At 43.1% G+C, this 71390-nt stretch overlaps 3 protein-coding genes, 1 long non-coding RNA gene and 1 pseudogene across 12 annotated transcripts; 2 read left to right on the top strand and 3 right to left on the bottom strand.

The window, feature by feature from the left end:
- Positions 1-3291: 3291 nt before the first annotated feature.
- Positions 3292-13384, bottom strand: Lamtor3 (late endosomal/lysosomal adaptor, MAPK and MTOR activator 3). 5 transcript variants are annotated; one of them, XM_006970328.4, is made up of 7 exons: positions 13233-13384; positions 12967-13012; positions 11775-11809; positions 6771-6829; positions 5230-5363; positions 4720-4783; positions 3292-4131 (listed from the first exon to the last, which is right to left on the bottom strand). In XM_006970328.4, the coding sequence occupies exons 2-7, from the start codon at positions 12973-12975 to the stop codon at positions 4058-4060; spliced, it is 375 nt and encodes a 124-aa protein (XP_006970390.1). In that variant the 5' UTR covers positions 12976-13012; positions 13233-13384; the 3' UTR covers positions 3292-4057. The 5 variants fall into 5 exon arrangements, with proteins under 5 accessions (XP_006970390.1, XP_076431159.1, XP_076431160.1 ...); XM_076575044.1 differs by having other exon boundaries at positions 13247-13378; XM_076575045.1 differs by having other exon boundaries at positions 13243-13368.
- Positions 13385-19577: 6193 nt separating this feature from the next.
- Positions 19578-19676, top strand: LOC121830604 (U6 spliceosomal RNA; annotated as a pseudogene).
- Positions 19677-22678: 3002 nt separating this feature from the next.
- Dnajb14 (DnaJ heat shock protein family (Hsp40) member B14) lies at positions 22679-65631 on the bottom strand. 4 transcript variants are annotated; one of them, XM_076575039.1, is made up of 9 exons: positions 54462-55473; positions 52926-52955; positions 50322-50493; positions 42349-42494; positions 30703-30888; positions 28776-28870; positions 27956-28065; positions 27327-27499; positions 22679-24050 (listed from the first exon to the last, which is right to left on the bottom strand). In XM_076575039.1, exons 3-9 carry the CDS (start codon positions 50474-50476, stop codon positions 23926-23928), a joined length of 990 nt encoding a protein of 329 aa, XP_076431154.1. In that variant the 5' UTR covers positions 50477-50493; positions 52926-52955; positions 54462-55473; the 3' UTR covers positions 22679-23925. The 4 variants fall into 4 exon arrangements, with proteins under 4 accessions (XP_076431154.1, XP_076431153.1, XP_076431155.1 ...); XM_076575038.1 differs by lacking the exons at positions 52926-52955; positions 54462-55473 and adding an exon at positions 65434-65631; XM_076575040.1 differs by lacking the exons at positions 52926-52955; positions 54462-55473 and adding an exon at positions 65088-65314.
- On the top strand, positions 55476-64080 carry LOC121830346 (uncharacterized). 2 transcript variants are annotated; one of them, XR_006073548.2, is made up of 3 exons: positions 55476-55888; positions 56078-56175; positions 63307-64080. It is a non-coding gene; the product is annotated as an uncharacterized LOC121830346 (long non-coding RNA). The 2 variants fall into 2 exon arrangements; XR_013052387.1 differs by having other exon boundaries at positions 56078-56302.
- Positions 65632-66723: 1092 nt separating the features above from the next.
- H2az1 (H2A.Z variant histone 1) lies at positions 66724-69021 on the bottom strand. Its single transcript, XM_076575042.1, has 5 exons — positions 68860-69021; positions 68319-68396; positions 67902-68015; positions 67415-67544; positions 66724-67163 (listed from the first exon to the last, which is right to left on the bottom strand). The coding sequence occupies exons 1-5, from the start codon at positions 68860-68862 to the stop codon at positions 67102-67104; spliced, it is 387 nt and encodes a 128-aa protein (XP_076431157.1). The 5' UTR covers positions 68863-69021; the 3' UTR covers positions 66724-67101.
- Between the last annotated feature and the right edge of the window lie 2369 nt (positions 69022-71390).

The following is a 71390-nucleotide window of genomic DNA, read 5'->3' as shown; positions in this document are numbered from 1 at the left end:
AGGAGCTGGCCTGGCCGTGGTCCACCTGTGACGTTGCCTCTCTTCCACTCACATTACTGTGGGAGCGCTTTCTCCAGAAAGATTCCCACACACTTTTAAAACTCAGATACAACTGACTAATATCATAAATAGCAATGATACTTCAGTTAGAGCAGGAGGCACACAAGACTGGAAGCTTAGGAAACATCAGAGTTCCTCAGGGATTTAGTTGAATATGGAAAGGGCAATAAATACATACATGACCATATATAGCAGTCAATACTGCGAGGGGTCTGCAAAGCAGTGTAGGAGAGTGGGCAGGGCATTAGACCATGTTAGAGGGGCTGATATGAAATAGAGGAACTACCACACACACCCCCACTTGTTTGGACCAGGTTACAGGATTTATCTGCTTTATGGTTGTTCAGTGAGACCATCACGCTTTTACCTCCAGAGAAGAACCCGGTGGGGGAGTCTCTTAGCTAGTTCCCCAAATCCAAAATACTGGAAGGGAGGGTGTTATGTGTAGATAGCAGATCAGAGCAGGGGAATGTGGGAGAAAGGTGAGGCATGTCTCTCCAAGTTCCCCTAAAAAAGACACAGCCAAATGTTAGCAATTGTTGTCAAGATTCCTTCTGGGGAAGTCTTACTCCACATATTCCTACTAGGACAGTAAACTCTCCCCTTGGCAAAGGAAGACTAGTGTAGCTGGAGAAGCTGCCCCCTGCTTCAGAGGCCCTGGGTATCAGAACACTGTGAGGTGTGTGTCCCATCACAACCCCCCCCACCCCCTTTTCCTGCTCACGCCTACTCAGGTGTCATGAAACAGCACATTAGCCTCCCCGACTCTGAAGATGTGAGCCTGCTCAGGCAGAGAGAACATGAAGACTGTGGTAGAGGACATAAGACCCTACTAGCCCATCCTTCCACACTTCAGACCGTCACCAAGGAACTCATACAGTGGAGGGCCAGGGTGGAGCCAAGCTTCGAACTGTCTAGCCATGACTTCAAGCAGAGTTGCTCACCCACCTGTGCTGGAGGACCAGTTTTCCTTTTTGAAACATTTCTGACCTATCATAGACAGTGATTCTAGAAAAGTCATTAAAAATGACTTAAGGGGGCTGGAGAGGACCAGAGAGAGGTTCCTAGCACCCACATCAGAGAGTTCACAACCATTTGTAAACTCCAATGCCTCTTCTGGCCTCTACAGGCACCCATACACATACCTACCCTCCCCCCCCACCACACACATAACACATAAATAAAAAAATGAAGTGAAATTATAAATCCCATTTTAAATATCACATTCAGCAGACATCAGATTAGTGTAGTTTTTTTGTTTTTTTGGGTTTTTTTTTTTTTTTTTTTTTTTTTTGGTGCTAGGGAGAGGCAAGTGTTTAAGTGCCAATTTCGGTATTTTCTAGCAGTATAGAACAGCCTGGGCTGTGGGCCACGTTCTGAGTAGCACAGGTACAGCTGTCTGGCGGGCAAATGAGGGAGAGCCCAGTTGGGAAGGAATCTATATGAGGCTAGCAGGCTTTGGGATGCAAGTGTTTAGTTAACAGAGTCTGGGGAGGACTCATCCAATCAGCTGAAAAATCTCTACAGCAGGAGGAAAAAGCCCTGAGTGGAGATGGTCTCCATCTCCGGGCACACTCCACAGTTGCACTTCCCAGCTTCTTGCACCAGTTCCTTATAATGAACACACATACATATAAACCCCACAGATCTGCTTTGCGGACTTTCTCCCCAAGCAGCCTCATTTTATTTTGTTGCTTGAAGTATTTTAAATTTTTACTTATTGTTATTGTGTATGAGTGTGGCCAATTTGAGTTCGATCCCCAGACTTACGCAGGAGAGAACAGACTCCCGAGTTGTCCTGACTGCCACACATGTACACATGTGTCTGCACACACAACACTAACAGGTGGAATTTTAAAAGTTATTCTAGCTTTATGTTACCTTTACAAAAGAATATTTAGCCATTCCTGTGATACCTCAGTAAACCCCCCACTCTATCCCCTACAGACAAAGAGAAGCTTAAACCAGGATTCCTAAGTGTAGATAAGAACTTAGACCCCTTTTCCCCAGGTGGCTGTATCTGCTACAGGGACTTTGGAAAACACAGTCAGGATATTCGACCAAAAGACTAAAAAGGGAGGTGGGTTAAAATAAATTATATGGACTGTGCCTTTAAGAACTAGCCTCACAAAGAAAGGGGAGTGCTCCTTCCAACCTCCCTGCTATGAGTGAGAGATTTGGAAGAGCCTCCCTGGAGGCTTGTAAACTTAGAAAACACCTTACTTTTGCATTCTGTACCTAAAGTCTCCAGTGGCGGCTTTGGGGACGTGATCTAGGCACAAGACCCTCACTCTATTGTCTCAAAAGGGGGGCCTTAGACAAAGATATCTCAATATAGATAGACCCAGGCCAGTTTCAAGTCCCCAGAAATGTTGGTGCCAGCCCCAGGAACAAAAGAACAGAGTCAGGATGTCTGATGGTAACCAATTAACCACGAGATGCCCCTCTCCGGAGAGGAGTTGTAAAACTCCTGACAGGGCAAACAGATAAGCTAGAATAAGACAAAGTCCAGGCCCGGGAAAAATTGGACCAATCAAGGATGGACCCGAACTAACCCCCTCCCCTCTAAGAAATTTTATGGGTTTTGCCTATAAAAACTAACTTCCCCAAGAAAGAGTAACTCTTCTCTGCCTCACTTGAGATGGCTTGAGATGAGTTCCCTGTCATGACTTGTAACAGATAAACCTTGCTTTTGCATTCTGGTATGCTCGTCCTTTGTGGTCTCTCTGGGGGTTACGATCTGGGCACAACAATTCCGACCTCCTGATTTTACAAATGATCATGACTGTATCCACACATTCCCTGAGCAGAGACTCCCTTGCAGCACCCAGTTATAATCCAGGGACAGCACTGACACTGACTTCCCGGGAGGAGTGGGGGCCCAGAGCAGACATTCCAAGCCAACAGCGTGTCCACAGCTGTGCTCTGGAGACTGGCACACAAGCAGTGCCTGTGTACTGAATCACCCAGCGACGGACTGATGAGCAGAGCCACTTGAAGGGCTGATCCACTCCTGGACCTCTCAGGAATACCAAGCAGATAGAACCTCTTTCCTGGTGATTCAGTCACGCTCCTGGATGAGGCTTTTTTGACAGTTTATACTAGGTAAAACAATCTCCAATACAATCCCTACAAGAAGCATTCACTGCTTATTCATGTGGCTGAAGGCCAGAATTAATTAAGTCCATTACAGTTTTGAAAGTCTGAAAAAAGAGGCCTGTACAAAGCTCATTCTGTATTTTTAAAAATACTATTTTATTTATATTTGTGTATGAAAAAGTGGCTATACTGTCATTTTTATATACATACTGATAGTGGAGAAGAACTCAGTCACATGGCATTTCCAATGTACAGAGAACACAATCATTAAAGCACTGTTACAGAAAGAGAAGAGAAATCAGAAGCAGTGATTTTCGTTCTCACTGAAGAGCAGCACCCTCGAAGAAGAGTCAAATCCATTAGTAACACTCATCTACACTGAGATCATATACAGAGGAAAGTTAGTGATTGTACTTACTTTATTATTTGTACTAAGCCATTCATCTTCCTCACACTCAATGCAAAGAGATAAAATACAATCTTAAGAAAAATATGTCCTCATTATTCTTCTCAGTAGAAGGGTCTGTGTGGCGTGTGCAGAGGAGCACTGTACAGCAGGTGTGCGTGCTGGCTCAAGAGCGTCAGTGTTCCTCCCTGATCCCCATGCACTGCAGAGAAGAGCGCTCGTTAGCAGGCGTCCACACTAACTCCATGGGAGCTGCGCTAGAATAAACCATTGTTGTGGCGTTCCCGGATCTCACTAAGTAAGAAAAGACTTTATACACATAAATATAACAATTGATCTGTCTATAAATTATAGCTGTAGGCTCTTCTTTAGTGTCAGGTGGAAAAGCGGCCCTTTGAATACATAGATACAAGTATTACTGTGGTCTAACGATTGCTGGACTGGTACAGTGTTTTTGCAATGAAGACAAGGAACACAAAAACCACTGTTAGATTAAGACACTTCCACAACTTTTATCAGTTCTTCAAATAACGGAGCCAGTTCCTTTTCGAGGCTGACAATGAGTCCTACAAGAGATTTAAAAAACGAGATGTTAGAAAATGTTTCTTATGAGCTCTGAGCTGAAATAAACCCTTTCTCCTCATGTTGCTTTTGTGGGGTACTTCACTACAGCCGACAGAAAAGAAACTATCTCTAAATCTCAATCATACTCAACTTGTGTACAAGCATTTACAATCTTAAAACTGCAATTTAACTGATGGGTCTATAGAACTAAGTCATTGTTAGCATCCAAGATGTACTCTGTTTCTGTTCTGTAACTTCATTTTTGTAGGCTGTTTTAACGTGAGCAACAAATAGCACACAAAATGCAACACTGAACTGACTAGCCTCTATTGCAAAAAACCCAATCTCTTACGCCATCTCATCTGCATCTGAAAACGACCCTGTAGGATGGAAAAGGCCCCATTATGCGGGCGTGGGACTACATGGAAGTAGGAATCAAGTTTAAGGGAAAGTGACGGCGGGGCGAACCACAAATGCAGGGTTTCTCACTGCACGGCCGTCATTCCGAGTCTACCATGCGGCATGTGCCATCGTGGACAGCACAGTCCCATAAGGAAGTAAAATCTGCACCGGCAGGACTGCTAACATACCTGTGTTGGCATTACTGCTGGCTATGAAACTCACCACCAGAGGCAAACGATTGAACTGAACCACCTAAAAGGAAAATAAGATCTAAATAGTGTGTTGCATGGTGAAAACACAGTTAAGATTCAGTTGAAACATCAATTTAAACAGCTGATTATGAACTTTCAAGGCAAGTCTTTACCTGTCACAACAGAGGAACTGTGTTGAGGCATCAGAGCTGTGTAAGCTAACGGCACCATCTACTGGAGTTAAAAGTGATCTAACACATACTTCATAGGATAACAAGCTCTTTATTGTTAAAGTTTTAAGTATTTTTCCATAATAATCATTTCCTGATATGAAAACATCAAATAGACTAGTTTTAACATAAGTACTTTGAAGGCTAATTTTTTTTTTAAATTCTATCTCCCTCATACTAAAATTTAGACTTGTACTAAAAACAGTTTATACAAAAGATATAAAAATGATAGGTGAAACCAGTAAGCATTTGGTAGCTATAGACTGAATATACCAACCTGGTAGGTATTGTAGTAACAGATGATACTTTTGTTTTTTGAAAGTCCGAGTTTGCTGCCTTGGTCTGTTGCGAGGGCAAAAGTGGATAAGAAGCCAGGCCTCAGGGCATGCTCTGGAGCACTGTCGTTAGCCACTAGGGGATGAGCAATTAATAAAAATTATGCAGAGTATGGTGGGAAGAGTTTAACAGCAATTTTCAAAAAAGCTTAAACCCATAAAACCTAGGCACAAAAGTACATTTATAGTGTTGAAAACCTTACTACTACTGTTAACTGGGTCTCATGAATTCAGGTGGGAAAAATTACTTAACTACAAGTTCAGTAATCATAATTCAGGGAAGATATGCTGACTTACATGCAATAAAGTGAATATTCTGAGAATATGCTAGACTAAAATGGAAAAATCTACAAAATTGTTCGCTCCCATAAAACCACCAAAAGCATGGTCTCTCATACAAGCTCAGAGCCTTAAGCTGCCTGCTTCCTGTTCCTCTCACTCATTAAAGGCCGGACTAGTGTTAGCTGCACAGATTAAGTGTGTAGCTTCGGATTTCACAGAGCTCTGTGTGGGAACATTAGGGCTGGAGAATCCCCTGAGCCCTCTTTATGGAGGTAAGAAAAAGCAGGTGACCTGCCCATCGCCACCCATGCTGTGCGGTAGGTGACAAGTTGACAACGGATTCTTATCCTGTCCTGTCACCAACTGTCACCAACTCAATGTCCTCTCAAAGTCCTCTCTGTACTTGATCGTGTTAATGTATAAAATGGAAGAACTAACCAGGTGACCTCTAAAGCATGTTTTACTCTTTAAACTTTTAATCTTTAATCTGATATGTTTGTCCTCATGTGGAAAAGAAATTGTAAACCAAATGCATAAGATATTGTTTAATCTTTAATCTTTGGTATGTGAAACTAGCAATATCTACTTTGATCATGCCAGAAGATACAAAGAGTAAACAATCTGAGTTCACACTAACTTTGTTATAGCAAATGCATGTCAAAAAAAAAAAAAAAAAAAAAAGCTGACAATCAGTCAAAATCATGTTGGGTGGATATGATTAAAAAAAAAAACCCAACACTTGTATGCATGCATCAAGTTCTCAAGAATTAATAAGGTAATAATGATACTAAAGTTTTTAAAAAATGTATCTCTAGTAAAGAAGCAAAAATCCACTTAAGATTAAAAAGCCATCAGGCTGAACTAGTGATATGGTTCAGGGACTGATTGCCCGTCTGCTTGCCCAACTCTCTTCCAGTACTGAAGATATATTTAATGGTTTGCATTATATCATAAGCACCTTCAATAAAAAACTGGGCCTATGGTAAATGCATGCTGCAATTTTAGATGTTAACATGGTCCAGCTGACGTGTAACTCACTACAGGCTCCATACCTAGTCTCCAACAGACAAAAGCATATACTTGCTCAAAAAACTAACTCTTTCAAATTTGTTGAGACAAGCTTTATATATTTTTAATTATTTAATAAAAACTTTTTTTGTCAAAAGTCAACACGCCATATGCATGAAGTTCTCAGTTTTACCTTTGATAACAGGCACCCCATCTCTATCTGATACAACGATCGCATGGAGTCCTTCAACGCTACAAGAAAACAGAGTTCAGTATTACAAAATCATTGCGATTTCTACAAATACGTACCTCAGACTCATGATAATTCTCGTGTGTGTTTGTGTGTGTGTGTGTGTGTGTGTGTGTATGTGTGTGTGTGTGAGAGAGAGAGAGAGAGAGAGAGAGAGAGAGAGAGAGAGAGAGAGAGAGAGAGAGAGAGAGACAGAGAGAGAAAATGACACAGTGTGCACGTGGAGGTAAGATGACAGCCCCAGGTCTCTTGTCCGCCATGGCACATGCCAGACTAGCTGGCCATGACCTTCCAGGGATTCTCCCATTTCACTACAGGAATACTGACTTCAGGCAAGTTCTGAGGACCCAGACTTGAGTCTTTACACTTGCACATTAAGTCTTTACCCACTGAGCTGCATATTCTCATTGATTTTTTTATTTAAATCTCTGTACCTACCCGTATATCTACCACATGCATGAAGGTTCCTTCCAAAGGCAGAAGAGAACATCAAATTCCCTGGAACTGGAGCTACAGGCAGTTGTGAGACACCAGTGAGGGTGTTGGGAACTGAACCGGACTCCATCTTTTGCAAGAGCAGCAAGTGCTCTTAATTACTGAACCATCTCTCCAGCCCCTCAAAGTTATAGTCTCAAGTGAAAAGGAAACTCGCTTTGCAAAACGTAACTGAAGCAACAAACTATGTAACACAATGTGTAAGCAAGCCTTGTGTGTGTTGTGTATTGCCTACACACAAGCGTGTACACGTGTGCACTCATACCTGTGTCTGTTTGTAAGTACACAAATGCCTCTGTCAGCAGATGCTTCTAGCAGCAGAACTACATGCCTGCCCGACAGGCAGAGGAAGCTTCTGAATCCTGGACTGTATGAACAGACTGTCTGCTCAGAAAACATCAAATTCAAAGACAGATGCTCGGGGCTGGAGAAACGCTTCAGCGGTTGAGAACACTGGTTACTGTTCCAGAGGACCCAGGTTCAATTCCCAGCACCCACACGGTAGCTCACAACAACTGTTTGGACCTCCTGTTCCAGGAGATCCAACACCCTCACACAGACACACATGCAGACAAAACACCAATGTTCATAAAATAGAAATAAATAAATTATTTTTAAAAGGACAGGTGCTTACTATGTTATTTAAAATGTTTGGAAAAATCTGACCACCACAGGTTTTTCTAATTTCCACAGTAACGAATTTCCACAATAACTAATGCACGAAGAGAGGAGGTAAAAAAAGTAGGGTATTCTTCTTATTGGATTACAAATCCACAGAGACACAAGCCTAAGAATGTAGAACAGCTACATTCTTAAAGCACTCCTTTTTAGAAGTCCTTTTTAGAGGTCAAAAACTGAGAAGTTCTTCTGTTTCTGCACACATCAGATCAAGAGTGATCTGAATAGATTTTAGTAAATAATTGTTGGGCCATCAACAGACACATTCATAAGAAGTAAATTTTATTAATGGGCAAAAATCTAAAGCTTACTAAAACAACTACCTTCCTTCTAAAAATTCCATTAGTATTAAGAACAGAACACTGGGGCCGATGGTGTGGCTGAGTGTTTGCAGAGCACAAATAAAGCCCTGGACTCAGCCCCTAACAGTCCCCACCCCCCCATCCCCACCCCCAGCAATCCTACAAAAGGCACCAACCAGTTTTTCATAAAATTATGAAACATTGGCTGTTTTTTGTTTGTTTTGTTTAGAGACAGGGTTTCTCTGTGTAGTTTCGGTGCATGTCCTGGATCTCGCTCTGTAGACCAGGCTGGCCTCTAATTCACAGAGATCCGCCTGCCTCCGCCCCCCGCGCCCCCCCCCCCACCCCCCGCAAGTGCTGAGATTAAAGGCGTGCACCATGGCCACCTGGCTGTCACTGGCTGTTTTAAAACATGGAAAGCCTGAGATGTGTGTGTGTGTGTGTGGGGGGGGGTGCAACTAGATTTTAAAATACAAACCCAAGAACAAGATTTAACAGAGAATTAAAAACGTACTTTATTGATACCTGGAACTGGTCTGACTTTGTTGAGAAGTATAGAAATAAAGCAGTTAAAAATCATGAACCCAGGAAGCTGGAGAGATGGCTCAGTGGTTGAGAGGATTGGGTTTTAAAAAACTCAGGTTCAATTCCCACCATTCACATGTCAGCTCACAACCATCTGTAACTCCAGTCCCAGGTGACCTGACATCCTCCCTGACCTCCACAGACACCAGCCACGCATACGGTGCGCAGGCATATATTCACATAAAACATCCACACACATAAATACAATTTAAAAAGTAAACAAACACAACAAAAATGCATGAACCCCACCAAACCCACGCTTCTAGCAACAAATCCAAGTGTTCACAACCCTGTTGTTTCCTTGTTCTTTCTGTTCGTTAAGGTGTAATAAGCCTGTTTTCAAGAAATGATCTGCAAATATGAATCAAAGTGGACTCAGTCCTTCTGAAAAGGGTGACATGAGTCCCTTCCCTGCCACTGTGCTATGGCAGATACTCTTCTGCCCCTTTGGAAGTGCTGCAGATAGAACCCGGGGCCTTCTGAATTTGAGACAAATATTCTATCACTGAGACACATTCCCAGGCCTTTACGATATTCTTAAATTGTATAAATCTCTTGTAAGAGCCTTACCAAATAGTGATTTCTGTTTAGTTAAAAGGTAAACTGTCAGAATTCAAAAAGAAAACAAACATTTACTTCCAACCATGAAAGCTGCTCAGCTAGGAAGCCAGGGTTCCCAGTGGAGGCGAACTTGCTGACACGAATAAGGAAAGCGGTTGGATGAAAACATCACAACAAACACACCAACATCAAAGGGAAGCTCAGGGGTTCCACAGCATGGGACACCCAAAGCGGGACAGATGGAGAGCTGATCCGAGGGGAGGCACAGCACAGAAAAGATGCCTGTTCCTGGTCTGCAGGCAAACGAAAGAAAGACACCTTGAAACGACTCTCGATAAAAAACACTCAAGGTTTCTTTCGCTTTTTAGCTGCCATTTCAATATTTTTGTTTATTGTATGTGTGCAAGCATGTGGTCAGAAGTCAATATGTAGGGGTTAGTTCTATACTTCAACTGTTCATGTCACAACACCCACATCAGGCTTTACAGAAAGCACCTTCACCTGCTGAGACATCTAAGCATCCTTGTGGTTGAGACAATCTCAACTTCCGTCACCTTCCAAATGCTGGGATTACAGGCCTATCCACCATGCCCAGCTCACTTTCACATTGATTTTAATGTTTTAGTACACTAAGCAAATACTAGTTAGTGAATTTGTTTGTGTACTGGTTAGTTTTTTGTCAAGGTAGTCATCTGGGAAGAGGGATGCTCAACTAAGAGCATGCCTCCTGCATTGGACTGGCCTGTAGGTTAAGTGCAGGGCATTTTCTTGATTGATGGCTGATGAGGGTGGTACCACCCCAGGGCAGGTGGTGCTGAGTTGTATAAAAAAGCAATCTGAGCTAGCCATGAATAAGGAGCATTCTTCCATGGCTTCTGCTTCAGTTCCTGCCCTGACTTTTCATGATGAACTATAATCTGTAAGATGAGATAAATCCTTTCTCCCCATGTTCCTCTTAGTCAGTGTTTCATCACAACAATAAAAGCAAATGAGGACAGTCCGTATTCCCAAAAACATTTGTAAGCAACAGTAAGAAAAGATTTAAAGTTTTGAAAAGTAATAAGGTCACAAAGCACCTATTATTTCCCGCACCGTTCACTGAAGTTCCCCTTCATGGCTGTACCACTGTTTCTGCTCTCATGCATTAGCGTGTGAAGCTGTAAATGCCGTCATGCCCATTTGTGTGAAAAAGAACCTGCAGCTAGTCTCTGTAATTTGCCATTTTATTCAGAGGAAGAAAATTAAAATTAATTTAAAGATTTCCCATTATTTCATTTAACATACCAACAGTATTTCCTTCATGAATACATAAGAAAAATACAACATATAAATCAAAACCAGAACACACTGCCATTAATTTGCACTGATTTGCAATCAGAGTAAAGCATAAGCTAATATGCGAACACATCAAAAACTCAAGAGTCCAAAGGAACGTTCATTTTTCCACCCTACAGAGATAACTGATATCCACACACACACACACACACACACACACACACACACACACACACACACAACCACTCATACTTTAGATTGGGAGATAAGAAAAAGGGTTTCATAGAATATTCTGCTAGACTATCTCAAAGATCGTTCAGTCCAACCCGATTGTTTTGTTCTGGAATGTAAAAAACAGGAATAAAACCACTCTTCCCCTTCCTCCTGTCCCATCCTGGATGACCACAAACTGTGAGTTACTTGTAAACAGTTGTGAATGCAGACAAAAGAGACGCTCGTCAACTTTTTTTTAAAACACTAAACTAAGGTGACCTTTAATGAGTTCAAGTGAGAAAGGCCTCTGGATTAGTAAACTATGTAAACAGAAGTGTGTCATCTTAACACCTAGGCCTTTGTACATCGGCACATCAAAAGCCCAGTGTGGAGACAGAGGCAGGCTGAGGTTTTAAGTATGAACCCTTGTCTGAGCCTAGTATTTTTGGACTATGTTGACTCAGCAACAAGGTCCTAATAATAACATTAAACATAATGGCAACTTCTTAATTTTTTTCTTAAATTTACCTAAGAATTTTAAACTATATTCCAATAAACAACTATCATAGTGTGTTTTTAAAAAACTTGAAAGTGACAAGAAATCTAAGTTCTGGCTCTAGCACTATTTCCTATTGAACAAGTCATGTGACAGCTCTAACTTTATGTTATCTATCCATAAACTCAAGTCACTACATATGATAGTTGGGGTTAGTTATGAATTTAAGTGTGGGAAATAACTACCATGACACATAAAATACTAATCTAAAAAGGTGAAACAGAATACTTTGTAAGATTAATGTTACAGGATGTATTCATTAACAAATTAGTATTTTCTTACCTTGGCAACTTTTTGTACAGGAATCGCTTTAGATCCTGAAAGAGAATAATTTTTTAAAAATCATATTATGATATGCTTTTCCAGCCCTGTCCACATCCCCCTTTAAAGAACGTGAAATCATCATTTTTAATTGGTGTTTCATCTTTTACTTGTATAACTTGGAAGAGGTTAACTAACCTTTTTTCTAGGCCTCAGTTTCATTATATGTTTCATTATATGTATACAGGAATAATCACAGACCCTACATCATAAGAATGCTATAAAATTTTAGTAAGGTGTGTATGTTAGTGTACCTGGAGTAGGGAAACACAAACATATATTTGCTGTAAAACAAGATCACATGTTTCATCATTTACATCCTGATAATACTGTATTCACTTGGGTACAGTCTATAAACTTCTTCCCATGTCCATACAGATTTTCCACGACCATTTTTAATGATCCAGAGTAAGTTAGATAAACTACTCTAGTATTCTGCTTCTTGACCAAAGATAATGACAATGTGATGTATTTAACATGGAACATAGTTCAGACTAAGAGAACAGAAGGTGATCTTGTCTCATTACAAACTCATCTGGAAACATTCACTGACAATTCAAGTACCACTTATGAGCTCCACCCTAAATGTGTGCTGATTTGAACCTTCATCTCCAAACCTGAACGAGTATCTTATTCCATGTCACCACCACGAACTTACTTTTGCTCCCGTCTTAAACACACACACACACACACACACACACACACACACACACACACACACACACAAATGGAACATAGGTTGCAAAAGGGGCACCCGTTAGAAATCCTTTTAGATTGTAACAATGAACTTAGAGACATCATGAGCCCTCAGTGGGAAAGGAATCAGACCACTGTCCTACGGAACAGGTACTGACGGGAAAGGCAGGAAATCATCCTTTAGAACTTCAAATGTTAACTACACGGAGTTCTTGTAGGATTCAACAGGATTGGGAGGTGGGACGAATACAGTTCTCTCAGTCTAAGGCACCTTAGTGGCCCCCCACAACCATTCCTGATAGAAACTCAGGACCCTGCAAGTCCACTCTCCTATCAATCCCCTACAGCAGATCCGGGAAGAGGGGCGGGGCTAAGGACGAAACAAATTTCTACCTCTCACCACGCCTCATGCAAACCTCCCACATCCCCTTTCGATTGGGAAGGGGTGTCAACTCACATCCGCCATGATGAACCCCTTTCTCCCGCAGGATCAATCTCCACGCCTGGAAGAGAAACTTCGGTGACTCTCCAGCACCCCGGGCTTAGACCCTCCCCAGACCCAGCATCACGAGATCCACCCTCGCCCGAGGCCGGCGAGGCGCCGCAGTTGTGGGGCTCCGTCCAGGAGTCAGGGGGTCCTTCACACCCCGCCGGGTGGCCAGCCCCGACGGCCCCCCTCCGCCCACCCACCCACCCTGTCCCCGCGCCGAGAGACGGGGCGACCTCTGCAGACCCACGCGCGCTCCAGCCTGGGGCGACCTGCCCGGGTGTCCCCGCAGCTCAGTCGCCTCTCGGAAGCCGCCTGTCAAGCCTCTGTCACATGACTCGTGACCTCCGCGGTGCTCCAGGAAGAACTTGCTACACCCGCCTCCGCTACCGACGATTCGGAAGTTCCGGGGAGGCCTGGCGGAAACTGCGCCTGCGCGCTGCGCCAAGAGCCGCTGGGCTTGCACCCGAGGTCCCTGCGCCCTCGTTTCCACCCAGCACACCTTCAGTGGAAGAGGTTCCTCTGCAGAGTATGCATACGCCCTTTCCAGGCCAATTATCTTAAATCTTCCCTGATGAATGAAGACATTTGAGGAGCACGAACTGGATAGCCTACTTGTTAGAAGTCCCAGGTCCCCAGATGACCCCATTTTCATGACTCGCCGGTTTCCTCCGTGTGCTCTTGACTTGAGTTTTCACCTAGAGTCCATGCAGGAGCCGTGGGCGGTGGGCTCATGTTTGTCAAGTCTGTTTTAAACATGCACGTACTGGGCTGCCTCTTTGGCTCTGAATCTGCATTGGTTGTGTCTTCTAAAAACGGTTTCTTTGGTCTGGTGTTTGTACATTCAAGAAAGCCTACAGTATGGGGAAGACTAAAATGCTAGCAAAAAGGAGGACTCTCCAAATGCTTCAGCCCAATGTTTCTCACTATTGGTCATTCTTTGTGGTAAAGGACTGCACTAAGGTTAGCTTAATGGACTTCTGTAGAAACCCAGAGACAAATGGAAATCGCCTGGGATCAAAGTCACGACCCAGTCAGTGGCCGACTGCCTGATCTTCTCAGGAAATTTGAAGTTGATGGCTTTTGCTTCAGATTTTCTCTTACCTCGTGTATTCTTAACAGTAGTGTACCTTGAAAACAAGTAAGATGTATGGGAACACATACCTAACCTTCGTTTCCAGTCCCTAAAAGCAGGGGCGCGAACACTCAAAGACATAGTGGAAATGTTGTAAATGTATTATCTACAGTTGTCTGAGAGGATGGAACTGTTAACTACTCAGCTCAACAAATGACCCCCTCCTAGTCATGAGATTGTTACAAGTGACATGAGAAATTGAAAGGGACATTCTTAAAAGTCACTTCCCCTTTTCCTTTTCATTATTGAAATAGTCAATTAAAAATTATTATTATTATGAGATAGGGTCTCATTGTATATCTGACTGGCCTAGAATTTGCTATGTAGACTAAGATGGCCTCAACCTCACAGAAATCTACCTGCCTTTGTCCAGAGTGCTGGGTCTAAATAGAGGGCTGGTCAACACACCCAGCCCAATTTCATACCTGTGGGATACTGCATAACATGATTCAGGTTCCCAATCTCTCTGGTCTCCTGATTCTTCAAGTGATGGCATTTTTATTTTTATTATAATATTATTATTTTGCAGTTTTATTCATTCCACAATGAATTTGTTCTGAACCTACACTTTTCAAATGTTCTGTCTTCATTTTCTCTTGCTTACTGAAAGCTGAAACTCTTCTTTCCTGTCTCACTCTCTGCTCCAACTCAGAAGCTCTCAAAACACCCACGAGCCTGCTTCTCCTTCTCGTTGCATTGGAATCATGACTCTCAGTCAGCAGTCATATTTGTTGACCTCTTCGTTTGCACCCTGTTTTCTCTAACAATGACTTTTGCATGTTCATCTTTCAGTTCTTGATTGAAGCCCTTACTTCTGTTCAATGAGACTAAATCAATATCCACCTGCATTGATCAGTTTATTACCAGTCTAGTAGTCAGCTTAGCGTTGACTCAGCATTAGAAGTTTCTTTCCGTGACTGATTGGTTCCATTACTTGGTGTCGGCACATCAAGATGTGGGCATGCTGGGGGACAAGTGATCAAGGCCTTCATGTATAAACCATTGGGAGAGACTGAAGACCCAAGCTACACCACTACTCACTTAATAATAGCAAACAAAACTGCTAAAAGCATACACATTACCAGCTGCTCAACAAGTTGCTAGGAATATATTGATGCAGCCTTCAAATAGAAACTCTAAAAACCCAAATCTGACACTTTGACTCCCTCCTTAAAAACCTAAGTTTTTTGACAAGTGACTTGAGATGCAATACCATCACCATGATTTCTATATCGTCTTCTGAAGATTAGGACCCTATTTTAAGTCTCTCACCTACTTGGGAATTCTTATACTAAATCATCACACAAGTTTATTTTTATTTTTCATAAAGTTTTAATGCTTTTATTCTTTGAGAATGTCATACAATGTAATTTGATAACGTTCACCCCCGATTCCTCTCTCGAACGCCTCGTAGGTCCACCCCCATGTCTGTACCCTCCAAACTTTGTGTCCTCCCCCATCCCCCAATAATCCATCAAGTGCAGTTTGCGCTGCTCCTGTACTCCTGGGCCTGTGGGACTGGTCAATAGAGCGTGGCCAACCTACCAGGGACCACTGCTAAAGAAAACGGGCACTCCCCCTCTCAGAAGCCATCAACTGCCCATAGCTCCTGAGTTATGGGTAGGGCCCATGAACCCCTCCCCATTCTAGAACTCCATGCTAGAATGTTGACTGGCTCGATCGTGCGCAAGCAACTTCAGCGGCTGTGAATCCTAACATTTTCATGATAACATCAGTTGGCTCACACTGCATGTTTTTCTCTAGTATTTCACCTCACTCTTTTTTCATCTTTTGGGTTTTAACCTAAGTTTACTTTCTCAGTGAAATCTTCCTGGACCTTTCCAGAATAGTTTAGGTATTCTAGATAAATGTTCTCATTGTACTTTGTGATCCTCTCACATGTATCAAAATGAAAACTAGATTTATTTCCTTGACAATAATATTTTCTTGATTAAATTGACACTGAGCTTTTTCTTGATCAGTGACTAATTCTCAAATCTCTTAGCTCACTATCTGTGACATGGCAGGGATTCATACATTTACTGAATGGTTAAATGAATGAAAGAATGAGCCATATAAGGAGTATAAAATATGCCAGGCATGGTGGCACACGCCTTTGATCCCAGCACTTGGGAGGCAGAGGAATGTGGATCTCTGTGAGTGTAAGGCCAGACTGGTCTACATAGTGAGTTCCAGGATGGCAAGAGCTACAGAGTGAGACTGTCTCAAAAAACAAAAGGATAAAATATAATGAAGACAAGCCTTTTATGGTGAGAACATCCCTTCTTTTTATTAATATGTTGAGATAAATTACAGAGACTGAAAGACAAAAATTCATAAATCATTCATTACAACATTCATTAAAAATCAAAAGCAGCTTAAGAGTTCTCACAGGAAATCTTATATAAGTCTGATATAACATTAAATTTTTACAAATCAGACCTTTTACTTTTAAACCTAATTATGTGATCTTGAATGCACTATGAAGATCTCCTTTACCAATAGCACTTCATTTTACTAACACAAGGCTTCCATTAAAATGTCACCAGACCTGAAAATCTGTATCACACCTTGGAAATTACCTGCAGCTTTAAAAACAAACAAACTAAAACTTTGAATGGAAAGTCTCACACAGCAATCTAAAGACCAAAAACAAGGCAGAAATGACTCACATCTGGATATAAATAAACTATAAACTCCAGTTGTTTCTTCCTTACTGCTGTCTCCCAACTCAGAAACATTCATTTTGAAGGTAATGATGAAAATGCTATAGTGTCACTCAAAAGTCCTTCCGATGTTAACGGTGCCAATGAAAGGCTAAGTAGAATCTTGGGATGAAACCAGCAAGACTTGCTGGCATTTCTAGCAGGTGTCTATTGCCTTTATACAGTTACTAAATATCTCAGCAACCAGTCACCCCAAGTTTCAATAACTTATTAAACCAGGACACTTCAAGAACCACTTCTGGGTTACCAGACTCGGAAAGATACAATTTTACTTGACACACGGGCCTTGTAATAGGAAATCTGCATTAAAACGTGGAAATCAACTGAAAGATTTCACACCAATGCAATTCTACTGACTAATGGTCAAACTTTGAAACAAGAGTACCTACTGCTAATGGAAGCCCTGCTCTGTGCAAACAGTATGGTATTTATTAAACAATCACATATCTGAGGTATTAGCTGGAAAATATATACATTTATATATATATATATATACACTTATACATGGACACATCCACAGAATATTCACAAAACTATTGGCCCCTACACCAGCAGAAGATCAAATTAATTGAAAAAGAATCACATAATAGGAAAAAGTTACATGGGGGCATTTACAAAAATGTTGTTACATAATCCTTAATATAAGGAGCACGTTTGAGTAACTGCTCTGAGGAAGAAATGTTGCCATCGGTATGAAAGTGTCTGTGTTAGAGAAATTGAAACTAAAATGGGAACCTGGATTCAGGACTGTGAAGCCTGCCAGATTATTAAAGGTTGCGCAATAATTGCTTGAATAACCTGGTTCTAACTGCTTTTGTTTTTGTTTTTTATTGTAGTTGAGACAGTCTGACAAGGTACCCAGGCTAGCCTCAAATCTATAATCCCCCTGCCTCACTTGGTCTCCTAAGTGTTGGGACAACATGTGTGAGCTACCATGCCTGACTTCTGTTTGTAATGGAAAAGTAGACTTTAGAAAAAACAAAACATGGAGGTTATTGTCAGGCTATTCTTTTATTTTCATTGGTTTACAGAGAATTTTAAGTATTTTACTGACTCTGATATGGCTACTAAACAAGGATTTTTAGCTATCTCATGATTAAAATTCATTTTCATAATTTTTCTATACAGATAATAAAAAATGTTATGGGTTTCTTTTCAGTTTGTCTCACTCAATAAACAGATGGCTAGCAAGACATCCAGGACTAAGCTCGAACATCACGTAGAGAAGCTAAGCAGAGACACTCATTCCTCTTTAAACCATTTGGTCCTTGGTTACAACACCTGTCAGATTGAAAAGATGGTCATGTGGCCCTCTGGCCCACCAATCAATAGTTTACTACTGCTTTAAAAAGTGGGAGTTTTTAAAATTAAGTATCTCAGAACGCAGCAACAACTGTACCATGTGCTAAATAGCTGCATTTCCAATATTACTAATAAAGACAGGAGAGTAAAAACTCATTTTATTTTACATATCAGTGTAAAAGTTTGAACAGCAAGAAAAATTAAGCATAAAAGTGCATTTGAAGTTAAGGGCTAGCACTCCACATTCCTGTTCTTGGAAACACCTGAGCTGACACAAAACAGAGCACTTACACACACTGGTGCGCACACACACACACACACACACACACACACACACACACCCTTTATACTGTAAGGACCTTGATTTTCCTTACTGATTATTTGAAAATCATAAATAAGCATGTAGTGGTTATGAAATGATTATGCACTCAAATGCAATCAGGTCTCAAAATGTTGTTTTCACTTATTAGATGGAAAACTTGAAATTTCTCTGTGTCCCATTAACCTATTTGATTAAAAAAAATATCCTAAGATTTCAAGATGACTAAATAACGAATGTCAGGAATGTCAGTGTATTCAGGAAGAAGGGACTCGAAAGGAGGAAAAGTGCTGTTTTCTTTCCTCCCAAAGTGTGTGTGTGTGTGTGTGTGTGTGTGTGTGTGTGTGTGTGTGTGTGTGTGCTTCTCTGTGTCTAAAGGGATAAAACGTCAATTACTAATAAATATAACTACTGTTCCCAAACTTCCAAAAACTTAGAAACCTAATTAGTATGCAAAGGTAAAGAGCTACTGGGTGAAGATGAAAGTGATCAAATGAAATTAAGAAACTTCATGTAGCTATAAGACGGGAAAATACTGGGATTTGCATCATAAGAGTAGGTAGCAAACACAAAAATCTTTCAGTTCAAGTCATTCAAATACACATGAAATTAAATTCAAAGCCACTAACTAGTTCTTTCCACAATACAGGCATCATGAAGAATTCAGTCTTTACTTACATACTTTATACATAGCTTAAGATACCTGGCACTCAGCCAACCATGCCCAGAGCTATTTCCAAGTTTTGTTTAATCTAACCCATAAATGTCATAAATGTGATGGGATGCAGCAACAAACCTGAAACAATACTGTCCAAAGCCATGTGCAACTCTATGCTGTGTTAGTTTCTCTCAGTCTGATAACCTCACCTCTCTTCTCCATCCTGTAACGGTGGGATTTACGTAGGTTTGGCTCATGTAAATATCGATCATATTAATGTAAATTTCCTAATAAAACTGGAAAAATAGCTTAAAAACTTTCATTCCAGTTTCTACAAATTTCTTGATATATATGAGCTTTCAAAGTTAATTAGAATGCTACAGTGATTTTAAGTGATTTATTATACAGGCTCAAGAAAATAACTTAAAATTCTATGATGTATGCTCATTCTGCAGCAATGTACTAACAGCGGAACAATACAGAGATTGACATGGCCCCTGTGCAAGGATACACAAAATTCATGAAGTTTCTATATTTTTTAATCCAATGAGAGGCAACTAGCAACTAAAAATAGGCACAGTGAACTATTCTGAAGAAAAAGTGGGAAATAAGACCAGTGAACATCAAGACCAGCAAATGTAAAACCATGAGGATCACAGACCACGCGAAAGTGGAGACAGAACTTTGCAATTGCAGATTTCCGTTCAAATAAAAAGATGACAAACTGGTTGTTATGTTTTGTGCCCGTAGGTGAGTGCTACAGCCGGCTTTTGTCAGAGAAACTTATTTTTGTGATGGGCAGAAGTAACTTCGGAGCTCATAATGGTCACAGTAATGGGAAGACATGACCACTGAGTGCTGAATGAGACGTCGACATTACTCACTCTGAGGCACAGAGAACAGTACAGACCAGGGGTGGAAATAATGCAAGTGGTGAAGTTGTGGAACACTGCTTTCTGGCCATGACACAGTAATCACACTGTGATTCTGCACATGGTCTCTATAAGGTTGGGCCCATCCAAATCCTGCTGGGGGGGGGGGGCTCACGAGGCTGCACCCCACCGTGAGCATCTCTAGGCAGTTAGTGGTTGATGAGGGAGGGAGACATTTTCTTCAGGGTTGCAGGTCTGGTAATGTGCCTGTGTTCCTGTCAATAACTCTTCACCTATGCCCTACATTCAACCGTAAGGAAAACTTTTTGGGTCGTCGTCGTCGTCGTCGTCGTAATCATCATCATCATCATCATCATCATCATCACCACCACCAAAAAGACTGAAGGGAAGAGGATCAGTGGAGTAGGAGGGAACAAGAGAGAGTCATAGGAGGTGAAGATGATGGACTGTATTATACATGTGTGTATGAAAATGTCACAATGAAACCCATTGTCATATGTAATTAATATGTGCTAATAAAACAGTTTTTGAAAAAGGAAGGGAGAAAATGAAAAAAATTAAGCATAGTTACCAGGGATAAAGAGCTATATAACAAAGAGGTGAAGTCTCTCCGAAGACACTGCCTATGGAATGAAGATATAAAATAGAATGTGAGGGCTGGCGAGACGGCTCAGCAGTAAAATACTTCCCGCACAAGTCTGAAGACTCCAGTTCAATGCACAGAACTGAACAAGGTATAAAAGGAAAACTAATTCCTACAAGTTGTTCTCTAACCTCTACATGTGCGCCTTGGCACACGTGTACACACACACACACACACACACACACACACACACACACACACACACTATAAATATAAGAATAAATAAAATTTATAATAAAACAATTTCAAACAGTTGCAAGAATCACAGGAATGACCAGAGGCTGAGTCACTTACAGAGCCTGAAGTTGACTGTTCTAAGCTAAAGGCCGTGCTAACAGGGCAAGGGGGAATGCTGAGCAGAATGGGCTGATCGGTGCAAATCTGGCTGGAGATGAGAGGGAACAGCTAAGGAAAGTTACTGAGTTGAAATGGTGTGATAACATGTCATTCTTTAGATAAAATACAGAAAAAAGAAGACTTAAAACAGTGCATTGGATTTATAACACTCTTAGAAGAGCAGAGGACTTACATGAACAAGAAACTTAAAAATGTAGTTGTCACAGCTTAAAAACTAGAGATTTGAAATGGATATTTCAATGTCTATGTTTAATTAAACAGGAGATTCATGATCTTCATGGGAAATGAAAAAGTATGTTTCCTTTGAATGAAAATACACGTTATAGCTGGGCGGTGGTGCACATGCACACCTTTAATCCCAGCACTCAGGAATCAGAGACAGACAGATCGCTGTGAGTTCGAGGCCAGCCTGGTCTACAGAGCAGGCAGGGTAACACAGAGAAACTCGCTAAAAAAAAAAAAAAAAAAAAAACCACCCCACTTTATTACCAGGTGTGCAAGCATATGCCATTAATCCCAGCATGGGTAGGGCGGTGCAGGCCAATCTCTGAGTTCCAGGCCAGCCTGGTCTATACTGTGAGTTCCAGCCAGCCAGGGCTACACAGTGAGACTCAAAATAAAAAAAGAAAGTGACCCAATGAGCAAGCACTAAAGCATCACTAAAGCAGCATGGCAGCCTCCTTGAGGACCAGAGGACTCTGGGAAGGGACACTCTAAGACTCATCATCTTGTACCAGAGAACAAGGTCCGCGGTTGACGGAAATGCAGAGAAGTTAAAGGGATAATAATGGTTGGATGCGATTCAGAAATCTGCAACTGAACACTGAACTGACAGCTGGAGAAGATTCTAATGAGAGAGAAGTAGAAATACAAACAGCTATGTAGAGGCATGCAACCTTAGACAAGCATTCACATGAACGAAACAGCACTAATTCAGGCTAACCGTCAGACAGGAAGGTTGCTGAAGGAAGCAGCTCAGAACTCGGAAGGCTGTGGGAACGAGGCCCAGAGTGCCCTGGGACTGTGAGGGTGACACTGGTGTGAAACTCAGCCCCAGGTTTGTTCCAAGTCAAGAGCAGTGATTCCTATACCAAGCCCTCAGCCTTCGTGGGAGCATGCAGAAGAATCCAAGCAAGAGGCAACTAAAACTGACCGACACAGACACAAGAGGTAGAAGCAGCCACCGCCGAGCGTGGTCCTTTGAAGTTACTCCTCAGAATCTAGGAAAGTCAAGATTCTCTCTAGAGAGTGACGAAATATGTTTAGACGGCGAGGAAAGGGTTTTTACTGAAGATGACTAGATCTGCAGCATGTTAATAGTTTCACATTAAATGTATTATGTGAAAACTTTAAAATGAACCTTTCCTTTCTTTGTAGCACTCCTATTTTTAAAGGTTGTGTTTCTAGACATGGTTGGGTTGTCCAGACTCCTAAAACAATGTGTGTAATTTAACCCACTATTATAATCAGGTATTTCTACTGAAGAATCTGACAACAGAATACAAGAGGCCATTTTAAAGAAAATTCAACAGAGGGCATAAATGAGCAATATTTAGAAAAGAATCCTTAAGCAAAAGCACAAAGCCACTCTACCTAACAGTCTCGTTCTTGAGCAAGGGATGGGGGGTGACAACGAACTACCGAGAATGTAAATGTAATTTGTAATTCTTTAACTGTATGTAGCAAAACCAAGTAAGCCATCACTACCACTGAACACCCAAGACCAGAGATCAACTCAAACTCAGTAAGCACCAAAACTTCAAATCCCAGCTCTGTTTTCCCGCCATATATCACAGATTTTGTTAGGAGGAGTTTATTCTAAAGAGCTGATGAGTTGCCTGGTGGTAAGTGGAGCTTAGCTCAGAATGCCGATGACGACTTTGTCAATCACTGCTCTAGCTGCTGCTCAGGGCTGTGTGTGGCCCAACAGATAATGCTCCATCAAGTAAGCCAGCCACATTTGTAAAGGCACGAAGCTGGGTATTAGTGGTCATTGTGTTCTTATTACTTATTTGTAGAAGAATTCATTTGCTTTGAGGTCCTGCTTCAGTCATCTCCATGAAACTGAATTTCCACGGGAAGAAAGTTCATCTTTTGCTTCATAAACTTCAGTAGCCTTGAAAGACACATTAATGAACATTTGGGGCTAACTTTTAATTACCGAAATTGTAAATGGAAAAACTGCAACTTACCATTGAAAACTCATTTAGCTTAATATTTATCGTCATATTTTCTTTAAAATCTATCTTATAGCATTTTTTCCTATGTATGGCTTAGCAATTCATAAGACTAAAGAGCATACTGATAGTATACACCAGATCATTTATCTCATTACAGATTTTGGAATACAAGAACAATATTAAAAATGCCAATTCCTTCTACACTGATATCAGATTTTACATAAAGTTTTGTTTTTCCTTTTTGAAAAAAATTCATTGTTTCAACTCCACATACCCAGTCACCTAATGGGAAAAGTGGCTGTGTCATAGACATTTATTCCATCAGCCTAAACGAAGTGTCTCATGGAGCTAAACACTAAAATAATTTAAATAAAAGGCAAGCGCTCCTATATACACAAAATCATTCTAAAAATATTTACATGGCAAAGGAATAATGGAGAATCACTAAAACTGGCAATTGCTACAGGTGTGACAATCCTCTCCAGACATCATAAGGAATCATGTAAGATTTTAAAGTGAAAGTAATTGCAGAAGCATACTAAAATATTTAGTTTTCAGTTCTTACTATTGAAATGAGCCAGTAGATCATTAACAGTCCAAGATTTCAGAAATCAACTACTCAGCTTAGTCTTTAATCAAATCTTCTTCGGCTTCATGGCGAAATGAAATTTACAGAAAAGACAGAGTACATGGAAAGGAGCAGCAGGACTTCCAGCTCATCCCCCCTTGTAGAGACTGGTCAGTCGCTCAAGCTCTTTGCAGTTGTCCATACTCAGAGCATCCGCCTTCCTCCTCAGCCGTTCATCACGGTACACCTTTGCTGCATACTGCATATCTGTTTCTGTACACAAAAGGTTCGCTAGTTAATAACAAATGACATCACCTTAGCTGCTTGAATTTAAAAACCACTTTTGAGAAGTTTATATATATACATAAATATTTTTTCTGAACTGACTTGAAAGAAAGAAAGAAAGAAAGAAAGAAAGAAAGAAAGAAAGAAAGAAAGAAAGAAAGAAAGAAAGAAAGAAAGAATAATTCCTATAAACCATTTCACTTGGACTTTTTCTTTTAAAAATTTTTTGGACAGGGACTCTACACAGACCTGGCTGCCCTACAGCTCACTATGTAGACCAAGCAGGCCTTGAACTCAGAGATCCTCCTGCCTTTGCCTCTGAGTGCTATGATTAAAGGTGTGCGCCACCACACCCATCAGGCTTTTTCTTTATATAACTTCACTTTGAGCTTAGCTCACAGAACCAGCATCAACAAGAAATAAGGTTGGAGCCCTGCCATCTCCTCCCAGAGCCCTTCCCCCTCACCCCTGAGCCAGTGGCTAAGGCACTGCCCTGGAATAACCCCTCAGCCTTTTCTAAAACATCTCCTGAAAGCCAGGATTGCACCAGGCTCTGTTGGTTGTGGTTTGTGATAATTCCAACAGTTGAAAGTACAACTTAAGCCGGGTGGTGGTGGAACATGCCTTTAATCCTAGCACTCAGGAGGCAGAGGCAGATAGACCTCTGAGTTTGAGGCCATCTTGGTCCATAGACCAAGAGCAGCCAGGGCTACACAGAAAAACCGTGTCTCACCTCCCCCCAAAAGAACACAATTAAAGCAAACTCCTCCTCCCCCTCTTCCGCCGCCGCCACTTTCTTTTTCTTCATGAGAATGGGTTTCATTACATAGCCCCAGCTGGCCTCAAACTTGTGGTTCTTCTGCATCAGCACCCTAAGTGCCAGCATTGTGTGTGCTTTCACACATGGGGAAATACTGGAACATACAACATTTCTCCACATATATGCAAATACTGCCTCCACACAACCTGAAAAAATAACCATAATTCTGCTAGATGATAAGACCCTACAGCTGAACATATTACATGGTTTGGTCATAGGTGAATCAAACTATAATTGAGCTGGAAGCCTCCTCCTTCCCAGATAACTTTCATAATGACAAAAGGAGCTATACAAGCTGATGGAGAATTATTAGGAACAGTCTTATTCAGCTGTAGATGCTGGGTACTGCTCCGCTAATCCACTAGGCAGTTTGTGCTCATCATACAATAGTGCCATAGTTGTTACGGGGGTAACTAACCCCTTTCTGATTGGAGTTGAGGTCTACTCCACAGTAAAGAATTTACATCTGGAATGTAAACCTGGTTAAAAAAAAAAAAAAAACCTGTGGCTGCGAGATCATAGGCCCAATTGGAGAAGCTATGCTGTTGTTTTGCTAAATGGATACAACACACTTGTCTTTAAACACTTGTTTACACCCAGTGACTAACATGCCATCAACTTTGAAAAGAAAGCTCCTACTTGCAATGGGTGGTGGTTACTATGGACTCATAAATGATCAAAATAGTGAGCCTAAGTGACTGCTGAAGACTTAGCCCACCACGGGGCATTTCTATCATCCTCTCTGAAGCTCAGGGAGAATGGAAGGAATGAAGAGCTGGAAAGGCTGGAGGGCTGTGGAACGATGTCACCAGACATGATATCACTGATGCTCTCATGAACTCACAGTAGCTGTTGTCTCCGATCTGCACAACATTGGGTCCATCGGTGTTTTTGCATGGAGGGAGAGGGAGGCCCCACCCCTCTCTGAGGAGCTATACCCAGTTAACAGCTGGTAGGGGGAGAGCATCATCAGGCCCTACCCCTCCAGGAGGGGCTATTTGCAGTTAATGGTTGCTGAGGGAGAATGAGATTTTCTTCAGTGGTGTTACAGAACCACTGCTAAGATGCCCAAGTTCCTGTAAATACCCATGTTCCGAAAGCAATGCGCGCACACACACACACACATACGAGAGAGAGAGAGAGAGAGAGAGAGAGAGAGAGAGAGAGAGAGAGAGAGAGAGAGAGAGAAAGGAACACAGGAGGATTAACTGGGAAGAAGAGGGAGGGATCAGCAGGAGTGTGAGGAGAACAAGGTTGGTAATGGGAGGTGAATATGATCAAAATACTTTATATACATGCATTAAATGTCACAATGAGACCCAGTATTATGCATAATTAATATATGCTGTGGTGGTTTGAATGAAAATGGCCCCCAAAGGCTCACAGGGAGTGGCACAATTAGGAGGTGTGGCCTTGCTGGTGGAGGTGAGGCCTTGTTGGGGAAGTGTGTCACTGGAGGTGGCCTTTGAGGTTCCAAGTGTTCAAGCCAGGCCCAGTGTTAATCTCTCTTCCTACTGCCTGCCAATTTGGATGCAGAACTCTCAGCTACCTCTCCAGCACCATGTCTGCCTGCATGCCACCGTGCTTCCTGCCAAGGTGATAATGCACTAAACCTCTGAACCTGTTGCCAGCCCCAATTAAATGTTTTCTTTATAAGAGTTGCTATGGTCATGATGTCTCTTAACAGCAATAGAAACCCTAACTAAGACATATGCTAACAAAAATAAACCATAACTAAATACTAAATAAGACTTAACACTGACTGGTACAAGTCACTATGTTAAATGCTTACTGAATAATATGTTATGATGACAAGGCAACTAGTTTAGCAAGTAACTTGGTCCTCTGGATAATGTGTGATTGGAAGAAGCATTGTGTAAGGCTATCTACTCAACATCAACAAAAAAAAAACACAGTAAGACAAGAACCATTTAGTAAGTTCTTACACTGTGCCAATTTTTATGTTTTGCTACATGTATAAAAAATCATTACAATCAACCCCCAATAGACATGTTAGATTGATGCCAGGGTCTCCAGATGCTAAGATACAAGGATGTTTAAGTCTCTTACACAAAACATCTGTGTTTGCATACCCTACACATATGCTCCTGTGTCTGTTGCCTCCATTTTACGAAGGTTGCCTAATTCGGTGGAGATGTCATGCAAACAGTTGTTACAGTGGATGGCTTCGAGAACAATGACAAGAAACACTGGCCCACGTCCAGGACAGATGCAGCTGCTCTTTTTCTGCACAGTTTTGATTGACAACTGACTGAATCCATGGGTGAGGGAAGCTTCAAACGTAGAGGGCTGACTGCTCAGTCATGCACTGGATTCCAATTATAAACCAGGGGATTTCCCTTCTTAAGTAGCAAAATCTACAACAATAATTCCAAAGACTCTAAAACATTTTCTAAACTGTTAAAAATATTTGATAGACTTACTTTGCTGTCTTTCTTTCCAACAGTTATTTCGAATATTAGTCACATAATCCTCTTCCACACTCTTTTCTACCTTCTGTAATAGTGTTCCTTTATATTCGCTTTTAAAGTCCTTACTGACGTAATAAACAACGCCCAAGTTTTCTGTCTGCATTTTAATAGTTTGTCCTGATCCACTGCAAAAGAGATACATAATCATTCTTTTAATTAAGGCTACATCCTAATATGCAAATCAAGAAGCAAAAATAAAAGTAATTTAAAGTTAACATCAGCATTAGTTACATTCGTGAAAACTGCTTCAAAGCACTTTTCACAGAATACACTGTTTTTGGTGAAGCTTCCTTCATCTTCCCATCACTTAATTAAGTCATCCCCACCTTTTGACAGGAGCCTAAGACCAATTATTTCCCCCTTCCCTTTTTGTCTTTCATATCAATGTATTAACTACATTAAATTCAAATTCAAACACAGCACTTTTGTCCTTACTCACAGTGGACTACTTACGTTAACTATTTTTAAAATTAGAGATTTTCTTGTAAAAGAGTTGGCACTTAAAAGCATCAAAGGACCCTTCAAGGGAAGAAAAGAAACAGCAACAACTAAATTTTGTAAAATTTCACTTAGCTACTTACGATCTGGGATATAAAGAGTAAGGAGGGTTCGAGACCATCAACTGGCTTATCAAGGACACGAGGATCAATACAATAATGGGCATCAGCTGGATAAACACAGAAAACCCTCCCTATAAAGAGATGAGAGAACAACAGTGTCGCATGACTGTCAGAATCCAGTGGTTGCCATACATTCTTACAGGTACAAAGGACGTCTGTGGCCATCTAGGGCAGTCCCTTCAAACCTGCTGAATAAACTCAACTTCCTGTTATAATCTCTAAAATCCAAACTCCCCAGGGCAGTACAACTCCTCTGACCTCGTTTTAGAGATAAGGAAGGCCCTCCTGTCACACACACCGAGACACCTGGGTTTAGCAGGGGAGTCCATACATGCCGGAGCTGGGCTCAGGCCTCTTCCTGTCTAGTTTAGTGTCCTTTCCATTCAGCTTTCCACACAAAGAGCTTCATTAGTGCAGGCCATCAGGCATGCCTGCATTAGAGCCAAGCAAAGGCAAAGGTACTTCTAACTAAGATTTTGCAGCATCATTTCTAAATCTTTCAGGACTGATAAAAAGAAACCACCTTCAGAACATGCAAAATAGAGATACACCTTTGTCAGAATTCTGCAATATCAGAAGGCCCACACTGCCACCACCCTGACCCTGACCTCTACTCCTGCACCTACATTATTCTCCCAGGACTTCTGAGTCTCTTTTGAACACTTGCTAAGAGAAAACTCATTATTTCTTAAAACAACTTGCCCTATTTTTAGTCGATTCTAATTGCTTTCCTGAACTAGAATTTGTCATTTTGAGATTTACAATCACATTGTAAACATACATCTGCTCTTTCTTCTTCTCTTTCGTGTCCACTGTGTCGGTGCTGATGTTGATGGCTGTAAGCAGCCCGGCCATTTGAAAACGAGTGTACACTACCTAGAAAATTCAAAACACGGTTAAATTAACAAGTTTTTTTTTTAAAAAGTAACAAAATTAATGGCTGTTTGTTTTGAGAAATGAATGATTACTGCCTGATTTTGCCTCCACCTTCCAAATCAGATATGAGCTACCATACCCAACTTTCTAAATTTCTTTGTGAAGATGTGGATAAGAGTTCCTTAACAATGCTACATACATGAAGGGCCATCATTGTTGGTGATTGTTCCTACAAACCTTAGGTCTTTATTCTGAAAATTCTGATTGCTGCACTTAAAAAAATCAAACACATCTGGAAATCCAAAGAGCTTAACAATGAATGTTTTTAAATGCTAACATATTAAAGTATAAGCGATCACAGATGGACATTCAATTTGTTTTCAAGTGGGGTGAAGAAGCAGAAACAGCTGTTGTTGACAAAATAAACCATGTTTTAACTAACAGAAAACTGCAAATTAACTATTAAGAAGAAAATTATCGCTTCAAAGATTTCTGACTGTTCCCAACATATTTCCAGTCAAAATTCTTAGTTTTAGTAACTTTTCTCAGAGGTAATATATTCTATTTTGTCAAACACAGGTTAAAGTTTTGATCATTCACTTGTATTTTTACAACTCAGGGATGCTCTGCAAAAATGTCCTTCAATGATAATTGTCTTTCTCTATGATACTAAGAGATGCTCTGGGGTCAAATTCTCATTTTGAATGGGACATTTTACTCAGTACCTTAAATCAATGCCATAAACAAGCCTAGAGGGGCTGGAGAGATGGCTCAGAGGTTAAGAGCACTGACTGCTCTTCCAGAGGTCCTGAGTTCAATTCCCAGCAACCACATGGTGGCTCACAACCATCTGTAACGAGACCTGGTGCCCACTTCTGGCCTGCAGTCATATATGCTGTATACATAATAAATAAATAAATCTTTAAAAAAAAAAAAAACAAGCCTAGAGCTTAAAGAAACTACTCTTAAATGTATCTCCACACAAACAACTCGCAGGGAGTGAAAACATGAGTTTATACTACTTATGCCAGCACTGCAAGATCTACTCATTTAGTGGAAAACTACATTTCCTGTCAGCCTTAAGTGGTTGCTCCTACTGTAACATAATAAAAAGGCACCTAAAAAGTTTATGTATTAGCCGGGCGGTGGTGGTGCATGCCTTTAATCCCAGCACTTGGGAGGCAGAGCCAGGCGGATCTCTGTGAGTTCGAGGCCAGCCTGGGCTACCAAGTGAGTTCCAGGAAAGGCGCAAAGCTACACAGAGAAACCCTGTCTCGAAAAACCAAAAAAAAAAAAAAAAAAAAAAAAAAAAGTTTATGTATTAATCAGACTGTCTACTACTTGAGTGAAAATGCAGATGAAGACTTTTACACACATTGGCATTAACAGTCTAGGGCACATATGTCAATCACTCAGCCCGGGTACCAGATGCTTCCCCCAATGGTAACTATCACAACACTGCCTCCGGCTCTCCCCCTAGACTCCTTTTCATCAGTGTTTCATAAGACAAGTCATCTGCACTCTTCAACTCTTATAACTATTCTTTAGGAAAAAGACGGACTTAGTAACAATGGCAACCCTTAATGTTATCCCTGCTTTGATAGGAAGCCAACACTGTAGAAAAAAACAGGGGAGGTCCTCATGCTCAACCCTGTAACCCCAACACTTGGGAAAGAGACGCAGGAGGGTTGCTGTAAATTAGAGATTAGCCCAGGTTTCACAGTGAGTTCCAGACTAGACTGAAACTCTGTCTTAAAACAGAACAAAGCCCAGATGAGAACGCTGGAGATCTTTAGGAAGTCTAGCTGAGGAAAAGAATGAACTCGGAATACCTGAAGGGAATCCACCACCGAAGAAGATGTTGAACAGGTCCTCTGGTGTTATGTCAGCTTCACAGCCTCGGTGGAAGTTGAACCTGCCATTGTTCTGGTGATTACAAGCTTGCTCTTCATTGCCTGTGAGGTCATACTGTTTTCGTTTCTCTGGATTGCTTAAAACTGCATAAGCATTTCCAATCTCTAAAAAAGCAAGTAGTAGCATTGGAAAGCAATCAATGTCTTTAGTCGGTAGAAAATTCTCCCACATTCAGCACCATCAACTCAAATATAAGTTGAAACCAACTGAGAAAAATCACAAAACGGTAACTATTTTTCAGTGTTATATGTATATTTTGCAACATCATGTTATCTCTCAATAAAGCTTTGAGTGCTAGCCAAATCTTCCCACTGCCTTGGAAACAAAGGAATTCCCATTTATCTCCCCGCACCATTGCACCATGGCCTCTAAAGCCCCATCCCCAATTTGAGTTCTCAAGCTGAGCCATTCAAGGTTGTTCAACCCACACATCACGGATGGAGGGCACATAATTTTAATCCCAGCACTTGGGAAGCTAAGGCAGGAGGATTAAAATTCCAAGGCCACCCTTACAAACAAGACCATTCAAAACAATGGCAGTGGTATCCATCATGTATTGAGAACCTACTATTTCTGCACTTTGCGGGTTAGTATTTCCACCTTCCAAGGCTCACTTGCTAAGTAAATTGTTTGAGGTCAAACACTGAGCATAATATGCGTATCTACTACTCCAAGCCATCTCCGATGGAAATCTCCGTCTTCGTTTTGCACACTGCCACCCATTTTATTTCTGATCAACTTATTTTCCTTATATAGGAAGCCCATGTGAGAGGAAGGACTGTCTGTGCCTCTGTTGCAGTGCTCAAGGGTCCAGCACAGTCTTACGTGCTGTTGCTGTTGTGTTTGGTTTTGTAGCTGGGTCTCACAATATAGCCCAGGCTAGCCTTTAACTATTCACTCATTTAGTTAGTACATGTGCAAAAATCAGGAATGCTTGCAGCATCTTGTTATTTAGAGAATTAAATACAAATTTTATTTTGGTGTTCAAAACTTTATAAAGGTCATTTCTACCTCACTGTCATTTTTTGCACATAAAAAGACCTTTCAATTAATTTTTACTTTGTGGTAATTATAGATTCACACACAGTTTTAAAATATGAAGTAGAGATCCTCTACACCTTTTTCCTAATTTCTCCTAGTTATAATATCTTATCAATTATAGCAAAATATCCTAAATGGAGTACTGACATTAAGTCAATAGACATAGAACATTCTATAGACATCTTTCAAGTACTCTAATTCTTTACTTTGTGTGTGTGCATGGTGTGTGCTGTGGACACGTAGGCCATGGCTACAACCTGATCAAGTCGAATCTTTCTGAGCTCCTTTCTGTGGGTTCTGGGAATGGAACTTGGGTTACTGGGTTTGCATGGCAAGCACCTTCATACTAGCTGAACCATCTCACTGGCACTAAGGGGGCCTCTTTATAGCCACATCCAATTCCTGCTCATCCTGCCTCTCTTCAATCCCTGATAACTACTGAACATTGGCCATTTCTCTAATTTTATCATTTGGAGGATGTTGAAGGCCCAATTGGGGATGCATGCCTATAAATGTCAGCATGTGAGAAACTGAGACAGTGGGACCATGAGTTCAAAGCCAGCCTGGGTTATATGTAAGGACTGTCACACAAATATATCTATATCTATATATGTTGTATAAATAACACAATATAAAAATAAGACTTCTTCATATAAGTGAAACTCTTTGGCACTGGCTCCTTCCAATGAGCACAGTATCCAGACAGATCCAGCTAGTTGCATGTCAGAAGTGTGTTCATTTTTAGTACTACATAGTACTCCATGGTACAGCTATAGCACTGTTGGCTCAACTCCCCGTCCCCTCAATGACAGCTGGGCTCTTTCTAGTTTGGGCTATTACACTAAAGCTCCTATATGCCTTTACTACAGGCTTATGGATAGATGTAAATGTTCAATGCTCTGGGATAAACGCCAGGAGTGCATTGCTCAATTGTATGATAGCTTAGAATTAGTTTTTTGATCAACTTCCAAAGCTGTTCAGCAAAATGATTCTCATTTTACTTCTCCTCAGCAATGCATGAATAATCCATTCTCTGTACCCAGAGCCTTTAAAGGGAGCCAGTGCACTTTTCTGTGCGAGCCATTATGATAGGTGCACAGCACTACTGGATATTGGCTTCACTCTGCATTTCTCTAGTGGCTAATGATGCTGAAATCTTTTCATGGGCCTTTGCCATGTGCAAGTCATCTTCAGCAACATGTCACTCCGCACGTGCGTGTGTTGTGTGGCACATGGATGGATGGATCTGTGCATGTGCAAGCATCTGTGTAAGGCCAGACGATAACCTTTGGGTGTTGTTTCTCAGCTACAGTCCATCTTAGATTCTGAGATAGTCTCCCTGACCTGAGCTCCCATGTAAGCTGGACTCAACACCAGCAGGCACAGGGACCCAGCAGGGATTCTGAGAGTGTGCTGCCATCCATGCTTTTCTTAACATGGGCTCCAGGGATCTAACTCAGGGCACTTACTGAATCCCCTCCCCAGCCCCTTCACAACTTTTTAAATAATTTTAAAAGCTTTTATTAGCATCCATTAACTATACATAGTAATGGGCTTCACTGTGACATTTCCATATGTGTAAACATAATGTATTTTGATCACATCCATCCCCATTAGCCACCCACTCTCTCTTGTCCCCACCCACTCCCTCTTGTCCCCACCACCCCCTCTTGTCCCCACCCACCCCCTCCTGTCCCCACCACCCCCTCTTGTCCCCACCACCCCCTCTCGTCCCCACCCACTCTCTCTTGTCCCCACCCACTCTCTCTTGTCCCCACCCACTTCCTCTCGTCCCCACCCACCCCCTCCTGTCCCCACCACTCCCTCTTGTCCCCACCACCCCCTCTCGTCCCCACCCACCCCCTCTTGTCCCCACCCTCCCCCTCTTGTCCCCACCCACTCCCTCTTGTCCCCACCCACTCTCTCTTGTCCCCACCCACTCTCTCTCGTCCCCACCACCCCCTCTTGTCCCCACCCTCCCCCTCTTGTCCCCACCACCCCCTCTTGTCCCCACCCTCCCCCTCTTGTCCCCACCCACCCCCTCTTGTCCCCACCCACTCCCTCTTCTCCCCACCCACTCCCACTAATCCTTTTTTCTTCCCAACTGGTCCCACTTCTACTTTTATGTCTTAAATTTTTTAAACTTATTTTGTGCGTGTGCATGTGCATGTGCGTGTGCGTGTGCATGTGTGTGCGTGTGTGTGTGTGTGTGTGTGTGTGTGTGATGTGCACACATGGAAGTCAGAAAACAACTCTGTATCTCAATCTCCAGTAGGTTAACTGTGATGTCTCTGATGTACATTTCTTTTGGTTTAACTGCTTAGGGATCATTCAGTTTCTCATGTATAAAACCTTGCATTTTTTGGTCAAGTTTGAGAAGTCTCCAAACTTTGATTGTTAGCACTTTCAGCCCTGTCTCCCCCATTCTCAGAGCCCCGCTGACTTGAGTATTAGATCTTCTGTTACAGCTTCATGTTCTTTGAGGCCTCTTCTTCAGCTCTCCATCACATTCTCCATCACATTCTGTTTTACAGTTCGTCCATTCCTTACCCATTCTGCCTTTTCTTTCCTTCATTCATTAGTAGGCATTTCAGATCATTACTTTTGATAATGAATTTCCACTTTGTTCGGATTCTGTATTTCTTTCCTGATCTTGTTTGTTTTTAGCTCACTTACAATCCTTCTTCAGAACATCTGTATCATTGCTACAGTAACATCTTAGCTAAGCAGCTCTGACGTTTCTGTCCTCTCCATGTGGGTGTCTAACAGACTGAGTTTCAAAGTTCCATGGGAGTCCTGGTTCTTGGAACAAGAGATTTCCAAGTGCACTGTTGTTGTTTGTCTATTGTGAGGCCCTGAGTCTTGAACATCACACTTTAACTTCTTCCAGTGGTGAGGGGACACTACCTCACTGCTTTCAGGCAGGAAAAACATCCAGGTCCCTTCCGCCTCAGACTCTGAGGACTTGAGGTGAGTGCAGCTGGAGAGTTTCTCTCCAGGTCCGGCCAAGCCCCCACAGTCCCACAGCCCACTTATAAAATGATCATTCAGACACTTATATTACTTATAAACTGTATGGCCATGACGGGCTTCTTGCTATCTAGTTCTTCTATCTTAAATTAACCCATTTCTATTCATCTATACCTTGCCACATGGCTCGTGGTTTACCGGTATCTTACATCTTGTTTCTCATCACAGCAGCTGGCAGTGTCTCTCTGCCTCAGCCTTCCACTTCCCAGAATTCTCCTCCCTCTTTGTCCCACCTATACTTCCTGCCTGGCTACTGGCCAATCAGTGTTTTATTTACTAATCAATCATCCGCAGCAGGTGAGGGTGTGGGGAGCTCCTCACTAACACTGGGAAGACATGGGGTCTCCAGACTCATATTAGGACTACAGTTATCTCCTGGCTAGAAAGAGAAGGGTGCCTCACGGCTGCTTTCCATGGGGTTTTACTGACACCATGAGCTTTGGTCCTTCTGGATGGTGGTCACCATGCCATCTCTAATTCCCCTTGTGATGGTGAACCTAAACTGCCAACGTGATTGGACTGAAAATTGCCTAGGGGACTGGTAAAGCACACCAGTGTCTGTGCTGACCTTCCACAACTACATGAAGGCTCTGACTGAATGCATAGATTAGCCTCTGACGGAGTCACGCGTTGATACTATTGGTAGGTGCTGAGGTAGGAGGTGGGGCCCCATGTGAGTCATGCCTTGGAGCTGTATCTTATCCTGGCTTCCTTCCTGTACCTCTTTTCTTTGCTTCCTAGCTACTGTTATGTGAGCAGCCTTGGCATGCCATGCACTTTCCCTTCACGACAGACTCTACACACTTCTTAAGCCATATCCGCAAATAAATCTTGCCTCCCCTTAAGTTATTTGGTCAAGCTGGTGTGAAAGTAACTAATACGCCACTCCAGTGGGAAGGAGGACGACTGTTCACCTCCAGAGAAGCAGGGGTGCGGCCGCCACATCACCCCACTGACACTGCGGAAGGGTGGGAAAGGTAAAAGAGACTGTGCAGCATGAATGGAAACTGAGGCTGGAGAGAAGATGCAGCAGTGAAGAGCACCTGTTCTTACAGAGGACCTGGGTTCAGTTCCCAGCACCCACACGGTGGCTCACAACCCTCTCTAAGTCAGTTCCAGGGGATCTGATGAGGACACCAGGCACGTACGTGGTGCACATACATACACAAAGGCAAAACACTTACACGTAATAAATAAATAGTTAAAAAAAAAAAGAAAGGAAGGAAGGGAGGGAGGGAGGAAGGAAGGAAGGAAGGAAAGTGAAGCCCTCAACTCCTCCTCTGTCACTGTCCCTTAAGAGGATTAGAACATCTGTTACCTCATGGAAAGGGCGGTGGTCTAGTATGGGTCACTGTGCGGCCAGTTTCTTCTGTAGTATTTGAACACTATGGAACAGTTATTACTTTTTTTCCGTCCGTATTTCTCGGTGTTTGGGGGTTGCTAAGTCCCCCATCACTAATCTGGACTATGTAAGGACAGATCTACCAGACACTCGGGTGTCCCCGCCCACACCGCTCCCAAGTCCCGAGTACTGTGTTCCCAGATCTTCTCAGTCTTTTCAGTCTTCCTATGTCCACTTGACCTGTTCATTGTATAATGTTCAAGCTTTTCACCTGCCTCATGTGAGGAATAAAGACAAAACTATCTACTCTATCCAAAAGGCCACTGGTGTTTAAACTACTCTGCCTCATTCTCACATCCAAGCCTTTACCCTCCCTCTCTTCTCTAACCATAAAAATCAAACAGTTCTCACCTACAACATGAATGATTCTCCAATGACTCTCATCCTAACGTTTCTTCCTTTTTCATCTTCTTTTCTCTTTTATGGTACTGGGGATAGATTACTCATAAATGCTAGCTAGGTACTGAACAATTAGCTATACCCGGCTCTTTAACAATATAAAGGGTGTGGGGGCTCTCAATAAGTCACTCAAGCTGCCTTAGTCTCTCGAGGACCTATGATCACAGTTTTCACAACAGGCCCAGCATTGTTCGTCTCTCTGACTTTTCCTCAGTCATCCTTTTCTGTTTGGGTATTTAATTACTGTCAGTCTCCTGGGAGAAATGGAATAAGTCAATCTCTCTAAGTTTCCATTTTCTCATTTATGAAACAAGGATGATGCTAGCCCCATGATTATTTCACTTTGTGGGAGAAGACGTGGTTAAGACAGGCCTCGTGTGACCTAGGCCGGCCCGTGTGTGTCTGAGGGTGACCTTGAATTCCTGACCCTCTTGTCTCTATCACCCAAGTGCTGATATTATAGATATGTGGCATGAAGTACGGTCTCACAAAAATTTTAATGAACATTAAATGAAAACAAAAAGGAAAAAAAAAAACAGGAATGAAAAACAACAAAATGCTTGCCAGATCTTAGGCTTCACTACGCTGCGAATGTTCTGTGTGAAGCAAATCTCCCTTTTATGAGTTACAAATTCTGTGGGGATGAGGGGACCTCAAATCCCTCACTTAAGATAAGAAAAAGTCCCAAAGGTAGAACTAACTTCTTTGTTCTGAAAGACTTGCTCTTGAGTCTACAATGTTAATATTAAACTACCAAACCTAGCACTAGTCAGAGCACATGATCATAATTATTTATGAAACACACAGCTAATGCCCTCTGCTATGACACTCATGTATATGCTGACGATGTAACAGTGCATTCAAATAATCTCTGACATACCTCTGTCTTTGAAGGTAATCTGCACTCGGTTGGTGGGGTTGGGTAGTGTTGTGTTTTGCTTGTTTGTCGGTGACAGCGGATAATGAACTAAAGGCTTTGTGAATGAGAGACAAGCACCGCTGAGCTACACCCGACTCAAGTCCGGCTGTGCTTTAGTGGTATTCATGTCAGAGAGAACAGAGGGAATCCCTGGCGCTAGAACAGTCTGTAAAAACATGTTTAGGTGTGTTGTGGAAGCTCTTCTGCACAGTAAATATTTCTCTGCTTTGGTAAACTGAACAAGTTTCATGGAAAAACAAAAGAGCCACATTTATCTACTGTCCTTAGGAGCATTTGTTTGCCTTACAAAAACACAAATGTAACATTTAACTTAAGTCCCTAATCTAATCATATTTATTTTTCTTTTTTTTTTTTTTTTTTTTTTTTTTTTTGGTTTTTCGAGACAGGGTTTCTCTGTGTAGCTTTGCGCCTTTCCTGGAGCTCACTTGGTAGCCTAGGCTGGCCTCGAACTCACAGCGATCCGCCTGGCTCTGCCTCCCGAGTGCTGGGATTAAAGGCGTGCGCCACCACCGCCCGGCTCATATTTATTTTTCTATTCATGAGGAAAATCAAATGCAAATGATTTCCACTTTCTAAAAAAAAAGTCTCAATGTGACCAAACTCTACTTTAGTTTTCATTTAGAAGACCGAGGTGGAGGCCAGTGAGACGGCTCAGCACGTAAAGGCACCTGCCACAATCCCAGGACTCACATGGTGGAAGGAGGGAATCCACTGCTGAAAACCGTCCTCTGATATCCACATACTAATGTGAGCACACTTGAACACATGTGCAGGCATGTGGGTGCAAACACACACACACACACACACACAAGTAAATAAATGGAGATTTTTTTACAAAGAAGAAAACAATAAAACATTGCCTCTGCTTAGGAGAAACAGCGTGATATCTCCAAACGGGAGACTGGTGAAGAATACAATCAGATATTCAGGAAGTGCACAGGAATTAAGCCTGCCGTGGCTGCAAGCCAGCTAACTCCATTTGCTCACTGAAAATCTGTGGGTGACAGTTTGGGATTTCTGTCACTCCCAATCCTGATCTTGCCTGAGCTAGTGAGTTGGCGTCCTGATGTATAGATAACCCCATATACTGGCTAAGTGAGCCTCTCCCTGGAGAGCATCATCTCCCAGCATGCTGATCAGTCAGTATCATTTCTCCTTTACAAAGCAGGGCATTAACCCATGAATATATAACATTCAACCTTTAAAACCATCGTTGAGACCCCACTGAGTGCATGGCTGGCTTTGGCTGGGACATCGGTGCTGTGGGCTGCTTCAAAAGGGCCACGGCAACTACTGCAATACAAGCACCTATACTCTTAGTGTTTTTATAAGACCAATAATGCTCACATGACCTTGACGCACAAGTGGGAGAAACCAGTGGGAGAAACCAGTTTAACATCCTTCAGGGTTTTGAGGGTGTGTGCGTGTGTGTGCGCGTGCGTTCGTGCGTGTGTGTGTGTGTGTGTGTGTGTGTGTGTGTGTGTGTGTGTGACTAGAGACCAAATACAAGACCTTGTGCACACGAGGCAAACATTCTACCACCCTGCTACAGCACCACAGCGACAGACAACCTAATGCTCTTTTTTGTTTGTTTTAAAGTTACTTTTATTTTACGTGTCTAAGTGTCTTGCCTGCATGTATCTGCGCACCTTGTGCATGACTGGTGCTCACAGGAGCCAGAAGAGGGCAACAGGTACCATAAGACTGAAGTTATAGACAGCCTATGGGTTATGAACCATCATACGGGATCTAGGACTCGAACCTGGGTCTTTTGGAAGAGTAGCCAGTGCTCTTAACCACTAAGCCATTTCTCCATGTTTGTTTATTATTCTTTCTTTCTTTTTTAATTTTTGTATATATATACATACATATATATATATATATATATATATATATATATATATATTTTTTTTTTTTTTTTTTTTGAGACAGGTTTCTCTGTGGAGTCCTGCCTGTCTTGGATCTTGCTCTGTAGACCAGGGTGGCCTCGAACTCACAGAAATCTACCTGCCACTGCCTGCTGAGTGCTGAGATTAAAGGCATGTGCCACCACCACTTGGCTTATTTATTTTTGACATAGTTTCTCATGTAGCTCTGACTGACCTTGAACTCACTATGTAACCAAGGAGACCCTGAATTCCTGTTCCTGTTTCACCTGTTTCTACCTCCCGAGCGCTGGGATTCTAGGTGTGCACTACCACTCCTGGTGCCAAGCCTAACATTCTTAGCATCAGGAAGAATCACTACTGCTTACTTTCCTGTGTGTGAGTATTTTGCCTGGGTGCTGGTACCGCACGGGTGCAGTGCCTGTGAGGACCATAAGAGGGTGTCAGATCCTCTAGAACTGGAGTTACAGGTGTAATTCCACCTAGGTCCTCTGGAAGAACAACATTCTTGAACCACAGCGCCATCTCTCCAGTTCAGGAAGGATTATTGACAACACCAGGCGACCCCAAACATTTGGATCACACAAATATCTCTAACTCTTTTGAAACAGACAGTCTGTTGTAATTGTATTAAATTGGTCCTGACACTTTTATACACCTGTAGAATGCGTGCTGAGTGCTGACACTCCCCGGCCTCTGGATGCTCCTCCTCTGGAAAGTCTACACTGTATCTCTCTTGTGTGTGAAGCACTGAGTTTAAGGAGGTCCACCTGTGTGGTCATGGGGTTGGAACTAACCACCAGAGTCTGGTGAGCTCATGAGACCACAAGAAAATGTTTAAATTAAACCATTTTAACTTATAATGTTGAACTGTTAAAATACAGTTTCCTATCACTTCTTTTTTTTTAACTTTTTATTTCATTTATTTCTGTGTGTGTGCAGCTCATAGGACGGCCTGTGGGAAATCAGTTCTCTCCTTCCACCACACGAGTCCCGGACTCACACACAGGCTGCCAGGCTTGGTGGCAGTGCCTTTACCTGCTGGGTGCTCTGGCTCGCCCAGTTCACCACACTTTCAACACGCCACTGTTAAGGAAACTCCGCTGTGCTTTTCCACAAGCACAGCTTTGGCAATGCTTTCCTTGGAGTACATTACCAATTCCCAAATGCATGTCCTTGGCAACTTCCTTCAACAAATAAAACTGTTCTGTAAACAAATACCCTCCCTCCCCTCCCCACCTCTCTCTCCAGCTATGATGGGAAAAGAAAGACAATTTTATAGTACATAGCTCTGCTGACCTGGAAATTGCTACATAGAACAGGTTGGCCTCAAACTTGTGATCCTCCTGAAAGCTGGAGTTTATAAGCATGCTCTACAATGCCTGGATTGTAAACAATTTTAAGGTTTTTTTTTTCCCCCAGAGCTGAGGACCGAACCCAGGGCCTTGCGCTTGCTAGGCAAGTGCTCTACCACTGAGCTAAATCCCCAAGAACAGTTGGGTTTTTTGTTTGTTTGTTTGTTTGTTTGTTTGTTTGTTTTGCTTTCTTTTTCAAGACAGGGTTTCTCTGTGTAGTTTTGTTGCCTGTCCTGGATCTCACTCTGTAGATGAGGTTGGCCTTGAACTCATAGAGATCTGCCTGCCTCTGCCTCCCGAGTGCTGGGATTAAAGGCGTGCGCCACCACTGCCCAGCAATGGTATTTTTTTTTTATGAAGGACCAATCAACTCTTCTTTTTTGGAACATTTAAAACACAAGTACTCCCTTTGTTCCATTCTAAGACCCCAGCATGTTACTGAAACCACCAAAACACTGGCTCTATGAATATCAAGTTCACAAGACTCAACAATCACCAAGTTACATGTTTCACTATGGATAACACATTAACGGCTACAATGAAACCATAACAAACCATGAAGTTATTGCTATTGTTCATTTATTTAATAATAAGGCCAAGGCACAGGAGTCCTACTGCCAGCAACTCTATCTGCCAACGAGAAGCCACAGAGCGCTTCCCTGGAAAGGTAAAGTTAAAGGAAGGATTGCAAACAGGAGGAGGGAAGGGTAATGGAGAGAAGAGATAGTCATGTCTCTTTCATTACAACATGCAAAGTAGAAAATTGCAAAATCAGTTACTTAATATTTATTGACATTTTATATAACACTTACTAAACTCACCAAAACTTAGAGATAAGAAATCAATTTTGAAGAAACAAAAGGAATCATATTACTAGAAATGCACACAAAGAATGGAGAATTGTGCTGTGCCTGGCTGTGCATGCCTGTGACCTCAGCACTCAGAGGCAAAGCAGGAAGACTGTTAAGTTCAAGGCCAACCTGAGTTGCACAGCAAGATCCAAGCTCATAAACCCCAGGGCTGGAGATGCATCTCAGCAGCTGAATGCTTGTCTAATATGTACATGGCCCTGAGTTTAAACTCTAGCATCATAAAACCTGACCAGGTGTCATAGAAATATAAAAACATCCCTAGATATACCAACATCCCTAGAACAGACTGTCTAGGAAATCCTGGTTCTAGACCGTGTCCAGGAAAAACTCATTAAAACTGTCACTTCCAGTTGACTTGGAGCCAGATGTCAGCACTGGAAGTGAATGCACACCATCAATCTACCTCCTCAAACTAAACTACAAGGCACGCATGCTACGGAGAAAAGTTACTTAGCATTGCCAATACCAGCCATTCTGCATTGACTTGGCTGGGAGTGGAAGCTAGTACTAAAGTTCCAAAGGATTGTAGACATTCTTAAGTTGGTTTCTAAATGCACCAGAAGAAAAGAATCCCACATTCTGAAACACTGTAAGTGCAGTCTAGAAAAGACCTTAGTGAAGCTTTACAAGTTACTTTACTTTTGAAAGCATCCGTGGCTCCAGGGGCGTGATTTTTGTCTGGATGAAACTTCAAAGCAAGCTTCCTATAAGCTTTTTTCAAATCTTCATCACCAGCATCTTTTGTAACTCCAAGAACTTCATAGTAATTTTTACACTTGTTTATGCTGTGGACAAGAAAGGGTATGATATAAATTTCAAGCAAGAGCATGAGGTCACTCTCTATTAGAATGGTACAAGGAATATCTGTTGGTGTGATGACCTATCTAGGCTGTTTGTGCCATTCTCTTTGGTAAACAGACAATTCCTCCAGCCATGAGAATGTCCACATCATAGTTTATCGAAGCTCCAGAAGTATAGCCCATGGTGAGTGCAGGTGAAGGGCAGTGCACTCACTGTAACTAGAGTGGAAGAGACTCTCGACAGCACGTCACAGCTAAGGAGTAAACCCGGTGAGAAGTCTTAGTGCACAGTGCAGATCTAGCCAAGCACAGGAGCAAAGCTACGCGGTCTCCCATCCGAAGCCAAGCCAAGCTAACTCCACACCATGGCTACTGAGATTTTACATGAGTTACTCTAAAACAGACCCAGGGTCCTGTGTTAATAAATCATTCAAAATTAATAACGGGGATTAAAGAAGACATGCTACATCCAATTTTCATCAGTCTATTCCTAGAGATTACTTAATGTACTTGGTCTTTACAAAGGTTTATACACTGAAGTCTGGAGTGTTGAAAACCATCAGGAAAGCGGAGAAATACTGAAGGGAATGGAGAACACTGAAAACTCTAGGATGACAACATCCAATAACCAAATTACCTGACATCCCCAAAGCCAAGGCAGATGTAAGGGCTGGGAGCAGAGCTCAGTGGCAGAGAGCACACAGCATGCATGGGTGAGGCTCTGGGCTCGTTTTTTTTAGGAAACGTGCATTTCTTTGTACAATATTTTATAACCTTAGTTGTGTTCCATATTCTGTGTCTTGAGAGCATGACCACAGATAAGCTAACTGGGAGAGCTGGTCACTAGGGGCAAAACTGGGAAGAGATGGGGGAGAAAAGGGAAAGGGCAGGGAGGGGGGGAGCCCAAGAGGAAAAAACCTCACAGACCAATTCAAAAGGAACTGAGCCAGGTTTTACCCTCACAGTGCTTGGTACTCAACAGGCACCTTGTCTCTCCCTTTCTAATGAAAGTACCCATGATGCAGTGCGTACATGAGAGGAAACAGGAGAAGGGTACAGTTACAGAAATTGGTTTCCTTGGAGATGAACACCAAGGACAGCAGCAGCTGTGGCATGGAGCTGGCCTCAGTCTAGGAGACACCCTACATGTGCCGTGGCAAGCTCACTGGAGCCAGCAAGATTGTAAGTCCCAGAAGCCTGACTCTGAATTTTACAGTGTGGGAGGGACTTCGGTTTTGCTTTGATCTGGTTTTGACTGTGCCTCGATTCTTTCCTCTTGGAATAAGGAAAGCAATGAACTTACTTCTCTATTTTACAGGAACCCACGGCTGACAGAATTTGAACTTTTATGGACACTTTGGATATTTTATTTTTTGAGATAGGGTCTCTCTATGTAGGCCTGGTGTCCTGGAACTCTCTATGTAGACCAGGCTAGCCTCAAACTTACAGAGATCTGCCTGCCCCTGTTTCCAGAGTGCTAAGATTAAAGGCATTCAGCACTATGCCTGGCTGATTTTGGACATTTTAAAGAGACTGAAAAGGCTTGAATTTTTAAAGATTTTGAGACACTTAAAGCTTGGACTGTGTTTTATGTTGTGATATTGATATTAATGATATCTTGGGGACAATAGGAAAAGTTATGGCTTCACAGTGATGTGTTTGTGCATTAGGTTGACAAAGGGTCAATTGTGCTGGATAGTTTTATATCAACTTGACACAAGCTACAGTCATTTCAGAAGAGGGAACCTCAACCAAGACAATGTCCCCATCAGATTGGCCTGTGGGCAAGCCTGTGGTACATTTTCTTGATTGATGACTGGTGGGGAGGACTCAGCTCACTATGGGCGGTGCCATCCCCTGAGCTGGTGGTCCTGGGTTCTATAAGAAAGCAAGCTGAGCAAGCCATGAGGAGCAAGCCAGTAAGAAGCATTCCTCCAGGCCTCTGCATCAAGTTCCTGTCTCCAAGTTCCTATCCTAAGGTCCCTGGACAATGGATTAAAAGCTCTAAGGTAAAATAAAACCTCTCCTATACAGGTTGCTTTTTGTCGTGGTCTTTATCATAGCAACAGAAGCCCTAACTAAGGTCACAGTGTTAGGATTCTGCCGCCACTCCAGCTGTATGACCGCATATGCGCAGTTCAGGAGCTAAGCAAGAGGTCTTGCATCTTACGTCATCCACATGCTTTGTGATTGCCCATTGTGCGCAAGGCAGTCACACAATCATTGCATGTGTGGCATAACTCTGTAAGCCTACCTGCACATGTGCATGGGGATCCTTAAAAAGCCAAACACAGACCTCCTCTCTCCTCTCTGTTCTCTCCTCCCCCACTATCTCTCTCTCTGCTCTCTGCACAAGCTTCCCCCAACCCCAATAAAGCTCTGATACTGGGTTTTGTCGTGGCTCGTGCCTCATGATCTTACTGCATGGTAACCAGTGCCGCTCATCATTTTTAAAACAACAAACAGTCTAAATGAAGTCCTTTGGAGATTCTTTCCCCTAGACATGTTTAGAACTATGTGTCAGGGAAGGTGTGGTGGCGGAAGGCGGCACTGCAGAGCATCCACTGTGTACCAGGCGCAGTCCATGACGACTACAGGTGAAGATAAGGATTGGCTGCACACTGTCACTCCAGTTTGCTTTCTGCTGCGGGACCAAAGGGAACCTGAGGAGGAAAGGGTTCATCTTGCCTTACACTTCCAGGTAAGTCTGTTACGGAGGGAAACCCTGCACTCGAGCAGGAACTGAAGCAGAGAGCACACAGGAACATTGCTTACGAGCTCACTCACCCTGGCTCACTCATCATCAGCCAGCTTTCATAATATAACCTAAGACCACCAGCCCAGGGGTGGCACTGGCCCTCGAAGGCTGGTGTCTTAGGTAGAGTAACTATTGCTGTGATGAGACACCATGACCAAAAGAAAGCTGGGGAGGAAAGGGTTTATTTCACTCACAGTTCGTTTAACAGTTCATCATCAAAAGCAGTGAGGGCAGGAACTCATGCAGGGCAGGAACCTGGAGGCAGGAACTGATGCAGAGGCCATGGAGGGGGCTGCTTACTCCCTTGTTCCTTGTGACTTGCTCAGCCCGCTTTCTTAGAGAACCCAGGACCATCAGTCCAGTGATGGCCCCACCCACCATGGGTTGGACTCTCCCATCAGTCACTAGTTTTTAAAATGGATTTTATGGATGCATTTTCTCAAATGAGATTCTTTCCTTTTAGATCACTCTAGCTTGTGTCAATCTGGCATAAAACTAACCAGTACAATAGGTTCTCCCACACCAATGAACAGTCCAGATGATTCCCACAGATATGGCCACAGGCCAATCTCATCTGGGCAAACCCTCCATTATGATTCCCTCTTTCTTTTTGGTTGTGTCAAGCTGGCCATACAAACTAGCCAGGACAATTACACACTTCAAGTAGTGCTCCATCATATACTCTTTACCGTATGTGGTGGTCTGAACAGAAACGCTTCATAGAGGCTCATATATTTGAATGCTGGGTCATTAGGGAAAGGTGCTACTTGACAGGGATTAGGAGGTGTGGCTTTGGTGGAGTGGGTGTGGCCTTGTTGGTGGAAGTATATTACTGGGGGTGGGCTTTGGGTGTCAAATGCTCCAGTCAGGTTCAGTGTCTTGCTTCCTGCTGCCTGCAGATCTGGATGTAGAACTCTCAGCTCCTTCTCCAGCACCATATCTGCCTGCATGCTGAAAGTTTCCCACTATGAAAACATTGGACTAAACCTTTGAAACTGTAAGCCAGCCCCAATTAAATGCTTTCTTTTAAAAGAGTTGCTGTGGTCATGGTGTCTCTTCATAGCAACAGAACAATGATTAAGACACCCTACTTTCTCACATCACAGCTTTTTCATCAGCTATGTGTTATTTTTCTTGTTAATGTGGTCAAATGCCTGACTACAGCAGCTTAGAAAGCAATTTTGACTCATACTGGTGGGGAAGCCTGTCACAGCAGGGAAGATGCGGAGCCTAACCACACTGAAGAGCAGAGGGCAATGACTGCTCACTGCTCAGCCTTCTCCTTTTTATGCAGTCCAGCCCAGGGAAGGGTACTGCCCAGACAGAGAGGATCTGCCCACCACAATTAACCTACTCTAGAAAATCCCTCACAGATGTGCCCAGATGAGTCCGTCACCAGGGTGATTCTAGGTCCTGTAAAGTTGCTAGCTGAAATAAGCGTTTGCCATGTGTTTAGTTCATTCTTTTCTGAAAGAGTCAAACTTCCTGTGTCCTTAATAATAAAACAAACTTTTAAAAAGAAGCTTCAAAGGACAGGTCATTTACACACATGTGCATTCTCCCCCATGCTGTTTTGGAACTCTGCCAGCAAGAAAAGCACACATAGATGCACACCACCCACTGGACCAGAAACATAAACCAAAGTAAATCTCCTTTCTGAACAACTTTAAAAGACAGGGGTCCCCGTCACCTATCTGGGAAGAAAATATTATAAAGGGAGGCCCACTAGACCTGCCTCGTCCACTGTTTATGCCTCCTTTGGTGGATTGGAAATATAGTGGCAGGAGAGGAAAGTCATTTTTTAATTCCCGCTCTTTTTAAATGTGTTATAGATGTTCATTTCAATTGATTCCAGTGGCTGGGGATATACCTCAGTTGGTAGAGTGCTTGCCTAATGTGCATGAAGCCCTGGGTTCAGTCTCCAGCATGGCATAAACTGGGCATGGTGGCAAACACCTATGACCCCAGCATTCAGGAGCTAGAGACAGATCAGGAAATCAGAGTCATCTTCAGCTGCAGAGAGTTCTAGACCAGCCTGAGCTATGTGAGACCTTGTCTCAAATAAATAAACAGGCTCCACATTTAACTGGTGTTTAGGGAAACACTTCTGGGTCAAGGCACTGTTCCTTTGATGTGTCTAACAACTGTACTTTCTCTTCCTCTAATTTAAAGAACTGAAATTGAACGGACCAGGCACTATAGTCTGGCACTTGCAATCCCAGCACTCTGCAGGAAGGCTGAAGCAGAAGGAACCTGAGTTCAAGATCAGTCTAGGCTATGCAGCATGAGCTGGTCTAAACAAGCAAGCAAGCAAGCAAGCAAGCAAGCAAACAAACAAACAAACAAACGGGCAGAGGAAGACAGCAGAGACTGAAGCTTACGCCAAATCTGAATTCCGGTCTCTGTTACTCAAGTAAGACAGAGCTGAATAGCAGTGGCAGGCGCTGACTACCACTGCCTGCTAGATTGCACACTGACTGGACATGTTAAAATACAAATGGTTTTACAATGATGTATTAAAAACTTCAAATAAAATTCACTTTCCTCTATTTTTAAAACCTATTTCAACTCAAAGACCCAGAGCCTAGCGGCACAGGCTGCTTGCTCGCTTGCGAAGTTACACAATTTTTCTTCAGTCTTACTGTAACTCTGCCCTTACGCAATGGGTGCAGTATCATTGCGTGGCTTCTCCCCACTGAGCCAGACTGTTACTGAGCAACTTGTTTGCATAATCATCTTCTCTATCAAGACAGTGCACTTTCCTGAGGAAAATCCCTTGTGTATAAATAAAACCAAACACAAAACGACAAGGTACAAGTTCTGGCCTCTAATCTGCTGCCTCACTAGAGCCACATTTATGAAGTCTACTATGAATATATATTTATATATACTATACAACCAGGCAACTTACATACAAGGGACTGGCTGAAACATTTCAAATAACTTAGGGATTTCACTTAAAAGAATGTTCCATAATTGGTCCCAGAAGGGGACTTTATATATACAATTTATATTATATAGATAGATATGATTTACATTATATAGAATTTAAAGGATGCAGTAGAGTTACTGGTTTAGAGAATCAGTCTATAATGCAGGAGATAATGCTTCTACAGTAATCCATCTGTCCATAAGGAACTGCGACCGTAAATAGCTGGACCCTCGGTCAATGCTAAATCTGCATTCATTCCATCCCATCTGCACAGGGACCCACACTGGTACTAGTCTCCTCAAGCTCTCAACTTCACCAACAGCTTTCCTCCAATCTCACAGCCCTGACGGAAGCCGCAGACAGAAGGCCCTCGAGTCTCCACCTGCCCCGCTCTGATAGCATCTCTGCTCGCACATCACTCTCAGTGCTCACTCCTTCATCCTCAAGACGTCCGTCCCAAAGGCACGTCCTTTGGCCCTTGGAGAGAACAAAAACAAACACACATGCATGCACATAGGCACACTCACACCAGTGCTCAAATATTCCTTTAAGTTCCTCTTGTGTGTGTTCTCACACGTGTTCTCTCTCTGTGTCTCTGTCTGTCTGTCTGTCTGTCACACACACACACACACACACTCCAAGGTAGGGGAGAGGAAATATAGATTAAAAAAACAACAACAACAAAAAAAAAACCACCAAATGGGGAATAATATTTTCCAAAATTGACAATTGTAGTTGTTTGTTGGTGACCCTTCTAAGCAGACAGGTGATTCTATTCTAGGAGAGGGGGCTCAGAAAAACCACATACAATATAATTAAATTTGTAATCAGAAAAGTCATGGAGGAGCTGAAGAGATGCCTTAGCGGTTAAAAGTACTTGCTGCTCCTCCAGAGGGCCTAGGTTCCGTTCCAAGCACTAACAACCTCCTGTAACTTCAGTTCCTGGGGATCAGACACTTTTTTGGCCTCAGGCACCAGGCATGCTTGTATTGTACATGTACACATACAAGCCCAAGAGAAAGGATTCATGGAGAATGTTCTTCTAGTATAATGTAATGCCTGCAGGAAAACACAACTTGTTTTAGGATATAGTTTCCAGCATACTGTTTCCTTATCGCTTGTCCCCAGAAGAAGCCCGAAAACAGTCCCTCACTCACTCTTTCAGTCAAATTTGGCAAGGTGCGGCACTATGAAGTGGTCAGTGGCTTCACTTATGCCTTTGAAATGCTTGCGACCATCCACACCAGTCAAATGTCCTCCTTCATGGCTTTACCCTGACTAGGGAATAGGTTTTCCTCGGTGTGAATTCACCCACTCTGCTGCTTCAGCTATGCTTTCTTACATGAGTTCCCAATACCATGGAATCACCCGCCCTGAGAGCTCTGATACATCATCTTCAGAGCCCTTCGCTTGTAAACTCCAGCTGCCCAGAAGAGCAACATCAGCACACTTTGCTTAACATCCAACAGAAAACAAAACAATCTATTCTGAAGTATTTCATACCTAAGAGCTTAGCTTTTTTTTTTTTTTTTTTTCAAGAAAACCCTTTTTTTATTTATAAAATTAGTAACACTGTATTTCTAAAACCAAGTCTCTGGCTGTTCAGCCCCAGCCAACTCTGCCCCATGCAGGAGTGTGTGGAGAGGCTCGGAAGGCAGAGGGAATCACTGAGGGGGACAGAGGGGCACTGTGGTGTCTGTACACAGGGGCAGCCTTGCAAGAATGGAAAGGGAAAAAAGTGTGTTTGGGCAGGAAATGCAATGCATTGCCGCCATTTCTCTCAGTTGTCCTAGGAAATGTGCCCATTTCCAGCTGGACATCACAGCAAAGCAACTCATTCTTTGAAATTTCTTTCACTACTATACAAACAATGCACAGAATCAATGCTGGCATCATTAGTTTACATTTGTGGCTTATCGTTGATTTGGAAGAATGAAACCTTCCAGAGAGTTGGCTTCTTACAGACTAATCTCACAAAGAACAGACACCCAGGACACCCAGGTTGCACCTCCATTTCCTTCCTAGTAAACTGTGCTTCAAACACCTGTCTTAGGCATTAAACATCAATTAGGTCCGATGGGAATCAATGATCAGGGAGGAGGCAGAATCCCATTCACTCTACCTGAGAACTCCGTCTACTTGGTCTTTGGTATAGACTTTTCCACCTTCACCACTGCTGGGTGCGCTGTCCTTGGCGCAGGTGGGCTTGCTCTGGTCACTGCTCCCTGGAGGTTTCCGGCAATGTGTGCTGTTTCCGGCAGTGCTTCCATTTTTCATAATTATTTCCAGTAATGCTGTGAAAAGCAAAGGAAACCGTACCTACTTACATCAGGACGCAGATACACCAACCACTCCACATAAAGTAAAGCAAACTCCAGTGTTGTCTTCTAAAAAGGTTTAACATGGCCTCCCCCTCCTTTCCTTTTGGGCGAGGTGGGGGTGGGGGTGGGGTGGCTATTGTTTTGTTTTTCCCTTTGTTTAGACAGGATCTTGCTATGCAGTTGGGCTGACCTAGAATTATGTGGCCCAAGCTGGCTTTGAACTCTCAATGCGGCCTGAGTTTCCCAGTGCCAGGATTGCACAAACCACCAATTTGAACGCCATAATGTTTCTTTAAATAACCAGCCTCTTGCTGGGCCCGATGGCACAGGCCTTTAATCCCAGTACTTGGGCACAGAGGCAGGCAGATCTCTGTGAGCTCCAGACCAGCCAAAGCTACACAGTGAAACCCTGTCTCAAAAACAAAACAAAACAAATAGTAAATACTGGTGATTCTTTAACTACATAATTGTCTATAGAACATTAACTGTCATTTAGGAGAGTTCAAAGATACGTAAAGTTAATAACTAGAAATCACTATCATCTAGTTGTTATGACATGCTTATCACACAGTGAAACTGCAGAATACCCCCCAAAAGATAACATTCAAAGTAGTTAATGAGACTATTAAAAAATAAATAAAATAAAATAAAATAAAAAGGCAGCCGGATCTCTCTGAATTGGAGGCCAGCGTGGTCTACAGAGTGAGTTCCAGGACAGCCAGGGCTACACAGAGAAATCCTGTCTGGAAAAACCAAAAACAACAACAACAAAAGAAACAGAAATTAGACTTCTGTTTATTTTTCAGCAGCAACAAGAGGAACCATAGAACACTGGAATACGATCTTTAAAGCAGAAAAAACAATTGTCAACTTGAGTTGAGCAGTAATATTCTTTCAAATATACAAAATAAAACCATTTTAAAGAGGCTGGAGAGAGCACAGCAGTTAGGAGTGCTTGCTGCTCTTGGGGGGACCCAGTTTCAGCTCCCAGCATCCACATCACGAAGCTCACAGTCACTCCGACAAAACAGCAATAATGTTGATGGTTTACTTGAAATAATCTGAGAAACCGGATTAACAGTAGGGTAGAAGGAATGACGAGGTAAGGTTGGTCAATATATTCTCAGTGGTTACAGATACATGGTGCAATATGATTAATCACACTATTTTCGTGTGTGTGTGTGTGTGTGTGTGTGTGTGTGTGTGTGTGTGTGTGTAAGGTATGACATTTTCCATAAAAATTAAAATTAATCAGTAAATAATTATGCTTAGCAAAAGGACAAAAGAAAACAGAAAAATTCACCACGATGGTAGTTTTAACACATCTCAATCCAATAACTGACAAATTACTAAGGATGGGATAACTTCAAATTTATTCAGCTTGAATTAAGAGACATGAAATCCAACTGATGTTTTGCGTTTTTGGAGACAGAGACTCATGTAGCCTAGGCTGGCCTAGAACTTGCGCAAAGGATGCCTTTGAACTGATAATCCTGCCTCAGCCACCTAGTGTTTGAATCACAGGTGTGTGCCACCATGCCACTTAAGCTGTGCTCGGGATTTAAGCTTTTGCATGGGAGGCAAGCACTCTACCCACTGAGGTATATCTTCAGCTCTCTCTCTCTCTCTCTCTCTGTCTCTCTCTGTCTCCTCTTCTCTTCTATAAGTGCAAAAGAGTGAAAATTGATAGCATTATATCTAGAAGACAAAGTTATTTCTTCAAATCTCAATAAACTAGTGTCATATGAACTACAATCTAGAAGCAGCTGTGCTCACCTTTAGGAAAAAGTCAATTATAAAAATGTAACTTAAAATTGGGAGTGGTGGTTCACACCTTTAATTCTAGCACTCCGGATGTAAAGGCAGGAGGATCTCTGTGAGTTTGAGGCCAATCTGGTCTACATAGCGAATTCTGGGCCAGCCAGGGCTACAAAGTGGGACCTTGATTCGAAAGGAAGAGAAGGAGGGAAGGAGGGAGGGAGAAGGAAGAGAAAAAGTAACTTAAATCACAAGTAGGCTGGAAAGCAGAAACACAAGTCATCATGCATAATAATGAAAAGTAGAGACAAATATCTAGCACAAAATGAACCATCCAGACAGTGAAATGCTATTTGGAATAAAATGACACTAAATATTAACATGCCTGTCACACAGATGACTGACAACACACTATGCTAAGCCAATGAAGCCAGGCGCCAAAGACCGCACACTACATGATTCCATTCATATGAAAAGCACAAGGCCTGGAGATGTGGCTCATAGGCAGAGCCCTGGCCTAGCTAGCCTTGATTTAATCTCAGGATCACTGGGGTGGGGATGGAGGCTGGGAACTCAGAGGAAGGAGAGAGGGAATTGTAGGTGATATAGTATCTATTAGTTATTAACAAGAAAAATATAAGACATACCATATAGCTAGCTTTCAGCTGGAGTTCAGCCTGCATTTAATATAACCACAACGGAATCAGAACAGTCTATGTAGCAAGTGGTGATCCACAACATGTAAATAGCAAAACTTAAAAAAATAAAAAAAGCAAATGTAGATGAAGTGGCCTCAAACCCAAATCCTCCTGCCTCTGCTCCTTGGTGCTGGGATTACAGGAGTGTACCACCATGTCAGGAACTTAAAATTTAAATCTCGAGCCGGGCGGTGGTGGCGCACGCCTTTAATCCCAGCACTCGGGAGGCAGAGGCAGGCGGATCTTTGTGAGTTCAAGGCCAGCCTGGGCTACCAAGTGAGTTCCAGGAAAGGCGCAAAGCTACACAGAGAAACCCTGTCTCAAAAAACCAAAAAAAAAAAAAAAAAAAAAAAAAAAAAAAAAAAATTTAAATCTCGAATAAAACCAAAGAGAATTAAGTACCAAAATCATAACCTCATGCACAAAATCCCCTATTACATGATGACAGGAACGAAGCATGAACTGCTAAAAATGTATGTTTGGGTAGTAAGTGTGTGTGAGAAGCACAGAACAGTGAATGGGCATTTGCCAAGCTCACAGAACAGAAAAACCAAGAGGCCTTGTAGGCAAAGCTAAGAAAATCTGTGCAAAGGATGGGTTTACCCACTTATAATCGCAGGAGTGCCTGGTCCACACTTAAGGGGAAACTGCAGGGAACAGGATCCAGACTAAAAGGGAAAGGCACAACAAAATCCGCAAACGAAAGGGTAACTGCAGAGATAAATGGGGAGGGCACAGTGAGGGATTCCTTCCTAGCTAAGTGACATACTTTAAACATATAAAAATGGAAGGATCTCTGTATATTTGGAAAAGCTAAATAAACAAACATTGCATAAGTAAGTAATGTAAGTAAGTAATAAAATAGTAAAGTAAATAAACAGTAAAGAAAATGATAGAGCTCCAACAATGCAAAGGATTGGTATGGAAAAGTAACTGAGTGTGACCATGAAGGTAATCAGCGTGCACCACAGGACTTGTCAAGCCAGTGAGTGGGTAAGGGGGAGACACTGCTCCATAGGAGCAACGCAGAAACCACTGACCAGATCACAGATGTGAAAATACAGGTGAGGGATGGATGGCTCAGCAGATGCAGATGCTGCCAAACCAGCCTGGCCGCCTGAGTTCAAATCCCAGCATCCACAGAACTCCATAAAGTTGGCATGCACAAACATATACACATGCATACACATGTACACACACACACACACACACACACACACACACACACACACACACACACACACACACTAAAAGAATATGAAATCAAAGGGGGTAAAAATCCATCCAAAAAGACAGGGTTGGCTGAGCATGGCAGCACAGGCCTGTAATGCCGGCACTCAGAAAGCAGAGCCAGAGTCAGGAAAATCAGCACTTGATCAAGGCCAGCCTGGTCAACACAGTGAGTTCTGGGCCAGTCCAAGCTAACAGTGAGACTATAACTAAAACGAAAAGACTAAGTCAGCTAAGTTGGGCATGAGGGCACACCTGTAACACCAGTGCTTCGGCAGCTGTAGCAGGAGGGTCTCAAGTTCAAGGCCAGCCTGGACTACACAGCCCTGTCACTGAAAAAAGGCCAAGCTACAAGAAATAAAGTTACTTAAAACAACAGATAGTACCATACAGAGAAATAAAACATGTAAAGGTTGAAAATTTCAAAACTGAAAAATATAAAATTTTGAAGGAAAGTGGCGAATACTGAAGATGAAGAAAAGCTAACACATGGAAAATAGACATCCCAGAGGAAATATAACGAGAAATAAAACAAGCATACAGTAATTAGATGACTTCTGGCATATAAACAAAAACATCTAAATGACATAATAAAATATCAGAAATCTTAAGAATAAATGACACTTGAGATACACTCAAGTAAAGTTAGCTGGGTATCCACACAAAAACAAAACACCAAAAACTCAAATGACTTCAATGGAAAAAAAGTTAGACTGTCCTCAGACTTTGTCCGTCACTAGCACTTGCACAAGACCTTGGAGCAGCCTACTTGTATACCCCAAAAATGGAGTGTGAGCTACTGACTGGTCAACCTTGGTGGTCTACTTGACAGGCTCTAGGATGACTGACAAGCCTTTGGATATGCCTGTGAGGGATTCTCTAGATGAGCTTAACTGGGGTAGGCAAAGTCACTCTACATCTGGGCGGCATGGTTCCATGCCATGGCACAGGTCCTTCACTCCATAAAAAGGGGAAAGCAAGCTGAGCACCAGCATCCATCTCTCCCTGCTTCCTGAGCAGAAGCACATGACTGAGCAACCTCCAGCTCCAGCTGCCAGGCCTTCTCTGCTATGGTGAGCTACTCCACAGACTAGTGACCCAAAATAAACCCCCTTCCTTAAATCGCTTTTGTTGGATATTTTATCCCGGTAACATGTAGAGTAACTTAATAAAGACACCAAACTTCAACAGTAGAGTCACAAGTAAAAGTCTTCAGCATTCTAGAACTTAAGGAACATAGTTCTACAAACTCTCCCTGTGACCCACTAAGAAACAAGCTTCAGAAATCCAAACTAACAACATATACCTTGGCATGGGGACTGGTGGCAACCATCACATGGATACTTATAGAATTAAGACTAAACTATAGTTGAGAGAAGATGGTGTGTAACAACACTGTGTTCTGATTCTATACATACTCTCCAGATACTCTTGAACTAGTGGGCTAGAAAGTTAGGAGGTTTCTCATTCCTTCTGATCCTTTTGTCAGCTAAGGTTTGCAGGGTTACAGGCTTGGGCCAAGAAACATTTTTGGATCAAACTGGCAGTCACTGCCAAAGACATGGCTGAGGTTGACACAGCCTTCATCTATGAGGTAGAGGAGTTGACTGATGACAGACAACAAATGAACAAATAGGTGACATTGCTCGGTGAACAGCACAAGTGACCTGGAAATAAAGAATGTGAGTGTGGTGGTCTGAAAAAGAATGACCCCCACAGGCTCATCTATTTGAATGCTTGGTCAACAGGGGTGACACCATTTGAAAGGATTAGAAGGAATAGTGCGGCCATGTTGGAAGAAGTGTGCCACTGGGGGTGGGCTTTGAGGTTTCAAAAGCCCATGTCAAGCCCGTGTCTCTCTCTGCCTGCAGGTCAGTATGGAGCTCTCGGCTACTTCTCCAGCACTATGCCTGTCCTGCTGGCCGCCATGCTTCCTGCCCTTATGACAATGGACTAAGCCTCTGAAACTGTAAGCATGTCCCCGGTTAAAAGTTCTCATTTAAAGAGTTGCTATGGTCATGGTGTCTCTTCACAACAATAGAACAGTGGCTAAGACAGTGAGAATGAACAGTGTTGCACCAGACTGAAGATGAGGGGTGAGTACATGTACATGTGTGTTACAGGTACCAGAACATATATAAATTAAAATAGTCATTACCTGTAATGGAATGCCAACACAAACAACACACACACACACACACACACACACACACACACACACACACACACACACACGTATGTATTTCCCAGCTCTGTCTACTAAGAGGAGCAGACACAATGATACTGCTATAGCAATGAACTCACCTAGCATCTATCTCAGCTTCTGTAAACCACTGTACTAAAAGGACTCAGGCATGATGGGATCTGATTTCTTTGGGTAGGAAATATAAAACTCTTTTGGGCTACAAGGTAAAGGGGCTACAAGGTAAAGAAGTTCAATAAATTATGGAGGTATGTCAAAAAGACTTAGGAGCCGGATTTAAAAGGACACCACCCGAGCACCAAAATGATGATGATAAGAGGTTCAGTGGGAATCCATGAATCCATTCAGGACAGAAAGACTAAAGGGCAACTAATAAATGTAGAAAGAGTTATTGGAATTAAAACCCCCTTTTAAACAACTACCAGAACTTATTTCAGGAAAAAACAAACAAAAAAACAAACATCAGTGTATACTACAAAGAGATGGAAAGTTTGTTAAGGAATATATTTATATAGTTTCAATGATTTCTCCCACAAAATATTTGTAATTACAATGGGGAACAGTCAACTTTATAGTAGAAAAATGTGGCAATCAACAGTTGAACTGGGAGATTATGTGAGTTCACTAGGAAAGGCTGAATCAAAATCATGTGTCTCTTGATAAGTTATACCAAGTACAAAACATCACTTCTATGGTTTTCCTGCAAAACAACTGATATGAGAAAATGTCAAACAAACCCAAATTTCAGGGAATTCTATAAAATAGCTAACTACAGTCATCAAAAATGCCAAAGTCAAGAAACAAAAAGAATGATGATGTTTACAGAATATCCTGCCCCCCCCCCAAAAAAAAAAAAGTAACACAGGGTTGGAGAGATGGCGGCTAGGTGGTTGAGAGCACAGGGTGCTCTTACAGAGGACCCGGGTTTGGGTCCCAGCACCCATAGGTGGCTAATAACCATTCATAACGCCAGTTCCAGGGAAGCTGATGCCCCCTTTTGGTCTCTGCGGGTACCAATGAACACGGTGCACAGACATTCAAATAGGCAAGACACTCATGCACACAAAAATCTAAGGACAAATCTTTTTTAAATGTTTAAAAGGGCCACAGAGGCAGTTCAGTGGTGGGGAGTGCCTGCTGCTCTTGCCGAGGGCCTGGGTGTGGTTCCCAGCACCCACGTGGCTGTTCACAACTGCCTGTAACCCATTTCCAGGGGATCTGACACCTTCTTCTAAATGCTGAAGGCTCTCCAACACACATGGTGTAACTCACACAGACTTACACATATAAATATATATAAAAATCAAGTAATAAAAACATTTTTAAATGTTAAAACACAACACATGCCCCCCATCTTTATCATATGAGATACAATGGGTTCACTGACAGAATTTAAATGAATGCATGAACTAATGACCTAAATGTGATTATTATAATGGGGTTATGCGTGGATGTCTTTATCTTATAAAATATATGCAGAATTGTTCAGCAATGGGACAGCCACTGGTTCAGGGAATAAACAAACTGTATGTGTGTGTAAAACAGAGGATGACTATGGCAAAGAAAATTCATGAAAACCTGAACCCTAACTTAAACATTTTGGGGGTTCATGTTATTCAGGAGAGCCTTGCATTATTTTACAGTCAGCACTACGTAATTATAGGGATATGTCCTCCAGTGTCATTAGGCAGTTTCACCATTGTGGGAACACAGTATATTTGCACAAGCTCAGGCCCAGCTCTGCAAATATTATGCCATGGGATCTCAAGAACCAGGACTACAGCTAAGGAAGACAAAAACACAGGCTAAAAAACGTTTCAGCAAAGACTGAATGTTTACCTTAAATTGGAATGAACGGTATACACTCATAAACTGACTACCTTTAAAAAGACAACACACGCTGGGCGGTGGTGGCGCACGCCTTTAATCCCAGCACTCGGGAGGCAGAGCCAGGTGGATCTCTGTGAGTTCGAGGCCAGCCTGGTCTACAGTGCGAGATCCAGGACAGGCACCAAAACTACACAGAGTAACCCTGTCTCGAAAAACAAACAAAAGACAACATACTAGCTAAGCATAATGCGCATGCTTTAATCCCAGCTCTCAGGAGACAGAGGCAGGCAGTCATCTGTGAGTTCCAGGTCAGGCTCAAAAAATAAACAAACAAAAACAGACAGATGAACACACACACACATACACACACACACACACACACACACACACACACACACACACACGCTGCATTTCCCAACCCTATGCTTTGAATAGAGCCCCAGACGATGAACAACCTAGTAGTTGCAGTGTTTCTAGTACCTGTCCTGTGATGTTGAAACACCATTTTCCACTAAAAGAAACCAAGATTATAAAACACAGGGTTAGCCAGGCAGTGGTGGCACATGCCTTTAATCCCAGCGCTTGGGAGGCAAAGGCAGGTGGATCTTTGTGGTTCAAGGTCAGACTAGTCTACCAATTGAGTTCCAGGCTAGCCATAGCTACATGGTGAAACCCTGTCTCAAAAAATGAAAAACAATGAAAACAAACAAACCTTTAGCATACATTTCCAATATGAACTGAGTATTTCTTTATAGACATGTTTCAAATAACAAACGAAGAAAGTACTTTCAAAAGTTGTGGAGCCAGTGATGAAAATGGTCATATGTTGGACATTTATAGGAGGCCACAAAATTTCTATGAATGGAGTTAAAGGCTATCTCTTCATTGTCTCATTCTTAGCTAAAAAATTGTTCCTGGCATGCTAGACATCTGGATTTACAGTTGGATATGGGACAGTGTTAAAATAGGCTTATATGGGGCTGCTTTAGGTTTTCAGTAGTTATGATGACAAATGAAAACTTTTCTATAATACTATGCATATAGACTCTCTGCCTAACAATGGCAGTACGGCAGGGTGTGTGTATGTGTGCACACACGCGCTAAACACTCCTTGGATCCACTAAGTTAAAAATCAGCACAGGGTTTAGGAAGAGGACTCAATCACCTGTACTGGGGGATGCTCACAACTGCCTGTAACTCCAGTTTCAGGGGATCTGAAACTCCCTCTGGCCTCCATGGGCTCCAGTACACACACAGGACTTGTAAACTTAAGCAAGCACACATATACATGTGTAAGTAAATAAATCTGTTGTTGTTGTTGTTTGTTTGTTTTTTTCAAGACAGGGTTTCTCTGTGTAGCTTTAATGCCTGTCTTGGATCTCACTCTGTAGACTAGGCTAGCCTTGAACTCACAGAGATCCTCCTGGCTCTAACTCCTGAGTGCTGGGATTAAAGGCGGGCACCACTGCCACCCGGCAAATAAATCTTTTTAATTAAAAAAATTGGGACAAATTCTACTACTCTGGAGCTCAAAATCCAGTTTTATTAATTAAAAAATGGAATTAGGAAGATCTTTATATTAGCAATTATTGCATTTATGAGAAAATAATGATTTAGAACTATTATCTACTTCTATGATAATGGGGGGGGGTGTCAAGCAGAAGCAGAAGGATCTCTGTGAATTCGAGGCCAGTCTGATCTACAAAATAAGTTTCAGGGCAGCCAAGGCTACATAGTGAGACCCTATCTATCTCAAATAAGAAAATAAGTCAAATAAGAAAATAAGTAAATAAATAAATAAACTTTATTCTATGGTTGACATGCTGAATCCTTTTACAGCAATAAATATATGGCCTAATAATCATTTTCACAGGTGAAATGAGCTTGTTGTCAATTCTCACTTGTAGGCATCTACATTCTTTGATAAAAATTGGTCATAATCATTATTATACACATTTTACAGTTAACTTAATTTTGGACATGCTTTATCTGCGGGCGTATCAATATAGAACACATTACATGTAACTATGAAAGTTTTATTTTGGGCTGGAAAGATGGCTCAACATTTAGGTGTACCGGCTGCTCTTCCAGGGAACCTGAGATCGATTCCCAGCTCCTGAATGGCGGCTCACAACCATCTCTAACTCCAGAGGTCCTCTTCTGCTCTACACACGCATACACGTGTACTCCCACACATGGGCAAACTCACACAACTAAATAAGTAAACAATTTTTTAAAAGAAATATGAGGCTCAAAAATGGAAGGTGGGCTGGGAGCATGACTAATTTGGTAGTGTGCTTGCCAAGCATGCATGAAGCTCTAAGTTTGACCCCCAGCAACCACACAAACCAGGTGTGGTGGTGCACATATATAATCCTAGCGGTGGAAAAGTGGAGGCAGGAGGATCAGAAGTTAAAGGTTATCCTCAGCTACCTAAGAGTTGGAGGCTAGATCCCATCTTAAAAAAAAAAAAAAGAAAAAAGGAATATGGAACTATGGAAATCACACTATCATTATTACATCCACCAGATACTTAATTCTCCTCTAGAATGTAAATGCCAAGAAAAAAGATTTTTGTCATATTATCTACTTACTCCCTAGTGCCTAAAATACTGCCAGGAACTAGGGAGATGGTTCAGCTCACAAGTGTCTGTAAACTGCAGTTGGAGGGGATCCAGTGCTCTCCTCCCACCTCTGAGAGCACCAGGCACACACATGGTGCAGACATACATACATACAGGAAAGACGTCCCAACACACAACATTAAAAAAAACAAAAACAAAACAAACAAAAAACCAAAATGCTCCATGGCACAGAGAAGTATGTGTCTAATAAATATCTGTTGAATAAATAAACTCTCATTGTTTAGAAGAGAAGTGGAGATTTATATCAAAAGCATAAATTCAAACCCAAAGTCAACTCAATGCTCTTTCCTCAGCACTCACATCTGAAACAGTTTTACTACTAATGGAAATTTGAAAGTCATTTTCTAACACTTAACTGGATGATACAGAAATAATTGTTTTAAATGTTCTCATCACTGAATTTTAATTAAGCCAATTAGGAAAAGAATAGAATGATCTTAAAGGAAATAGGATGTATAATGATTCAGACACACATGATGTTTAAAAAGCCTTATCAGTTTAGGTGAGACAAAAGGAGAAACAATTTTCAATTTTGTATTAAATACAAAGTAACAGGACAAGAAAAAAAGGCAGAAAAAAATTCATCATTTCTCATATGACTGAAAATAAACTAAAAGGATTACATTACATTAAGCAGGTAGCATGTACAGATTATCCATGCACTTAAACTTATCTGTTCATTCATTACAGCGGATACTGAATGAGCTTTTCTGTGGTTGTAAGCCATCATTTCATTCAAATTGCTACCATGTTCTTGAAAAGAATAAAAATGCTCTTCTCTTAAAAAAAGAAAAAGAAAAATCTATGCTTGCCAGACATGGTTGTACACACACACTTTTAATCCCAGCACTTGGGAGGCAGCAGCAGGTGGATCTCTGTGAGTTCAAGGTCTACACAGTGAGTTGCAGGCCAGCCAAAGATACAGTGAGTGAGATCTGTCTCATTAAAAAGAAAGAAAGAAAAAGGAAGGAAAGGAGGGAGGGAGGGAAGAAGAAGGCAAATAGAAAAGAAAGAAATCTACACTTCAAACTATCTTCCAATTACTATGAAAATCAGTGGTCAAGTGCACTTGTAGCTTTTGCAAAAGACCTGGGTTTGGTTTCAGCACCCACATAATGGCTCACAACTATCCTTAAATTCAGTCCCGGAGAATCTGATGCCCTCTTCTGACATCCATGGGCCCATGCAGGCAAAACACTCACACACATAAAATAAAGATAAATTGAAAAAAGCAAAACAATCCTCAAAACAGTAATACTGTATCCTTCTACTAAATGCTAAACCATATCCATTAAGCCAATATACAAATGTAACTCAGAGTATGAGCATTTGAAATGTGTGCTAGTCAATAACCACACTGAAAAGAACAGTCTCAACTAAAACATGGAAAGCAATAGCATCCTTCATCCATCTCGATATCAAACTTTTCTTCAAGGAAAAAGCTTGTTAGTTTATTAAAGTGTTTTATCAGATTACCTTCTTACTTGATAGGAAATACTAAGAGGATGAAAGTCCTGGAGTATAACTAGAATTTATTCTTGTAGTTCCCCACTCATCATAATGGAAGAATTATGGAATGAAAGTACAGTGTTTTCTTTTGCCTCAGTACAAGCAGATCCAAAGACCATCCAGTCAACTTCTGAGCTGTTAGTTTGGTAGTCATCACCCAAAAACTCCAATTTCCTGCTATAGAAAACCTCTATCAGGGTCTTTCATGAAGATTCCAGATGTTTCTCTCTCCTGAGTTCTTATTTAATTCCCATAAACATCTCCTGGGAATACTCTATGTAAAGACATTTTTTTCACAGAACAGTCACACTGCTTTTATTTTGGGTCACATCAACTCTGGGATGACATCTTCATTTCGCATATAATTAAAGCTTAGAATAGCTAAATATCTTGTCCCTGGTTATGGAGACGGCAGACAAAGTCTGCATCTGAACTGTTTTTAGACTACTCCACAATTACACCCTACCACTTCATTTGATAATTACCCATCATCCTTGTAATATCTTTGTACCTGACTTTCTCTCTTCCATTTCTTCATTTCCCCTACATTCATGACTTTCAGAGCAATAATGATGTTGTACTTTTACAGTGTCCTTTAGGAGATTCATTCCAGCTGTTTGCATGTCAGAAGCATGACCGGCTGTAAGTCTGGGCTAGTTTTAAAGATCCTTAGATGACTCCACTTGTAAAATGGAGAGGATAGTAAAAATTTATTAGATGTTTTTTATCAGCTCATTTTTTATCCCCAGAGTGCCATGGATCAGTACACTGTCACTGTGCATGAGTGAGAAAGGAAGGACTAGGCTGTCTACCTTGACTAAGGGTGCAAGCTGGCTGATGAAGAACCGGGCCTGCAAAGCAGGTTACCTTGCCTAGGGTATCTACTTCTTTAATGTTAGAATTGTTCCTCCAGGACCAGATGACAACTCATTGAAATAGAGCTACACAGTAGAAGGGATTCAAGAATAATTTCCTGGATATGGTACCAAAAGCCCAGACAACAGCAAAAATTGACCAATGAGACTGACTCCACGAAGCTCGAGCTCCCAATGACAACAACTGACAGGAAGGAAAGATGACCTACAGAAGGAGGGAGAAGATGCAAGCTATAAATGTCCAGGAGTTAATGTTCCAAATATATAAAAAGCCCATAACCACATCAATGAAAACAGTCTGATTTTTAACTAGACAAACAACTTAAGACATTTCTCCAAAAAATATACAAATGGCCAAATAAACACATGAAAATTGTTCAACATTATTCATCATCAGGGAAATGCAATGAAATATACAGTGAGGTACCGCCTAATAGTCACTAGAAGGAAGAGTCACTATGAAAACAAACAAAAACCGGGGGTGTCCTGTTGTATCAGACACTGGGAAACTGGAACCCAGTGCATGTTGTACAAAATGGTGCAGGCGCTCTGGAAAACAATGTGGTAGTTCCTCAAAAATCAAAATTAGAATTAATACATGACCCAATGATCGCACTTCTGGGTATATATGCAGAAGTGAAAATAGGCTGTAGACACTCATGCTCACAGGAGCATTATTCACAATAGACAAGAAGTGGAAGAAACCCAAACTGACAGGTGAGTGAATAAAAACCTATGATGTAGCGTGAGAAGGCTCAGACTGTGTCAACCCCTCCACTGTGTAGGGAGAGAACCTTCCCCCCCCCCCACAAGTCACCATCTGATCTTCACGCATGTGTTATGGCACATGTATGCATAACACTCCCCCACCCCCCCCCACACAATAAGTATCCACCCAAAAAAAATGTGATGTGAATGTGAGTGTGCACACTCACACCGATGCCCACGTGTATAAATAGTGGAGTGTTGTTTAGCATTTTTTAAAATGGAAATCTGTCGAATGTTGCAATACAGATGAACTCTGAAGTTACTAAGTGAAATAAGGCAGGCACACAGGGTCAAATTCTGTATGGTTTCTCTTAGATCGGATACTGATTAGTCTAACCTATGGAAAGGGGCAGTAGAGGAAGGAGGGTAAAGGGGATGTTTAACTGGTACAGTTTCCAGGGTGTAGATAAAAAGTACAGATCCTGTGGTGCACGATGTGAAAATACTTAACACTACTAAATTGTACACCTAAAAATGATTAGAATAACAAATTTTATGTTGCACTTCTTACAATGAAAATGAACTTTTCTTCTGTCCTAATCCAATGTAACAAAAAGATAAAGTGAAAACCAGCAGAAACAAAAGGCTTCAACAATGTAAAAAGAAGTAAGAAAACAATAAAGACAAACAGAGGCCCTGTTTATTAAGTTTCCTCTTAATTCTCTTAACCTGGAAATACTTGAACCCGCAGTAAAATGTCATCCCATCGGCAAGGCAAAACGACAGTAGTTAAAGGCCGTTTGGAGATAAAACTCAGCTTACTCTTCTGACTTTGCCACTTACTGTACGACCTTGGGCAAAATATTTTCATTCACTCATTCATTCATTCTTTTGCCAAAGTCTCTGCACATGGGTTAACCTGGTCAAATAATCCTGTACCTGTACATGGTACTGTTCTGAGGAACAAATGAGGGTCATTAAAATACTAGGCACAACTCTTGGCGCTTTGTGAGTGTTGTGTTGACTGTATTACCTCGAAGCCTAGAGAGTTAGACAATGAATAAGGTGAATTAAAGTGGGGTAAGTCCATACGGAACTTGCGGGTACTTACGGTGTCCTATCAAGCCAGACACTCGAAATCACTAATAACTTCACCATCCCTGTCCAAAGTGGAGCTGTCTTGCAAAGGACTCTCCCTATCCCTGGGAAAAGCAGTGTCATCTAAGGTATTCGAGAGACTGAAGGAACAGCTACATACAGAGCCCAGGGATGGTGAAGCCCACAAGCCACTGGAGTCCCGCTCCTGTCACTTCAGAGGGGCCTAGGCTGATCTGGGGAGGGGACCCGTCACCCAGCACCCCGCAGCGCCCCGCCAGTGTCCCCGAGGGCTGGAGCGGCCGCGGCCCGCGGGGCGGAGGGCGCGGGGGGCCGGGGTCACGGCGGGGGCCGGGGCTCACCGCGCGCGGCCGGCAGCGGGTACAGCTTCTCGGCCTTCTGCAGGAAGCGCTGGGCCTTGTCGCGGTTGCCGGCGCTCAGGGCCTCGCGAGCGATCTGCACGCATTTCTCCGCCTCGTCGCGGTTGCCCTCCATGGCTCGCGCCTGCCTGGGTGTCGGCGGCCGCGCAGCTGCGAGGGGGGCCCGCCGCGGAGGAGGCGAGGCGGCCGGGCGGGGCGCGGCGCGGCACGGCGCGGGGAGGAGCGGGCACCGCGGCGGCGGCGGCGGCCGGGCGACGGGCGGCCTCGCAGCTCCGCCTCCTCACGGCCGCCTCCCCGCCCCCCGCGGCCGCAGCGGCGCCAGCCGCGTCCCTGCCGGGCCTGCTGCACTCCGGGGCCGGCCGAAGCGGGCCGATCGGGGTGGGAGGGGGTGAGGTCCCGGCCCCCAGCCTCAGGCGCGGCCCCGGAGCCCGCCTTCCGCGCCATCGGGGCGGGGACAGGGGACCCGCACTTTCGGTTAGATCCCCAAGGACCCGAGGCCCCGCCTCTGGGCCCGGAGGTCTGGAGGCCTCAGGCCTGTTAGGTGCAGGATCGCTGCCCGGGTCCTGCAGGGCATTGGGAGCAGTGGAACCCCGACCTCCACCCCCCGACCCCACCCCACGCTGCCCTGCCCTTCCCAGGGGCACTTCTGACCCACATCTCTCCTGCTGCCCCGCAGGTACAATGCAGCTCTTCTGGCGACTCACAATCAGCTGTAACTAATAGCAGGAAGCGCTTTTCACCTGTACAGGCTGCCTAGCACCTCCTGTTCCAGTGTTTGTTTTGCCTCAGCAAGTAGTGTTACCCCTTTGAGGGGAAAGGGATGAATAAAGGTCTACATTTTCCTAAGTTCTTAAGGACCATACATGCCTGGTATGTGTTCAATCAATGTTTTCATCATGTTACCTTAGTCTATGAAAACAGTGCTGACTGGCATTTCACACTGAACAGCAGAGTCTGGTCACTTAAAGCAGGATTATCTTCCACATCAAGTCCAATCGTGGGGACATTGCTACACCCTGAGGGTCTCTACCGGTCCAGCTGTCTCACATTGTGATACAGTGCCTTTCTCACATAACTGGAGCTGTCCAAAGGACAGTAAACAGGATGCCCCCTCCCCATTCTGCCAAATTTCGGAAGTTTTAACAGTTCATTGTATGACAAAATTGGTTATGACTTGTTGATCTACAGATGAACTGTTTAATTAGTAAGCACAGAATGTACTTGAGAGCTGAAGGAGATCTAGGAGACACATTCATTAAACAAGTTTAAAACTAGTTTTGGGATATGACCTTTATTGAGCTTATCCACCAGAGTGGAAATAATGTCTGTACAAAACCAAATGTTTGTTACTATAACTTCTGCATCACAATTAAAATCCAAACAGTTTTTTAAAAACAGTCAACTCAATCAAAACCCACTACTTCAGAATCAATAGCTTCTTTGAAGCCACAGTAACACTTAAATATGGTTAAGACTCGAATGCAGAAATTTGGTTGGTTGGAAGGTTAATTAAACCTCCAACTTGCTCAAATAGAATTACAAAAAGGCAAAATTGTGTTTTTCACAGAGATACAGTCCACTGGAATCACCGACACTGGACAGCTGTTAAGAATATTTAGAGTCCTGAGATAATAAGGAATCCAGGCATCCTTAGACAGTCTTCTGTTGTCCTTTCTTCCCAATCAGAGACTTGTGGATGTGTGGGATGACACCTAGGAGAGTGACAGGATTAATTCTACTTTCTGTAGAAACATTTTAAAACAGTACATGAAATAAATCAAAGCAGACAACTCTACAACATGAAAGGTCTTTAAAAGACATGCGTTCAAATAGAAAAGCAAAATCTGAGTGATGTAAATGTAAACACCATGATTTATCAGAATGTACTTAAATGTCTTCTAGAAGTAATGAAAATTTAAGAATCGTCTTAATGGAAATGTAATGAGTTTCAGTGTTAACATACCACCACCAGCAATTGTAGCCTTGATCAGAGAGTCCAATTCTTCATCTCCACGAATAGCAAGTTGCAAGTGACGAGGGGTAATACGCTTTACCTTCAAGTCTTTTGATGCATTTCCTGCCAACTCTAGTACCTGAAAGGCAAAATTCTAATCACTTTCCCAACTTCCCTTCGGGCAGGATCCATGAAGCTGGCCAAACCTCAGTGGTGTTTAATCCACCAACTGTTGTCGTCATCCCCCTACTACCTGAATGACAAAATTATGCAAATTATGCAAAGGACTGAAGGGCCACTCAATTGCTTTTGCAAGAGCAGCAAACTCTGGCTCAGCAGGATCCTCGCCTGAACACTAGCTCCCTCTAGCGCTCCCTCGGCCTCCGCGCCGGGCTCAGGGCCTGGGAGTTTTCTTGCATCACTTTGCTCCTTCCCTCTCGCCACTTTCCCCCGCCCCCCAAACCTTTTCCAGATCACAGGCGTACTCCCGGCTTACCTCTGCGGTGAGGTACTCCAGGATGGCTGCGCTGTACACAGCGGCGGTCGCGCCCACACGTCCGTGGCTGGTTGTCCTAGATTTCAGGTGTCGATGAATACGGCCCACAGGGAACTTGATTTTCATGCACACACAAACAAAAACGCACAAAGATAGGAGATTCAAAGATGAAAAGATGATGTGCGCGCCAAAGCCAAGGACGGCGGTGCGCCAACGCGCCCTGGCAGCCACACGCGATCGACGCGCGCCCCCCCCCTCCGCCCCAAAACCCCAACATTCAGTCTCTGCAGGCCAAGTCGCGACACATCACCCACGCAGAGATGGAACACCCATGCAAGGCGCCGACAAACAAGCAAGGGGGTGCACAAGATAAAGGCCGGGTCAGCCGGCTGCGGCTGCGGCAGCAAGCTCACCTACCTGCAAGCCGGCTCGCTGCGAGCGGGAAACCGCCTTTGTCTTGGCCTTTCCGGAGTCCTTTCCAGCCTTACCGCCAGCCTGCGGCGCCGCCGACGCCCGCGAGCCCGGGAGGGACGGGAGAGGATAGGATTACCCAGGGCGCCGCCGCCGCCGCTCCCCTCCCCCCACGGCGGCGGCGTCCCGGAGGCAGGCGCGCGCCCGCGGCCCGCCCGCCCGCCCGCCCGCCGGGGTCCCCGGGCCCGCCGCGCGCCCCCGCCCTCTCCCCCGCCGACCCCCGGCCGCGCGCCCGCGGCGGCGGCGCGCCCCCGCGGCGGCGGCTCCCAGCTGCGGCGTGCGCGCGCGCGCGCGCCACCCAACCGTCGCCTCCGGCCCGGCGGCTCCGGGCTCACAAAAAAAAAACCAAAAACACCGCCCTCCGCTCGTCCCGACCCCGTCTCCGCACGCTCCCGCCCGCCGCCGCCTCGCCCCGAGCCCCGGGGACGGCGGCCCCGCCCGCCCCGAGCCCACGGCCCGCGGCCGCCCGGCGTCACTCTCACGTTACCATCTCGGACCGTGCTGCAGATCGGACAAGAGGGGAAGAGACGAGGCCAGGCGGACGCACAGCGAGATCCCGGCGCCCACTCCTCCGTCGTACCGCGATTCAAACTGCGCCGTCTCCCGCCTTCCTCGCGCCCTTTATACCGCAGAATGTTCCCTCATCCGGGAACTCGGCTGGCTCGGCCCACCAATGGTGGCCGCCCGCCTTCGGGACGCGTCCTTGAGGTTGCAGCCAATGGGAGCGGGCGGAGCGGGCTGGCGGGGCGGGCGCTCGCGAGCTCGAGCAGTGATTGGCGCGTCGGGGGAGGAGTGGGGGAGGCGGCGGGACGGGACCGGGAGAAGAAGGGCGCCACGGCGGGAGGGCAGAAACAGAGCGCTGCGCCACCGAGCGAGCGAGCGAGCGATCGAGCGGGCGAGCGGGCGGACGCAGGCGTCACGTGCCCGGAGGGAGGAGCTGGACGGCCGGGGAGGGCCGCGCTGGCCTCCTCTCCACCGCACCACCCCCTCCGACTCCCCGCGGTGTTCGGGAGACCACGTGAGCTCCCCTCCCGGTCTAGCCTGGCCCCTGGCCGACAGCCTGGGCCTCGCAGCTTCGCTCCGGCCTGGCCCGTCCCCCTCCACCGATCGGGGGTCCCTTCAGGCTCCTCCTTTGTGACAGGTGGCTGCTCATCCAGGGAGAGGAGCTCAGGTCGGCCTCTACTCGGCGAACCACTTCCCTGGTAGACTCTTACCCCCAGAGGTTGTTTTTCATCTTCCTCCACTTCGGTCCTCACCACTTTTGACCGCTCACCCCCCTCATCCTGTCTCATAACAACAGTGGGGCCAAGTTACCTTGGCGATAACAAATGATTTTGTCTCCACACAGGAAGCTTAGGATGAAGCGCTGTTATAATGAAATCATCAGCCATAATTTTGCGGAGACTCCACATCAATGGGATGCGCCTATAGCCTAGTGTCTAAAGTTGATTTATTGAAACATTGAAGCTATTATGTGTCAGCTTTCCTACACTAAACATTTTGCCACATGAAAAATGTTGGGTAAATGTCAGTGGGGTAACTGTAACATGATTCACAAGCAGTTACAGATGGTTCATGTAATCAATTACAAATGCTAAGTTTAAAAAAAAAAAAAAGGGACTGTACGCACGGTACTGTCCTGATGCCAGCCACTTAGACTTGCGGTTAGCACGTTGACAATACCCGTTTACATCACTAACGGCTTGGAGACCATAATGATCTAAAGCTTTCATATTTATAGTATGTAATATGGAACACTTTTAAATTTTAAAAGACTTGTGTGGCCATGTGGGTGGATGCAGGTGCGCATGCCGTGACGATGTTGTGGAAATCAGATGACAGCTTGTGGAATGGGTTCTCTCTCCACCTGAACATGGGACACACAAGTAGTCAGGTTGCTCGGCAAGTACTGTTTTACCCATTGAGTCATATCACCAGCTCAACAGTATATTATACTTTTTATGTAACTGAATAGTAATGGGAAGAAAATTTTGAAGCATAAACACTGCATTATATTGGGCTTCAGTTTGAAAGATTTTATGAAATTTGAGGCCCCCTCTGGTACCCGGAGATTAGTGCTAGAGGAGAGGCTCCCAACGATTTTGATGCCAAGGCTTATTGGAACTAAAGAATTATCATGATGCTATCACGTGATAACAATAGAAACAAAACTGCGAATCTCCTGCAATCCCAGTACTTAGTAGGCTGCATCAGGAGAATCACAAGCAGAAGGCCAGTTTGAACTACATACAGATTCTATTTCAAGAAGTAAGGACTGGGGTTGGGGATTTAGCTCAGTGGTAGAGCGCTTGCCTAGGAAGTGTGAGGCCCTGGGTTCGGTCCTCAGCCCCAACCAAAAAAAACCCAAAAAGAGTAAGGACTGGTCTGCTGTGGTGGCAGCCCACACCCTTAATTCCATCACTAGGGAGGCAGAGGCAGGCTGATCTTTGTGAATTCCAGGACAGCATGGTCTATACAATGAGTTCCAGGCCATGTAGAGTTACAGAGTGAGACCCTGTCTAAAAAAAACAAAACAAAAAACCACAACCAAATATCTCAAAGCAATTTCATTGGTAGAGCTTAGCCTGGAATTTATAGCCCAGCACTGACAGAGAACAAAAGAAAGAAAATTATAGAGCCAAGCCCAACGTGGCAGTTAACCTTGGCTTCCGGTGAGATTTCTTGATGTTTACCTCACAGCCAGCATCATTGCATTCCTCAGATAATTCTGGGCAATCTTTTTTTGCTATAAAATTCAGCTAAAAGAATTTACTGTTTCTTCATTGAAGAGTGGTAGAGAAAATAAGCTCACTATCAAGTACACATGAATTCTGCAATGCCTCCTCCTCATTGTATCATCTTAGTCCTCAACTGCCCCCCCCCCTTTTGGTTTTTTGAGACAGGGTTTCTCTGTGTAGCTTTGCGCCTTTCCTGGATCTCACTCTGTAGCTCAAGTGGGCCTCAAACTCACAGAGATCTGCCCGCCTCTGCCTCCTGAGTGCTGGGATTAAAGGCGTG

The sequence above is a fragment of the Peromyscus maniculatus genome, chromosome 6 (genome assembly GCF_049852395.1).
Source record: "Peromyscus maniculatus bairdii isolate BWxNUB_F1_BW_parent chromosome 6, HU_Pman_BW_mat_3.1, whole genome shotgun sequence".
Lineage (NCBI taxonomy): Eukaryota > Metazoa > Chordata > Mammalia > Rodentia > Cricetidae > Peromyscus > Peromyscus maniculatus.
This window is presented reverse-complemented; position numbering and strand designations above follow the sequence as displayed.

What these genes read in the sequence shown, in the direction of transcription:
- Lamtor3 (XM_006970328.4), bottom strand. An exon ending in TGGGGTGCCTGTTATCAAAG is followed by an intron (nt 5,364 to 6,770) that starts GTAAAACTGAGA and finishes CTCATCCCCTAG; the next exon opens with TGGCTAACGACAGTGCTCCA. An exon ending in CAGCAGTAATGCCAACACAG is followed by an intron (nt 4,132 to 4,719) that starts GTATGTTAGCAG and finishes AATCTCTTGTAG; the next exon opens with GACTCATTGTCAGCCTCGAA.
- Dnajb14 (XM_076575038.1), bottom strand. Translation starts at nt 65,566, where the DNA reads ATGGAGGGCAACCGCGACGAGGCGGAGAAATGCGTGCAGATCGCTCGC. An exon ending in AGCCACGGATGCTTTCAAAA is followed by an intron (nt 30,889 to 42,348) that starts GTAAAGTAACTT and finishes TTGCTTTTTTAG; the next exon opens with AGATTGGAAATGCTTATGCA. An exon ending in CGGTGGTGGATTCCCTTCAG is followed by an intron (nt 28,871 to 30,702) that starts GTATTCCGAGTT and finishes TGAATTTTCTAG; the next exon opens with GTAGTGTACACTCGTTTTCA.
- H2az1 (XM_076575042.1), bottom strand. An exon ending in CGCAGCGAGCCGGCTTGCAG is followed by an intron (nt 68,016 to 68,318) that starts GTAGGTGAGCTT and finishes ATGAAAATCAAG; the next exon opens with TTCCCTGTGGGCCGTATTCA. An exon ending in GGCTACAATTGCTGGTGGTG is followed by an intron (nt 67,164 to 67,414) that starts GTATGTTAACAC and finishes TCACTCTCCTAG; the next exon opens with GTGTCATCCCACACATCCAC.